Genomic DNA, 72,089 nt, shown 5'->3' on the forward strand with positions numbered 1-72,089 from the left:
TATTGATTTTTTTTTTTTGAGAGTGCAAGAGAGAAACTTTGATGTAAGAGAAACATCGATTGGTTGGCTCCCATACATCCCTGAAAGGGAATCAAACCTGTAACTTAGGCCCTAGCTGGTTTGGCTCAGTGGATAGTGCGTCAGCCTGTGGACTGAAGGGTCCCAGGTTCGATTCCAGTCAAGGGCACATGCTTGGGTTTCGGGCTTGATCCCCAGTAGGGGACGTGCAGGAGACAGCCAATCAATGATTCTCTCTCATCATTGATGTTTCTGTCTCTCTTTCCCTCTCCCTTCCTCTCTGAAATCAATAAAGATACATTTAAAAACAAACAAACAAAACCCTGTAACTTAGGTATGTGCCCTGTCTGGGAATCAAACTCGCAACCTTTTAGTATGCAGGACAATGCTCCAACCAACTGAGCAACCCGGCCAGGACAAAAGTAAGTAAATTTTTTAAAAAGGTGCCCTCTTTGACTATTGTCTCTATGAGCCTCCCGGTCTGACCACCACTCCTGATGTTGACTGTTGGGCACACTGACTCATACTTTCACACAATACTTTTCCATTATATTTACTGATAATGATGTTGAGTCTACATGGCACCTTATTTTTTTAAGGTGCCAGTTTTAAAGAATGCGTTTAGAGGGAGCAACACTCTAGGTCTTTCTATTACCCTTAGTCACTGTTTATCCTCCACCACGAAATCAAATCCAACTGCTCAAATTGGTGAAGTCAGCTGTGGAGCCATGGGTAAATTTCTTCACTAATCTGCATTGCAGTGAACTGGAGCTAATCAAATCTATCCTGCTTCTCTCAGCAGGCTTATGGGAAAACTCCACCAAGAATAAGCAAGCATAGGATATAAAGAAATAAAAAAGGAAGGGGAGCACATTGGAAAGTAGTGAGTAGGCCAAGAGGAGAGAGACATATGAGAACTGGATGCCAGAGCTGAGCAGGTTTAAGCTCTGAAGTCATCACCCCATCCAACGTGCCTCCACAACCACACAATCTTCTCCCCACTTGAAAACATTTTGAAGACAAAACTGTGGTGATTCCAGGATGCTATTTTCCCAATTAAAATAACAATCATGTATTTGTACTAGACAATGTTATAGGCATGTTTTATATAATCACTGCATCAGGCAAGTTACTATTACAGCCCCGTTTTACAAATGAGGAAACTAAAACAAAGAAGGGTCAAAAACATGTCCAAACCTCCCAGCTAATCGGTGGGAGAGCTGGGATTCAATCCTTGGCAGTCCAGCTCCAGAGTCTGCGCTTACCTCTGTGTTCCCTGCTTTTCAAAAGAGTGTCCATCTAGAGTTTGGGCCCAGTGTTTCAAATGATGTAGGTTTCCTGTCAACTCTTAACTCACCGTATAAATAAAATGAAAGCCACTCCTTCTGCGTTGTCCATTAACAGCACCAGGAAAGGAGAAACTGGATCACCGGCCATTGCACACCACAAAACATTCTCACACTCATTTTCCCCAGCTTTCCCAATCCCAACCCTCACATTTCCCCGTGTGCAGGTGTAGCCCCACCCTAGATTTGCAGTGGTCGGCAAACTCATTAGTCAACAGAGCCAAATATCAACAGTACAACGATTGAAATTTCTTTTGAGAGCCAAATTTTTTAAACTTAAAACTTCTTCTAACGCCACTTCTTCAAAATGGAATCGCCCAGGCCGTGGTTTTTTTGTGGAAGAGCCTCACTCAAGGGGCCAAAGAGCCACGGTTTGCCGACCAAGGGAGAGAATCAGAAGAATATGAGTGACCTTAAATTGATCCCTCCACCTTGTTAACACCCCAACCCACCCCTCACACACACAAGTCCATCTCTTTTCCAAGTTCCAGGACTAGGAATGAACTATTGCCACCTGTTAGTTTCTCCCTGGGATGTAACAACCCAGACCTAGCCAATACATGTTTACTTAAGATACTAGACCCACTGGTGTTTGCCTTGTTCTTGCTGTGGATAAAGAGCTATGGCTACAGCATGATCAGGTCAGAACAGTATCGGAGAGTCCGCAGGAGGATATAGGGAAAGAGCTGCAGACACAAATGCGCAGAGGAGACAGGCAGATGCCATAAGGAAATGGAGTAAGTCAGGCGTAAAAGCAAATTGTCTTCAAGCACTGATTCCCTCTGCTATGTTTTGTCTTCCCACTTTTGATACAGTTAAGGATACCTACACTCTGTCATAAGAAAAAAAAAGTGGGTGTAAACATTATTGCAGAAATTGACACTTTGTCTCAGTGTCTGAGAATGTTGGAATGACTGTTGCTATAAAGGAATTCAGACCTATATTTTCCAGTTTTTAAAAGAAGCTAGGAAACCAGATTTTTATATGACATCTGAGTTTAAGTATCAGAAAACAATTTAGAATTTTTAAAGGAATGTGCTGTGGATCGATTCTGCTTTCACAGATTTGTTTTCTCTTTCCAGCTGGAGGTGGTCAAAGAGGCCCAGGAGGGCAGAGCAGAGAGATAAGCAACTGAGAACAGAGCTGTCCATCAGCTTAAGATCTCCCACCCTTCCCAGCATCAGCTGTAGGATTGGTCATCTTCTGGCTTTCTTTCTAACAGAACCACTGAGGAATAAACAACATGGATTGATCTAACCTACCATTGCTTCTCATCTCTCTCTAGGGAATGCTGGAATTAATCTGCTTATGGTTGAAGAACTGTACTGAAGCTATAGTAAACATGCAAGAGAAAGCAGGCTTCAAACAACTGTCTCTAATTGCAGTTAAAAGAGTGGGCCAACCTTCATTCCAGATAGGACAAGAACAAATAGAACCAGTAATATTGAAAAGCAATCTCCTGATATGTGAAATAACAAGGGTCATGAATACAAAAGTCCATGAAAGTACAATTTCCGTTTTCTCCAAAAAAAATAAAATAAAATAGAAATTTGGATATTATTAGTATACTGTATTCTCATCATGACTTCAGCAATTATTTTTTAATAAAAATATTATTTCTTAATTAGTAACTTTATGGTTGACAATAACCTGGCCAATGCCTCTTTAATCAAGTGATCTGAGATAGCATCATTAGAATTAGACATGTTGGTATCTATACCTCCTGAATCAAGGCACTGAAAATAGCACACCATCACTCCTTGCTAAAAAATGCTTAATTCCAATCTAATCATGAAAAAAACTTGAAGAGGATCTGTAGGGTATCTACTATTATCATATCAATATTAATGTCCTGGTTTAACTAATTGTACTATAGATATGTAAGATGTAAACCTTTGGGAAAGTTGAGTGAAGAGTATACAAAAGTTCTGTGTTCTGTTTTTGCAACTTTTGTACTCTAATATTTTTTAAACATAAAAAGTTATAAAAAGAAATTATCTTTTTTTCATAACCCTATTCCCTATGTCTATTTTAAACAATTTTAAAGGATTTAATTTAATTACATGCTATCTTTCTATTATTTTGTCTACATTAAGTAATTCAACATTGATATTTGCTTTTAAATGTTGAATGATGCTTGAATGCATGAACTACAGAAGGAATCTATACTAATAAAAGGGTGATACACAAATTGGTCACGACACCCTCACAGTAACAACCAAACAGCAGGTTGTGTGGGGCGACCAGGCCGGCAGCGGGGGCAGTTGGGAGTGACCAGGCCGGCAGAGGGGGGCAGTTGGGGGCAATCAGGCTGGCAGGCAGAGGCAGTTAGGGGTGATCAGGCTGGCAGGGGGGGCAGTTAGGGGCGATCAGGCAGGCAGGCAGGTGAGCAGTTAGGAGCCAGCGGTCCCAGATTGTGAGAGGGATGTCCAACTGCCGGTTTCGGCCTGATCCCAGGGATCATCCCCTGAGGGGTCCCGGATTGGAGAGGGTGCATGCTGGGCTGAGGGAACCCCTCTCCCCCCATGCACGAATTTTGTGCACAGGGCCTCTAGTAATACTTATAATGGGAAAATATAGATTGTCAATGCCTATTCTTTACTTACTCTCTGTCTGCTAACGGGCATGGTGATTGTTGTTTAAGTTTCCTAATGCTTTGCTTCCTTTATTATGGGACCTTCTCCCCATACTTCCTTTAGGGAACTGCTCTTTCCTTACTGAAAACACTAAAATAATCATGGCTGCAAGTCACAGGAAAGCTAATACCTTCAGCCCATTTTTAAATGCCAGGTTGACCACATGGCCTACATCTGGCCAATAATAATACTAAAACTTTCCTGCTACAGTGATTGGTCCTGGGCAAACATATTGGCCAAGCCTTGCACCTTGAGTTCTTCTCTGGGATCTTCATAGTGAGCATGGAAAGGAAGTCTTTTTTCTCTCTGCATTATAAACTGGAAAACTCTGATCCCAGAAGTACCAATAGCTATGTACTTCATACTGTGGAAGAACCTGAGAAATGAGAGCTGCAAAGATGTAGAAGCTGAGAAGTGAGGGGAGAGAGAGAGAGAGGAAAGGAAAGGGAAGGGAAGGAAAGGGGAGGGAAGAGGAGTTTACTTGTTAATGCTACTTAAGTCTCTAAGTTCAACCTCCTTGGCCAGATCTAATGTATTTAATGTCTCTGTTCTAATCTCCTCGGCCAAATGTATATTTCTTTTTTCATGCTTTAATTACACAAACCAATAAATTTCCCTTATCTTGCTTAAGCTGGTTTATAGTTAAAACACAGCTCTTTGTCTTTTGAATCCAAATAATTTTGATTCATCCAAAATGACTTCATAGATATAGATATAGATATAGATATAGATATAGATATAGATATAGATATATAGATATATATATATAAACCTAAGCGACTGTTACGTCAGAATGACTGGAAGGACCGGTCACTATGATGTGCTCTGAGCAGGCAGGCAGGTGAGCAGTTAGGAGCAAGCAGGCAGGCAGGCAGGCGAGCAGTTAGGGGCGAGTGGTCCTGGACATCCCCCGAGGGGTCCTGAATTACGAGAGGGTGAAGGCTGGGCTGAGAGACCCCCCCTCCAGTGCCCGAATTTTGTGTACTGGGCCTCTAGTGTATGTGTGTGTGTGTGTGTATGTGTGTGTGTGTGTGTGTGTATAATGGTACTGTTTATATTACTACTTCTTGAAGCTGATTCAAGAGGATTGGACAGGCGATATGAATGAATTTTAGTTTAACAATAAATTTATTCTAAAAGGGAGATACCTGAACTGGTATCAAAGATCACTGAGGAATATTAGAAAGCAGGACAAGAATCAGTGCTGAAAGACTAGAGATGGTAAAAAATTCTCAGTTCCAAGAATGAAAAGAAAGTTCTATGAACTAGATCAAGAGACTACCATCAATTTCAGAATTAGTATTAAAAAATTTGGTTTGTATCCCTACAAAATAAACATTCATCTCTAGCACCAGCATGACATAGAAGTAATACTATTGTCAGCAAGAGTCAGTCCTACAGACGCTATGTATCTGGACTTCAGCATATTATGTGACAAGGTCTTTCTACTATCCTTTGAACAGTCACTGTTAAGGCTAATTAGTAACTGTTTCTAAAGTGTAATGATTATTAAATCAATTAACTTGTAGGGCAGTTTCTGGTGTCTCTATCTTCTGTTTTTATAAAACTTTTTAATAATAGCCTGAATAAAGACACCAAGAAAAAACTGACTGCATTTGAATACATCATGAAGCTAGGAGCAAATTGTTGGATGATAAAATCAAGATTTCAGACATCCTGAGAGGCTAAAATTCAGTCAGGGAAATAAAATTAGTCTTACACTTACACACAGATAACAGAAACATAAAAACAGTGTGAGTCAGTTTAGAAATGTGACTTAATAGCAGCACATGTGATTACAAATAGAGATTCTAATAAACTATTATTTCAATAAATAAAAAAATAAAGCTATTTCAATTCTAGGCTGTAATGGCAGGATAGTTTCCAAAAAGAGGTCAAATTCTTGCTCTAATCAGCACATGTATGGCCAGCTATACTACATTTAATTCTGGGTGCCATATTTTATTTATTTATTTAGTTAGTTAGTTAGTGAGTCAGTCAGTCAGTTAGTTAGTTAGTTAATCCTCACCCGAGGATATTTTTCCATTGGTTTTTAGAAAGAGTGTAAAGGAGGGGGAGAGACTGAGAGAAATATCGATGTGAGAGAGACACATTTATTGGTTGCCTCCAGCACGTGCCCCAACCAGGGCCAGGGATCGAGCCAACAACCTAGATATGTGTCCTTGACTGGAATCGAACCCCAGATCCTTCAGTCTGCAGGCCAACTGGCTAGAGCACAGGTGCCATATTTTTAAATGTATGTTAAAAAGATCCTGTCTAGACAAGAGTAACCAGGATGCAATTATTTTTTAAAAACTAAAGATGTTTAACCACGAGTAGAAAACTAAAGAACGGGCTGTTTGGGGAGACTCAAAATTACCTAACCACTTGAGAATATTCGCAGGGAGTGTCATACATTTAGGGGAGTGTTAACTAGATCAATGCTCCTCAAACTTTAATTGCATATGAATCACCAGGGACTCATTAAAAATGCAGATTTTGATTCAGTAGCTCTAGAGTGAGGGCTGACAGACTGAATTTCTAACAAGTTCCAAAGTGATACTTATCATGATGGTGTGTGGACCACACTCTGAGAAAAAGGAACTAGAAAGCTCTTAAAGTCACTTTTCAATACTGATAATCTCTAATTCTCATGGGAAAATACACTTCAGGGAGAAAGCAGTTACATCCTGTGTTTCCCATGTGAAAATGGCAGTGTTTGAGAGCACAGAGGAAGCAGGAGCATTGCCTGGAAACAGAAGCAGGAATATTCCAAAACTCATTTAGTAAATGCATATTTTAAAATAACCTGTTCCACAAAGCTGGTGGTGTCACAATCTCTGACTAAACTATATTACAAATCTACAGTAATCAAAATAGAATGGTATTGACAGAAAGCCAGACAAACAGACCAATGAAACAGAATTGGGAGCCCAGATATAAACTCATACATATACTAGCAACTAATTTTCAACAAAGGAGCCAAAAACGTACAATGGAGAAAGGAAAATCTCTTCAATAGTGTTGGGAAAACTGGAAAGCCACATGCAAAAGAACAAAACTAGACTACTATCTGACTCCATACCCAAAAATTAAGTCAAAATGGATTGAAGACTTGAATATAAGACCTAAAACAATAAGATTCATAGAAGAAAATATAAGCACTAAACATGGATCTTGGTCTCAGAGGGGTCTTTGTGAACTTGACCCTAAAGGCAAGGGAAGTAAAAGTGAATAAATTGGACTATATCAAACTAAAAAAGTTTCCTCACAGCAAAATAAACCATCAACAAAACAAAATTGCAACCAAATGAATGGAGGAAGGTATTTGCAAACAATATCTCTGATAAAGGGCTAATAGCCAAAATATATAAAGAACTCATAAAACTCAACAACAACAAAAACAAACAAGCTGATTAGAAAATGGACAGCAGACCAAATACACATTTTTCCAAGGCAGATATATAAATGGCCAACAGATATTTTTTAAAAAAGTTCACATCACCAATTATAAGGGAAATGCAAATCAAAACTATAATGAGATACCACATCACACGCTGTTAGGATGGCTATTATAAATAATACAAGAAATAACAAGTGTTGGAGAGGATGTGGAGAAAAGGGAACCCTCATGCACTGCTGGTGGGAATGTAAATTGGTGCAGCCACTATGGAAAACAGTATGGTGGTTCCTTATAAGAATATTAAGAATAGAGCTGCCATACAACCCAGCAATCCCTCTTCTGGGTAGCTACCTAAAAAATTTGAAAACACTTATTCATAAAGATATATGTACTCCTAAGTTCGTTGCAGCATCTATATATATAAAAGGCTAAGTGGCCAGCCGACTGGCCGAGCAGCCAATGGGCTGGTAAGTCTGATGTGCACTGACCATCAGGGGGCAGACACTCAATGCAGGAGCTGCCAAGTGATAGCAACTTTGCAGAGTGACCTCTTGCACTTGGAGACCCCTTGGAGGATGTTGGACTGCCGGTTTCGGCCCAATCCCTGCAGGCCAGGCCGAGGGACCCCACCTGTTGGAGGGACCGTGCTCACTCTGCAGACACCCTTTGAGCCCCATTGCCGCCCCAGGTGCGGCTGGCCTGGGAGGGACTGCGGGAGGTTGGCTCCAGGGAGTGTACGGCCAATCTTGCCCAGTCCTGCCCCGCTGGCCACCTTCTAATTAATTTCCTTTCAATGTGCACAAATCCGTGCACGGGCCTCTAGCTATTTATAATAGCCCAAACATGGAAATAACCCAAGCATCCTTGGATTGATGATTAGATAAAGCAGATATGGTACATATATACAAAGGGATACTACTCAGCCATAAAAAGATGAAATGTTGCCATTTGTGACAACATAGATCAATCTTGAGAGTATTATGCTAAGTGAATTAAGTCAGATGGAAAAAAAATGAACTGTATAATTTCACTAATATGTGAGATATAGAAAAAGCAACAAATGAACAATCAAAACAGACAAAAATAACCGGTTCTAATTAAATAAAAAGTGTTAATAAATACTTGTATATGACTACATTTAATTATCCACTTTCATTAGAAATGACTGGTCATTTTCAATAATTGTAATTTACAGCACTCATTTCTTCATTCTAATAATTCAATTATATATTAAATTTAAGACTGTCTAGTTCATTCAACAAAAATCCTTTATAATTAGTTATCTACCTCAGAGACTTTCAGTGTACAGGCTTTGCTTTATTATTCTCTTACCCCCATTCCTATAGAACAGAACTTCCCAACTGGTGGAATTATAGATGTCCCTCAAGATATATGATCTTCTCATCCTTTGGAAAAGACAGGCAAGTTGCTTGATCCTGGCCTCCTGGGGAAAAGACCCAACCAGATTGTCAGTCAGCCAATCATAATTAGTGACACCTAGCCCTCATTGGTCTGGCTTCATGGCAGTGGGCTTAGTCGAGCTGAATAAATGTCCATCACCTTGAAATTGACTTCAGCAACTTGCTGCAAGCATGTCCTTTTCCATCATGGGAAAAGGATCTGTGTATCTGCTGGAGAAGTTCATGTTCTGAGTGCTTAATTAGCATAGCATACCCACTAAAATTTGGTCATGGGGGGATAAGAACGTCAGCCATGTATCTTTAGGTGGTGGTCCCAATATCAGCTTTTTCATACATTCAACGTGTTTACCCATTTGTAGCAAAGTAAGTGCATGGTAACATCTCTAAAAGGTATGTGTATTTTTAAAATTTATTTTACCTTATTTTTTCATGGACATGGACAACAGTGTATTTTTAAATTTAGAATTTCAATATAAGTTGTAATACTTGACATACAAAGTTTAGGTGGATTTTAAACCTACAGCATCCTTTTATGACATTCCAATGGTAAATTTGGAAAGGAAGTAAAAGGAAGAGTTGCTATATTTAAAATCAAATTTTGCAAATGTTTTAATGGTTGTAAAAGTTATTTCAAAATATTTATTCTCTATTTGTGCAAATAAAATTTTTCATTGACAGAAGCTATCAAGAATTTGAAAATATTTTTATTAAAATGTTTTTGTTAGAAATAGAACATAGATTTTCAAACATAAAACTTGATTTGAGGCAAAAAGTTATATGGATGGAAGTATATTCATATTTCTCAATTCAAAGTAATATATATTCAATTTTAATATACTGCCCAAATATTATATTTTCTTTTCTTTACAAAATTGTTTTATATAAAGAAAATGTAATGAGCCCTAGCCTGTTTGGCTCAGTGTATAGAGTGTCAGCCCGCAGACTAAGATTCCTGGGTTCGATCCTTGGTTGCATGCTCCATCCCCAGCCCTGGGAATCTCACATTGATATTTCTCTCTGTCTCTCCCCCTCCCTTCCACTCTCTCTAAAAACCAATGGAAAAATATCCTTGGGTAAGGATTAACAAAAAATAAAATAAAATGTCTTAAAAAATGTAATGAATCTCTTTACCAAGTCCTATACAGGTCTCCCCAGTATTCACTTTGTGATAAATTATTGAGCACATTGTTCTGGGCACTTTAGTGTAAATACTTCATTTCACAGGGTTTAAAATTTTGTTTTCTAAGACTAAAGAGATATGTTGATCTATAGGTCTTTGAACATATTCTTACTTCTTGTTCATACTAGCCTTGCTCTTATTACTCTCCAAGAAAACAATAAATAATTAACTGTATCACTGGGCAGATGGGAGCAATCATGAAAGGCATGATACTCACTGGATAATTCACAATAGAAATACAATCTTCTTCAGTTTCTTAATTATCCTGTTTTATATGTAAACTAATCAAATGAAACAAATGCTATTAAAACTAACTTGCCTCTTCTAATTCATGATATAAATACAAAACTGATGGGCCTGGAGGTTATTATTATGATCCACACAGTAGGATAGGCTAGTTAGCCCTTAATTTGACAAAGTTAAGATGGATCCTACATTTAAATGTGCACCCCTAGCCTTAGTAAACATTCATTTCTTCTACATCCCAGAAACTGTGGCATATAATGTTCATCAGATAAAATTCAGACAATTTCTGAATAAAGTACTCATATATATTGTTTGGATGGGGATAGTACCTTCTTACTATGAGAAGTAGTTTACCCTATTAAGTACATCAACCAAATGTTTATTCCAGGCTTGCACGGTGCTCCATTTAAGACAAATGTTTCATTAATGAGACCCTGGTCTCATTGTCAACACTCTGCCAAATTGATTTTCTCAAACTATAATAAGAAAGGGCAAACTTTTTCTGCTCTAACCTTACCTACCACTATTAAACATTTGCCACAGTTTCTTTTGCTTTGCTAGCACACAGCATCTGTCTACTGCGAAAATGAAACACCCTAGAGAGCTTGAGGCCACAATTCAGGCTGAAGAATGAAGGGAAAAGAAGACAGTTTATGTAGCCATCAACACTCACACATGTGAATTTGCAGAGCAGACAAAAGAGCCATCAATCTGAGACCATTCCACAACATCTCATGTAATTTACATTATTGTGATACACTTAACTGCATCACAAGGTTCATTAACATTGGCATTTTTTTTTGTTAAGCTTTATGTTTAAAGAAATTATCAATGTAGTCCAAATTTCTGCAAACATGGAGGCAACTGAATAATTAGTACTACCCAGCCGCATTCTCCACCAAGTTTCATTTTCTTTCTGTAAAGGATATCTTTTGCTTCCTTTCTTCACAAGCTAACATGCCTTCTTTCCAATCTTACCCCTTTTCTTCTCTTTCTCTAAAATAGATTGCGCCCCCCGGCGGTTGGGAGTTAAAAAAAGAAAAAGAAAAAGAAACAAAAAACCTTTCACATATGAGATTTGATTCCTTGCAATTTTACTTTTGGGCTAAGTCCAATACGTTCCCGTGAGTTCCATGTAAGTAGTCACGATCATGAGCCTAACCACACTTCTCCCCTGCAGTCAAATCCCATTTTCTATGTTAAAGAGAAGAAAGGCACAGGACAAAAGATAAACAGCTTGGCTCTAGCCAGTGGAGAAGGGCGGCAGTCCTGGGGCTCCGAGGGTAGGGCAGCTCCGACCACAAGCGCGTGTGGCGCTGTCCACTCCTCGGTGCTGAATATTACACACCCGGGCTTCCCCCGCCAGGTTCAACCTCCAGAATCGGAATAGGCTCCGCCACGGTAGACTAAACTCATTCCCTGGGGCGGGGGTTCATTTGGACATTTGATAATTCGCTTTCCATGGAAAAACATTCTTCCACAAGGAGACAAGGTGCATTTTATGGGAAAGTAATGGCACAGTTTCAGTTCAAAACCAAAGTGAAGAGCTCTACTGAAGGAAAATGGAAAGTTAGGAGTTAATGAAACCTGCTCTTTCTCTGCCCAGTCAACACAACAGCATTTGGGTCCCTAGTCCCTTCCTGGTTTGTGAATAAAGAAATAATTTTCTGTTTAAAAAAACCATGTGCTTAATCATTTTCCCAATAAGCATTATGAAGTGGGTGATACTGGGCTCTGCAATATCTAGAATAGAATTTTAGACATTTTTTTTTTACTGAGATTGAGAGACAGAGGAAAGAAAAAAAATAACCTTGTTCATTAAGATGGTTTGAATGGTTTAAAATACATTTTTAAAAATATTGCTCTAACATTGTTTTCCAGACGCGCTCACTTTCTTAGGCAATTTAGATCAGAATCTGGGGAGTAGAGGCTTTTCTTCTACTGCCCTCCCAGCCCCTGTCCCATTGGAAAGATTTAAACGCCCTGCTCTTTATAGCAGGTGCTGATTGACATCCCCAGGGTCATTATAAAAATCCCTCTCTCCCCTCCCCCAAGAGATAATCAAATAAATATAAAGAAAACGGACAGAGGGGAGGGAAAGTGTACTGCACTCCCAGCCTTTGGTTCTTGGTAGTTACATCAAATGGGGCGCTTCTCTTTGAGACGTGAAGGTGTTTCTTACAGCTACAGAATTTATGATCAGACAGGGACAGTGTTAACTGATCCCAGCAAATGGTTCCTTCCTTTTCTTAATCCCTCGCTGCTTATTTTAGCCTCTTCTCCACCCTGCCAGGAATACCATCTAGATCTTAGTCCAGGTAGATCTGACGTCAAGAGATGGCTTTCGTAGATTTGACGTGTAAACACTCATTTCCATTCCAGCGGGGAAGGGCTGGGGCTCCACTCAGCCGGAGACGAGAGAACTGCACTCAGCGCTCGCCACCGCCCAGCCTCTCTCTCCTCGAGTCCCTCCACTCTCCTCACAGAGCAACCGGGGCGAGAGGTGGTCCAGAGCCTGAGTGTGGAAAGAGCGAATCTCTCTGGCTTTTCTCCTGTCTTGCTTCTTCCCCGCTTCTGCTTCCCACTTCTGTGCCAGCGAGAGTGTGAGCCATGCAGCGAGGAGCCTGGACTCTGCAGTGCACTGCTTTCGCTCTCTTTTGCGCTTGGTGTGCACTGAACAGTGTAAAAGCGAAGAGGCAGTTTGTGAACGAATGGGCAGCGGAGATCCCCGGGGGACCGGAGGCAGCCTCGGCCATAGCTGAGGAGCTGGGCTATGACCTTTTGGGTCAGGTAAGAGTTTGCACTTTCAAGAAACTTTCTGGGGTCCCAGGGGACGGGCGGGACCGAAGCGCGATCTCCCGAGAGTGAGCCCCAGGTGGCACACTCCTGAGCCCCGCGGCAAAGAGCAGGGAGCTTCTTCAGCTCTCGCCCCTGCGGGCTGGGAGCGAAAACGCTGGCATTATTTATTGTTTGGGCTGGGCGCAGCCAGGCTGAACGAAGCCGCTGCAGCTGGGTAGAGCTTCTTCTTGCTGTTGCCCGCTCTGGAATTGAAATCCGTTCCCGCACGGTTTGAAGAAAAATCCCTCCACACTTACTCACCGAACTTGAGATGCACGCAAGCTCTTACCAGCAAAGCGCCCCCCGGGAGAGGCAGTGCGCTCCGTCCCCTGGGACTCAGCCAGTCTGCGTCAGGAGCCGGCTGTTTCCTTCCTTTCAATATGGCAGCATCAGACCCACGTCCTGTTGCAAGGGGCTAAACAGGCTTGGAGGTGTCCGCGGAAGCCTTTGGGGGCGCGTCTGGGGCGTTGGGAGAGCAGCAGTGGCCGGGACTAGCGATCCAGAGGCTGGGGGGTGGCTAGGGGGCCTGGGGAGCTGGCGGGGAGGGGAAAAGATGGATAAAAGATATGGACCAACTGTTCACGCCCGGGGAATTCACCGAAAACTTGCAAAGTCCGAGCTTCACAACTTTGCTTGGTCGTCAGCACTCCTACCCCCACCCAAAGGGTCAAACTTCAAAACTGATTGTGGAGAAAGGATTTATTTCTTTCCTGTTCCACAGTCAAATGCATAATAGCATCCCTGGGGGTTTCAGCTTGTGAGGGAAACTTGCCTCCCAGTGAGGACTGTGTTAATAGACAGCTGGGGGCGGGGCGGGATGGGCTGCTTAGCTGCGTAATTCAGGGGAGAAAACCCGTGGATGTGAGTTCGAATCTAAGTGTTCCTTGGCTTAGAATCAAGCCCTCACCTCTTGCCTTGGGAGTTGAGCGGAGGAGGAGGGAGTTGTAAAACATTTTGGCGCCGTTTTTTCTGGAGGTGGTGGTAGAGCTGTGCCTGAAGTCACAGATGAGTAATCTGCGTGGGCGCAGGCTACGCCGTACAGCGAATCCACTGGGGAATATGCCTTCCCTTTGCCAGAAGCTTCGCTCTCCAACTTTATGAGCCAAACTGCCTTTGAAATGCCCAGCAGAAAAGTCAGTACACAGATCGATTTCTCCGTGTCCCAGCATCAGACCAAAACTTTTGCTTTTGTTTACACCTTATTCTGTGCCAGGCTCCCTGTTAGGGGCTGAGGACAAGGAGGAAAAGACTTTCAAAAAGTCAAGAATCTAGAGGAGACTGGTTTAGAAACAAATGGTTGTAATGGCATGTCATTGGTGTAGTAATAGCTGTACCCAGAGCCTCCATCTTTGTGGACTGAAGTGGCAAGGGAATTGGGGAGGGGTGAAAGAGGACGGCACAAAGGAGGAAACACTTGCACAGTGTTTAGGAAGAAGTCGAAGTCTGATAGGAAAGCATGATGAGATTGGAGAGGCACTCCAGACATCGAAAATCGCTTGTGGGAAACGGAGATACAAAGAAAGCTGCTTAGTAGTAATTTGGAAACTGCAAGGAATTGTATTTGAGAGAGTGAGTGTGTAGTGAGCGGAATCGTACTGGTGTGTATCGGGGGCATGATGGAGATCTTGTGTGTCCCATAAGGATGGGGGGCAGACTAGGGGCTTAATCCTATAACCTTTGGACAGCTAAATAACACTGTAACTGGTAACTGTGGAAGGAGATTGTGGGAGAGAGCAAAAGATAATCCCTCTTCCTTTTCTCACCTATTAGCCCCAGGCATACATCCAAACCTGGACCATTCATTATAGGAACTGCCTTTCAAATTCACAAATACCAAAACTGAAAAACAATAAATCAGAATTCTTGGTAGGATCCTCAAGGAAGGGATGGCATAGTCACAAGCTTTAAAAATAGTAGGAAAAACTATATTTACACATGATTTGCATATGCTATATTTTTTCTAGCCATTTTCAGTTAAAGTGGCATTACTAACAAATGTCTAAAAAATAACAATTCTTTGTAAAAAACTAATAATGCTTTCCTGGTTCTGCTTATTTCTCCCTCTGTTTTCACTAAGTTAGCTGAGCTCCTTAAGGCCTCAGGATTGGGGGGTGAGCAAAACCAGTTTAATAGCAAAAATAGAGCTAAGCATTGGTGATCTTTCCTATAGCTACTGTTTTTCCTCCCCAACTCAATCTAGAACTTATAACAGATTTACTCCCTGAAGTTTAGGCTTTGAGCAGGGCCTAAGGATCTCTATTTAAAAATTCTCTAGGTGATACCCTGGCTGGTATGGCTCAGTTGTTTGGAGTGTCCTCTCATATACCAAAAGGTTATGGGTTTGATTCCTGGTCAGGACACATACCTGGGTTTCAGGTTCTACCCCCAATCAGAGCAACCAATTGATTTTCATATTCTCTCTCTCTCTCTCTCTCTCTCTCTCTCTCTCTCTCTCTCTCTCTCTCTCTCCCTCCCTCCCTCCCTCCCTCCCTCCCTCCCTCCCTCCCTCCCTCCTTCCCTTCTACCTCTCTAAAATCAATAAGCATGTCTTTGGGTGAGGATTTAAAAAAATCATCTAGGTGTTGAGAACCACCAAATTAAAGAATACAGTTCTTCTGAAATAACCCATTGTCAGTTATTTGTCCCTTAATTTAAAAAGAAATACAGGGTATCTAGAGAATTTGGTTGCTTCAAATTAAGTACTGTTTTGAATAAAGGGACACTAACTTAAAAGAATAATGAACATAGTTCTAAATGAACCAAAGGTGTTGATAGTCACCCAGGGGAGTTTACATCTGTCCTAAATGTGGCATGTTGGCTTTTCCCCCAAAGCTGTAAACTAGTGGAAAGTCTAATGGTCACTACTAGTAGCTTGTAACAATTATCACTATGGAGTCAATGGTTATATTTGATAACAACAATAAATTGTTGCAAGTGAATGTGACACTGACCATATATAGTATACAAAGGGTTTGCTTGCTTTCCACAGATTACTGTTCTCTGAAAGAATGAATTTGATAAAATGGGTTTTTAAAAAAGAAATGTCTACCCAATTACACAATATTGTCTCATAGAAAAACAAATGGAGTTCCTTTGAAATGTGTGAAACAGAAGCACCTCAGCCCCCAAGTATAGTGGGAGCCCAAGTGATAACATCATGAGGTTCATCTCACTCAACACACTAACCAGAGAGAGATGGCTTCTAGCAGTATCTTCTTCATGACAAAAACAGTTAACTTCATGTACAAGGAATGGGCTTAATAAAAACTGTCTCTAATTTAGCTTGGTTTCAATTGACTCCATATATTTATTTTGGAAAGTGGATTTTATTTTTAATTTCTTTTATTTTATAGATCGGATCACTCGAAAATCATTACCTATTCAGACATAAAAACCACCCCCGGAGGTCTCGAAGGAGTGCCCTTCATATCACTAAGAGATTATCTGATGATGATCGTGTAAGTGTTGTGCATTTGTCTCCAAAACAACCTGACTTATCTGCTCTCTATATGATTGCCCACAAGAACAAAAGCACTTTGCAAATGTGATTCTTCTTTATTAGGGTCACAATTATTCATCTGTAGTGTTTGTTATTTCCACAGGGTTGTGGAAATTATACATAATAACTGGATTGGATTGAATTGGTTGAATTATCTAAATTACACACACACACACACACACACACACACACACACACACACAGCTCACAAATCCAGTCTAAAGGCATGAAAGTAAATATTGAAAATAAAGTGGCAGCACTAATTAAAATGTTTGACAATACAATCAATCAACAACCTTTTATGTTATGCCTATTATGTACCAAGCACTTCAATATCTGATGTGGGAATGCCAAAGAAATATATGAGCCTTGCTTTTAATAACATTTCACTGTAATTGAAAATGACATCCTGCCATTTCTATTTAGGTTGGTTGTATAGGAAACTCGTATTTATGAGGGAGCTTTAAATCCATGTCTCATAAATAAAAGTTTTCCTAAGTATTATATTGTTTGATCCAAAACACGTTATCTCTTTTTAGCCTGGTTTGAATACATATTCAATGATTAGGCAACAGCACGAAATGTCTAGAATGAATATAGGTAAATAATATGTGGATATTCTGAATGTATGTATAATATAACTATTGATTTTTAAAGTCTGTTTTAAGGTCAGCAAACATTAATAGAAATGTTGACTATATTGGGAATATTGCAGTTTGCATATACAATGTTGCCTTTTCTCAAAAATGTGCATACTGATGGAAACTTATCCTGTCTAGGCTAGTATCTGTACACATGATTTCTGTTGCCTAGGACAATCTAGAGACTTACAAAAGTTTTGTGAGAGACAGAACACAAACTCTCAACTTCCTAGAAAGAAATGTGTAAGTGAAAGAAAGGTAAAAGAACTGTTGAAAGTATATGAAATTCATAAACCCTGTGAAATAATTTGCTTTTTCATTTGTTCTGCAACTAATAGAATTTTAAAAAGCGAATAAGACAGCCTTGGCCAGATAGTTCAGTTGGTTGGAGGGTCATCCCATGTGCCAAAGAATTGTGGGTTCAATTCTCCATCAGGGCACATGTGTAGATTTCTGTTCAATCTCCAGTCAGAGCACATACAGGAGGGTCTCTCTCTCTCTCCCTCTCTCTCTCTCTCTCCCACCCTTTCTTCTCTCTCTAAAAAACAAAAACAAATCAATAGCAGCATATCCTTGGGTGAGGATTAAAAAATGTTAAGAAAATAATAAGACAGATTATGAGGGTAGGGAGTAATTGGATCTAGGTTACTACTGTTCCAATGTAAAATGCAACCACACCCTGACAAAGAATGCTATATCAGGACCTCAGACAGTGGCCCACAGCTCAGACACACCCATTGCTGGCTTTTACTGGCATTAATGGCTACAAGTAGGAGACCAAATCAGAGCCCAGAACACTACTTTAAAAGTTTCTCGTCCAGAGAAGACTTTCCTTCACCATCCCAAAACAGACAGCTTATTATCTGTGGGCTCTGGGAAGAAGGACAAATTTCAGGACTCCGGCTAAGCTTAGTCCTTGGGCAAAACAAGAGAGAGACTTCCTTGTTTATTAAAGGCATGCCTGGCAGCAATGCACAAGGAAATCAAACTGACCTCCCTTCTCATCTTCACAGGAGAAAACTGGATAGAGTGGAGCATCCCTAGCTGTTGTTATTACTTAAAACAATCTCACTAAAATGAACAGATGCACCAGTTCCATTCTTTAGATATTTCCTTAATAGTTGATTTGGGGGAGAAATCTCAAGGAGTAATGAAGAAGAGCTAAGAATGTACTCTCTAACATCACTTCATAAGAAATAAGTCTGTATGACCCTATAAAATTATCTCCTGAATAATTTAATGTAGGAAAAATCCTAGAACCCATAAAAGCTTGAGAGGACAGGTGGACTAAGTGATCTTTAATGCTCTTTCCAAATCAAAAGGATTATTTACAAAATTAAGTGCATAATACCTATTATACACCTGATAGTAAGAGCGCCATTTTATTCTGTCCGACTTGGTTTGCTCTTATAGAGATTAATAAGGGATCTGCAGTCAGTGACACTGATCACAACAGTTTCCAACAATTGAATGTCAGAGTGCCTCTTTTTATATTCCATTTTTTAAAAATTGCTTTTGTCATTTTACTGCCTGTTTTTGATGGGGAATAATATCCTTTCAAATTAGCCCTCTGAAATGCAGCAACCCTCTATCTTTATAAGGCTGTTAATGAAATCTCCAACTATAAGCTACTCTCATCCTCAAAAATTAGTTCTTATTCCCTAGCAGCCAGCTTTCAAAGACCGACTCAGAGACAGGCAGTATATTCGAAGCAGTGGGTATTTTAAGTCAAATAAGCTTGAAAATATAGGCACTTTAAAAATAAATTATAGTGACTAATTTCTAGCTCTCAAGTCTCTCCAATATTTATAATTGGTCTGCAGTATATTTTCTAATTGAAAATTCAGTCTTAGTGGATAGTTTTATCCTTCAGTTGCAAATTATTTTTTATTTTTTATTTTTGGATGACTCCTAAGTATCCTCACGTTAACAATATCCCAACAAACCCTGGGCTGTCATCATGTTTACAACAGAGAGGATATGCTTTGCGTAGGAAACAGTCTTGTTGCCCAGCAAAGTAAGAGCAGGATATTATCTGCTACAGAATATAGCCACAAGGCAGCCCCTCTCCCTCTCAGGACCTCAAGTATAATAGGATTATGCCGTAAATGTGGGGCAGGTAATTTTTGTACTGCCAGATCTCTTTGCATAATACATGAGACTAAATTAATGGTAAGTGTGCATGGTCAATAGTGCTCATTCATCACTCTGGATCTGTTTCTTATATTAAATACTCTAAAGTAGGAGGCTGAAGCACAGGGGAGCCAGATTTGCAAAGACATAGCACCTTTCTTGTCTTGTGTAACATTTGCTATTTCTACCTTTTGTGTGTAATGGAAGAGAAATTAAGCTGTAAGAGCATTATAAAAACAGTCTCTGGGATCTCTTAGTCTGTTGACTCATTCCATGAACATGAACAAATTTCCACCTACAGAGTCCTGGAACCTCAATATAAAAAATGGGTATTATGGTCCATTTGCTGATGAAAGCAGGCTGAACTTTTACTCCCACTGTAATCACAGTGTAAATAATTTGAGGCAATCATCACTTCTCCTCTGCCTAAAGGTTCACTTGACTGTAATAGAGGAAATGTTCATCTCCCCAGTGGGCAAATCCTTCTCACTGAGCTGCCAGTTTGATCTGTAGTTAAACATAAACATTGTGGAGCTGCCTAAAACTCTGATGGGAAGGGTATTAGGCCTAGTTAGAGGAAAGATGATTACACAGAGGTGGCTATTTGGCTGTTGATTTTTTTTTGCTATAAAACTCCTTGTAGGTTATATGGGCTGAACAACAGTATGGAAAGGAGAGAAGTAAACGTTCAGTTCTGAGAGACTCAGCAGTAAATCTCTTCAATGACCCGATGTGGAAGCAGCAGTGGTACCTGGTAAGTACCTGCAGGACTGTGTGGGACCCTCATTATTTATTTTGTTACATCTACACAATAGATTTGTTTTAATGATGGAGAATTCAGCAGAGGGCAATGTTATTTGGAGATCAGGGCTAATGTGACATTCCATGATCTGGATCTTCTGTTTTACTAGGTGAGAGTGTCTGAAACACAGATCTTCAGCTGCTATGGTTGTGGGGGGGTTACCTTCATGTCTTCTTTTTTTTAATTTTTAATACATTTTTATTGATTTCAAAGAGGAAGGGAGAGGGAGAGAGAGATAGAAACATCAATGATGACAGGGAATCATTGATTGGCTGTCTCCTGCACATCCCCCATTGGGGAACGAGCCCGCAACCTGGGCATGTGCCCCTGACCGGAATAGAACCCGGGACCCTTCAGTCTGCAGGCCAACACTCTATCTACTGAGCCAAACCAGCTAGGGCTACCTTCATGTCTTCTTAAGTTTATCTGGAGTAAGTGCAAGAATCATGTCTTGCAAGTTAGGGGTTCCAAAACAGTATTAATGCAAAAAACACATTTGGTTAAAGTTATTCTTGAGAACCATCACTCAAAGAACACAGTAAACATGATTCCCTATATAAACCTCTGAGTGGAAATTTTTACATGCTTACAGGTGAGAATTTCTGAACAAGGTGAGGAATACAAGGAAAGATAAAAGATACCTATTTGCAGATGTCCAGTTTTACAAACCATTCTACCTTTAAGATAGTTACCAAATCCTTATTGGTATGTGGGTGTTGCTAGCCTAGAAAGTGTTCTCCTTCTGTTTTAGTATAAAGCCTCCAGAGTAGTAATATATGTTAAGAATATTATAAAAGATAAATTTTTATGATGGTCATAAGCTAAGGCTTAGACATCCTTGTTGCATAATGGACCACAAAGGGGATCAATTCCTTTTGACTTTCTCTTAACCTAAGCATTACTTGCTCATTGAAAAAGAGTCTAATTAGCTAACATTTGTGCATTTACTATGTGCCAAATACTATTCTAAACTATTTGACATGAATTCACTCACTTAATTTTTACAATAACATTATGTTGTAGATATAACTAGTAGCAATTCTGCCCATTTAACAGATGAAGAAGTAGAGACACTGGCAGGTTGAATAACTTGCCAAAGTCACCTGGTTACTAGTGGCTCATAATTCAGAGCTCCAGAGGCCCTACTCTTAACAACCACATTCTATGATTGTTCTTGTGACTGACAGAGAGGTCTTCTTCCCCGGCTTTAGCCAACAATCTGTCTGTAGTTCCAGCCTCCTGTAACTCAGCTTCATGTTGGTTAGTAAGGTCTTCCCCCACCTCTTTCTGAGTGTATCAGCAGTCCGTTCGTTGAAACTTTTGATTGTTATCTATAAATGTCATATTGACTCCTTTACCAGAAACCTGGCACGCTTCGAATGTGCCTTTCTCAAATGCACGGGAATGCGCTCAGGTCTGTGTTCCCTTGCTGTCCAGCTCTTCTCTCCTATAGTCCCACACATTTCAGAAATGCTATCTGCAAAAGAAAACCCCAAATTTCCTCCCACAGATACTCCCTAAATCACTCATATTTGTAAACAGACAATTAAATTGCAAGTCCTGGTGAGACCACAACATCCTGGTCATTCTCGGTTCTGTTTTTCCTTTTAAAAAAGTTATAAGGAACATACACGAATGACTGTGAACAAGACAATATAAAGTAGGTTTGTTGTGGTAAAAGAAGCTTAGGATTTGGGGAAGATAGAAACATGGGCTATCAGATAAAGCTTAGGTAGAGGGAAGGCTGGAAAATGTCATTATAAATGAAAGAAAGTTAGGGACAAATGTCTTCTCCGAAGCCATTGAAGCTCAAAGGGAAGGGCACATGGTGATTCATTCTTTGGAGTGATTTTCCATTGGAACAACTGGGAAGAGCAGCACTCTGATGATTCACCGGACCCTACCCTCAACTTTGTTTTTATTTCACCTAATTGCCTTCTTCTAAAGAGGAGAGTGATCTCAGGAAAAACAAAGATGGGTCTCCGGACTGTGGCTTCAGTTCTCATTTTGTAGCAAGGAAATTATGCCTTTACCAATGCTTCTTTGTGTTTCTTTACCAGCAAGATACTAGGATGACTGCATCCCTGCCCAAGCTGGATCTCCATGTGATACCTGTTTGGCAAAAAGGCATCACTGGCAAAGGAGTTGTTATCACTGTACTGGATGATGGCTTGGAGTGGAATCACACAGACATCTATGACAATTATGTGAGTCTGGGAGCTGTCTACAAAGACACACAGTTAGGGCTTTCCTTCCCTCAAACAGGAAGCTGCTCAGATGTTGGCCCAGGGAATGATGGCCCAAGGTTTTGCCATTTCCTTCACCTCCCTGGCAGCCCATATGAATTTACTGTATCAGGGGACATCGAAAGAATTTAATGGAGCTAAGGACTGTACAAAACCATATGTACTGGGGGTGGGAAAAGGCACCTACGCCAAGTAAATGGTTAAAAGTCATTCACACTCCATGCCATTCAGTATGGGTGGCATTAAAGCAATCAAATCAAGCCTGATGCCCGAGATCATTTTCACAGTCTTCCTCTTCACCTCCCTCATGAGTCAGCATCTCTCACACTGTGAAGCTATGTGAATAGGATGCCTTCCATGCAAATTCAAAGTGTGCATCACACAGTGCAAAAAGGACAAGCTGAGAAAAGAAAGCTCATTAGAAGTGGGAAATAAGTAAATGAAAAATATTTACTTAATTGTTTATGAAGCTTTCCATAATAGCTTAGGCCTTTATTTAGATCAGTGCTTCATCGTTAACATTGTCCCTTGTCTTTCTCTAACCTTTCTACTCAGCTACATTCCACATCCACAGCTAAAGAGCAAAGGGGAGGGGCGGGGAAGGAAAAGAAGAGATGAAGATTAGCAGAAAGTAGGAATTACGAAAGGATATGAAAATATGGCGAAGTGGCAGTAGTGGTGATAGAATTCCTAGTGGGAGATGTTTAAGTGTAGCTATCTGGTTGAAAAGGGGGTGGGACCTGGAAGCTTGTCTTGAATTTCAAGCACACCCTCTTTAAACTACACGTTTATTTGGTATACCTGGGGAAGTGGAAAGAGATGCTGTGAACCTGACCCACCTCTTTCCACCTATATTCATAAGAGAGATGAGTGTCACGGTGTTGCTAACTTGCTCTGTAGCTTAGTTAAGCCATTCAACTTCTCTGGACCTCAACTTTCTCGTTTGGGAAATGAGGTGGTTGAATTAACTGAACGGATTCCTCCAGTTTTCGTATCCTATGAGTGTCCACGGGCTATTGGTTTGGTAACATTCACTGAGAAATGGATGCTGGCTTGCTTCTCTGTCTCTTCCTGGTTTATGGGTCTAACACATGATCAACCACTGGGCCAGAAACTCTGAAATGCAGACGTTCAAGCTGCCAGCCAGTCTGGAAAGGGGGTAGGGGTAGAAAGCTTGGGGAGTGCTGTGTCATTTTTTTATGATGCTACAGTGTTATTTTTGTTGTCTTTTCAGGATCCAGAGGCTAGCTATGATTTTAATGATAATGACCATGATCCATTTCCCCGATATGATCCCACAAATGAGAACAAGTGAGTAAAGGTGGATTTGCTAGGGGGGTGGGGGGCGGGGGGTGTAGTACTTTAAAGTGCCTTTATTTGAGCTCTCAGAACTATTTATGCACACTATCCATACCACAATATTGTACTGCTTTTAAAACAGAAACCCAAACTTCTCTTTTAATATTCCTTTTAGCTTATAGAACCATATTTCAATTAAAATTTCTTCTTATATTATAAAACTAGAGGCCTGGTGCACAAAAATTCATGCACGGGGGTGAGGGGGTGGGTTGGGAGGGGGATCCCTCAGCCCAGCCTGCACCCTCTTGCAGTCTGGGACCCCTTGGGGGATGTCCACCTGCTGGCTTAGGCCTGCTCCCCAGGGGATTGAGCCTAAGCCGCAGTGGGATATTCTTCATGCTGCTGAGGAGGCGGGATAGACTCCCGCCACTGCCACTGCGCTTGCAGCCATCAGCCCAGCTTGTGGCTGAGCGGGGCTCACCCTGTGGAAGCACACTGACCACCAGGGGGCAGCTCCTGTGTTGAGCGTCTTCCCCCTAGTGGTCAGTGTGCATTATAGCAACCGATTGTTCCCTGTCATTCTGCCCTTAGGGTCACTTTGCATATTACCCTTTTTATTATATAGGATAGGATACTCCCCTCAAATGTTACTGAATTGTTATAGCTTTAGAAAGAATGCTTGGGGCATAAAGAGTAAAAATGTTTAGCCCACCCGTGTTCCCTATTCCTCTAATAATCTTCCCATATTAGAAACATGCTTGGTGTTAGTCATGAAAAAGAATATAGATGCCCAAGATAATAAATCCCCAAAGCTTCCTATGGTGGCCACAACCATGCTCACCAGTTTCTTCAGAAGAGCAGGGCCAGACACCAGAGAAGAGAAAAGTACCTTGAGGCATGGTTGTCAAATTCAGCACAGCCTCTGGGGCATTGGATTAGTTAGCACCCTGTTCCAGAGCTCCTGCTGGACATTCTAAAGTTAAGGGGGAACAAGAGGATATCTTCTGACTCCTAAATTGACTCTCCATAGCAGCTGCAGGGTGATGAGGGCGGCCAAGAGCCAGACCTGCCAAAGCAGGGAGCCAAGTAAAGACTCAAAGACAGTTTAACCTTCTTTCCTAACCCCAAAGAAACTTCACCCTCTAGGCACGTGGCCTCAAGTGTCGCTGTCCATGTGTGAACTCATCTTTCTGCATAATGATACATGTCATAGACTTCAAGGAGACATTCACACTTTCCTCTTTATATGCTCCACCTAGAAGAGACTTACACCAAAACAGATCAAGCTAAGGCAAAATTAGGGCTTGCTGTTACAAGTGGGAATGGAAAGAGCAAGCCACAAAAAGCTTTGTGGATGCCCCATAAAGTGCTTCCCTCTTCTCTTCTTGTGGCTCTCTCTCTCTTGGACTATTATCCAACTCAGGTCAATCAAGTTCTCTCTCCTCTCTCTCACTTTCACTTTCCTTATCCCTTATTCTCTCTTTCTCCCTTATTCTCTCTCAAAATTCCAGTGTGGCTGATGCAATAATTTTGACCTAAAGTTGTTTCTTTGAAGGTTTCCCCTCCAGAGGCTGACAAAACCCAGGAAGGGAGGCTGGGGCTCATGGACTTGGCTTCAACTTCTAGGTGTCTATTTCCTCCTTGGGGAGAAGAGGAGGATTGGGGAGGGTTCCAAGATACTGCTTCTTTCAGTACCACTTACTTCTTCTAGGGTTTATCTCTTAAAGGGGTTAACTGCAAACACCCACGAGAGGTTAGAACATTCTAGTAACAATACAACAAGAACTGTGAGGGAGTGTCCTTGGTGGAAAGTGAGATGTTTCCAGAACTCACAGCAGGGTCCCCAGGTAAATTTTCTGCCATTTTCTGAGTCAGGGCAGTGCAGGACCAGGAGGAACATCTGCTCTCTTGGGACATTACCTTGTGATGTTGGCCTGCCTGGTTGTCATGACTTTGCTCATCACCAGTATTGAGAGTGACGAGGACATCACCTCTCTGCTTCTATTTTTTTATTTTTTCTCCTAAAGTGGGTGACAAGGCATCACTTCCTTGCCCCCTGAAAGGAACTTCCTAAGGAAATGGCAATAAGTGCTTAGAAGAAAGGAGTGCCCTTCTTGGAATTTAGTAAAAATGACAACTCTCACCTCACCCACTTAGTCAAGAGTAAGAGGAAATATGCCAGCAGTCACATGGGTGCAGTAGAGGAGGCTGTTAGCTGGAGGTGTTGCCTCCTCCCCAGGCAGTGTACTCTGGGTCTGACCCCAGGATCTGACATTGGTGATGGCTGCGTGATAGGTGAATACTTAATAAAATGATATTCTCTAGAGTTTTTCTACTCATGAGAAGAGGGATACAGATTTCCCTCTATTTTTTCCCCAAAAGAGGAAATCTCACATCACAGTATTTATAATAAACACAGTATTTATAATATAACTAGGGGCCCGATGCATGAAATTCGTGCACAAGGTGTGGGGGGTGTCCCTCAGCCCAGCCTGCGCCCTCTTGTAATCTGGGACCCCTCGGGAAGGGTCCTTAGGCCTGGCCGGCGATCAGGACCTATCGGGGCTTTCCTTCCCCGGGCTGCTGGCAGCTGGCCCTGCCCCCACCACTGCCACTGCTTGCCATCTGTGCGGTGCTGCCCCCCTTCTCCCACCACTGGTCACCTCCCTCTGCAGGTGACAGGTATGGGGTGCGATTGCTTGGCTGGCCTGGGCCTCCCTCCACGGGGTGATCGCTGGCTGGCCCCGCACACCTGCCACAGCATCGCTGGCCAGTGGCCTGGACCTCCCTCTGTGGGGTGATTGATCACGGGGCACCCAGATAGATCGCCCCACAGAGGGAGGCCCCGCCCATCCACTGCAGCCCTGCCAGTCGAGTGGCCTGGGCCTCCCTCTGTGGCCCCAGCCAGGTAGCCTGGGCCTCCCTCCTTGGGGAGATCAATCGCGGGGTTCCACGATCAATTGCCATGCAGAGGGATACCCCACCCACCTGCTGCACCACCACTGGCCAGGTAGCCTCTTTGGGGCTATTGTGGAGTGTTCTTACCCCTCGCCCCCCCCATCAATTGCTCCTCTGGCTGGTGGCCTGGGCCTCCCTCTTTGGGGCAATCACAGAGCCCCCACATTGATTGCCCCACAGAGGGTGGCCTGGGCCTCCCTCTGCGGGGCGATTATGGGGTGGTGGTGGGGCCCCCGACCAATCACATCACACCTGCCTTGGCTAGCCTGAAGCCAGTGCGTGTCATAGTGTGGTCGTCCGGAAGGTCATCTGGACAGTTGTTCTGCTGTTCGGTCGTTCGATTTGCATATTACACTTTTATTATTATAGATTCTTCCAACTCACAGAGCTCCAAAGGCCCATAAGTAAGTAGCCCATATAAATGTACTTATTTTGTCCTGAAAACTCTGAGCTTCAGAGCATAGTCTGGATCTCCCACATAGTACAGAGTGATTGTAGAGTAGCCAAACAGTTAAGTACAGACTTTGCAGCTAGATTGAGATCAAGTATTAGATCTGCCACTTAACAGTTAAGTGACTAAAGTAAATTATTTAACTTCTTTCGCCTCAATTTTATCACCTATTAAAAAGGGATAATAGTAGTAGTATCTATTTTATTGGGTTACGGTGGGGATTAAATGAGCTTATATATGTAATTGGCTTGCATAGTGCCTGCGACATAAAAAAAAGTTGTATTTGCTGTGATGGTGATGATGATTAAAGCTTCTCATTTAACAACTACGATAGACCTCTTTTCAGTGAGAAATCAGTATGACAAGAATATTACCATGTGAAAGGAGATAGCAGAGACAAGTCAATTTTCTGAGCCAGTTCAGAATCTACTATCTGAAAATTATACAATAGGCAACTATCTCTCAGGATCCTCTTGACTATCAACCAAAAATGTAGCATCCTCATCATTTATCAAAGGATATTATAAAAAACTAGAAGCCTGGTGCATGAAATTCGTGCACGGCGGGGGGGTTGTCCCTCAGGCCAGCCTGTACGCTCTCCAATCTGGGACTCCTGGAGGGATGTCCGACTGCCCGTTTAGGCCCGATCCCACCAGGATCGGGCCTAAACGGGCAGTCGGACATCCCTCTCACAATCCAGGACTGCTGGCTCCCAACTGCTTGCCTGCCTGCCTTCCTGATTGCCCCTAACCGCTTCTGCCTGCCAGCCTGATCACCCCCTAACCACTCCGCTGCCAGCCTGGTTGATGCTTAACTGCTCCCCTGACAGCCTGTTTGCCCCCAACTTCCCTCCTCTGCCAGCCTGGTCACCCCTAACTGCCCTCTCCTGCAGGGTTGATCACCTCCAACTGCCCTCCCTTGCAAGCCTGGTCCCTCTCAACTGCCCTCCCTTGCAGGCCTGGTCCCTCACAACTGCCCTCCCTTGCAGGCCGGGTGCCTCCCAACTGCCCTCTCCTGCTGGCCATCTTGTAGTGGCCATCTTGTGTCCACATGGGGGCAGGATCTTTGACCACATGGGGGCAGCTATATTGTGTGTTGCAGTGATGATCAATCTGTATATTACTCTTTTATTAGATAGGATAGAGGCCTGGTGCACAGATGGGGGCCAGCTGGTTTGCCCTGAAGGGTGTCACAGATAAGGGTGGGGGTTCCCTTGGGGTGTGGGGTGGCCTGAGCGAGGGGCCTGTGGTGGTTTGCAGGCCGGCCACGCACCCTGGCAACCCAAGGGGAGGCCCTGGTATCTGGAATTTATTTTCCTTCTACAATTGAAACTTTGTAGCCTGGGGCGTCAGCCATTTCTGTGGCAGTTAATTCACCTTCTACAATTGAAACTTTGTAGCCTTAAGCGGGTGAGCCCGGCCAGGGTGTGCGGAAAGCTTTGCTTCCCCTGTTGCCGCCGGCAACCCTGGCCTGCTCTCTCAAGCTCCATTCTGCCGCCATTTGTTTGAATTTGTTTACCTTCTATAATTGAAACTTTGTAGCTTGAGTGGAGGCTTAGGCCTGCAACGGCTATGGAAAGCTTGGCTTGCTCTGTTACCTGGGAAACCTTGCTCTCTGTGGCTGTAGCCATCTTGGATTGGGGTTAATTTGCATACTCACCCTGATTGGCTAGTAGGCGTGGCTTATGTAGCAGAGTGATGGTTAATTTGCATATTACCATTTTATTAGAGAGGATAGTTATCCTTCAAGCATGTTGTCAGAAATAAATCCCTCAGGTTTGGAAAATGAATGCCCTATGTTATCTTGGCCTTATAACAGTTTGAGATCTATTATCACCCAATTACAGGGCATTATGGCACCAAACTATCTGTGTTACTGCTGTAACTCAAAGATTAAGTAATATGGGGATTAAAAAAACAATTTAACCCCAGGGATGCTCTAGCTTTAAGCAGTGCAAGATCCAGAAGCTCAAGTAATATGTAAATAAGATTAATAGAAGCTGCATTTGAATTCTCCTCTGCAAATCAAATGAGGAATCACTAAGTAATAAAATCTTAAAGGTGCAGGTAACTCTTACTACTAAGCTGGCATGAATCTGTATTCATATTTCAATACCAATTACAGATTCTAGTTAAGTAACATGTGTGACAAGGATATTTTAACCAGTATAATAGTAGTTTTTAAACTATCTTGTGGAATACTTTTCTAAAAGTCAATTTGTTTAAATGTCAGTTGCTACCATTGTTCTAAGATAATAGAGGGTTATTTTACCTCAGAGCCTGATCTAAGGGAAGAGAAAAAGCTACAGGTCTATAAAGAATGATGTAGAACCACTTTGATAAAGCCTTCCTTCTTTTTCAAAGGATAAAGTAGGAACTGAGGATAAGTGGAGGAAAAAATACTAACCCCTATTTGTAGCATCACCCTACTACACCTTTCAAGAAAATAGTCTTCAATGTGTAAGGAGAGATAAATAATAGGTCATGTCACATTGCATCATTTTTAGGACAGGTGTACAATGCTAGGGATGTTTTCAAACAGGCTAATTCTGTTGGCTTAGATTAGATATTTTCTATCCTGGGCCCTGTCTCCCATACTATTTAAATATAAATATAGGCAGTGGTGACTGTTGGGAATAGATTTCCTGGAGGATGGCAACTGAATTTCTCCTTGTAGAAAAGCAAAGAGGGCTAATCCATCAAACAAGGCACCTTCTATGTATTCAATGGGAACACATTTCTTAGAAAATGGGTATGGTGGTCAGGATAGTTTCAGTTGCAAGTGAGAGAATCCTAACTCAAAGATTAATATCCAATTAAAAAATAATTTCACCTAAGGGATGCTTTAGCTTCAAGCATTGCAAGATCCAGGAGCTCAAGTAATGTGCCATCAAGACACCAAATACTTTGTCTCCATCTCCTAGTTTCAATCTCAATAGAATCTTGCCTAGCAACAAGATCCACGTGGCTCAGATGGAGCCTAAAGCTGAAGATTCTGGAGAAAGAATAGAAATCTCTTTATATTCTGCATTAATCGAAAGCTTGTCTGGGAGAAGGAGCCTCGTGAGAGAAAAAGAATCACAAGGAGTGAGGGGAGGGCCACTTCCCAAAAGGGGAAAATTCTAGGAGGCAAAAAAGAAGCAGATGTCGCTGCACTAGGGAAGACCTTGAATTAAAGATAATTACATTGTTCTGATGCAGGATTTCTTAGCCAATATTCAGAAGAAGCAGGACCATCATTTAGTGGGAAATCATCTCTGGTACTTTAAGAAAAAGAGATAAGTGAAACAGACTTATTTTGAATTACCCAGTTAATTTTGGATTTATATATTTCTTACCAGGCAAAATTAATAGACGTCTAGGGTCATAGGTTATAAAAGTAGCTGGCTGACCGAGTTGCTCAGCACTAACTAACCCTTCTTCTCTTTCCCTCTGTGTCAGCATATCTGGTCAACAGCTCCTCCAAGGCACCAACAGCCTTCACAATGCTCCCAGGTGCTTGCATAACAGAATATAGTCATAAAATCAACAAATTTACATTAAATTTCTCTTAATTTACAGGCCCTTCTGAGGTCAGGCTGAGAAAAGGCACACTTTCAGAATTGATGCTTTAATGGTGGGCTTTGTCCTGTTTCATTATCTTTTTTATTTTAAATAGATTTTTAGAGAGAGAGGAAGGGAGGCAGAGAGAGAAAAACATAGATGTGAGAGCAGAACATTGATTGGTTTCCTCCTGTACGCCCCCTAACAGGGGGATCAAGCCCACAACCTGGGCATGTGCCCTGACCTGGAATCGAACCAGAAACCCTTTGTGCACAGGATGACGCCGAACCAACTGAGCCATACCAACTAGGGCGGGCTTTGGTCTGAATTAGAGATGGATTTCCCCCCTCCAAATACTCAGAAATCATGAATTACCCTTTCTGCCTGATTGCAAACCCCATCTTGTTCAGGCCTCTGGTCCGAATCAGAGTTGCAGAAGTCTCCTGGTTTCCCAATTAGCCTGTAGTGTCTTCTTAAAATCTCAGACTTCTCTTAGTACCAGGAAACCCTCAGATGTTTTAGTTTGGTGTGTGGTTAGAGGAGGAGGATATCTTGGGAGAAGACTCTGTTCTATCATATCCTACTGAGGCTGGTCCAGGGTAACCTAATCCAAAAAAGTCCCTAGTAGGGAAAGTGAGAAGCCACTTCACTACCAGAAAGTATGGGGCAGAAGCCACTTACTTGCAAACAATTTCTGAAAAGTGTCAGAGTTGCTCATAATAGTATCCATAGCTCACTTACTAGGTTCTTACTATGTACCAACCACTATTCTAAGCACTCTACACACAGTATCGCATGTGATCTCACAACCCTTTGAGGACACCCACGGTCACACCACTAGTTAGTGGCAGAAGCTAAAATGTGAACTCATACACTCACATACTCTGGCTCCTGTGCCTATGCCCTTCATATGATACCTAAATTTCATCTAACGCTGATGGGAAGAAACCAGAGAAAAGGCAGACAAAAAGTTGACATATCCATGTACCATGGATTCCTGTACAGAACAAATGTTTGTCCTCATTTATGTTTTATAATTCCTATTTTTTAATCTTCAGACACGGGACCAGATGTGCAGGAGAAATTGCCATGCAAGCAAATAATCACAAGTGTGGGGTCGGAGTTGCATATGATTCCAAAGTTGGAGGTAAAGCAGAGGGCTGTTCCTGTAGTTTTGCACTTTTGAAAAAAAAATTTTTTTAATTGATTTCAGAGCGTGAGAGGGCATAAGAAAAACATTAATGATGAGAGAGAATCATTGATTTTGCCTCCTGCATGCCCCCTACCGCAATCCAGGCATATGCTCTGACCGGGAATCGAACCGTGACCTCCTGTTTCATATGTCAGTGCTCAACCACTGAGCCACACTGGCCAGGCTAGTTTTGCACTTTTAACTTGAGTCTTGCATTACCTGGTGTAAATGAGGTGGGGAGGGGGGCTTTCAACAACCAGAGGAAGAAATGGACTCCATACAAAATGTGCTGTAGAACTTGGGTGCGATTTGCAAATGAATTAATAGATCTGGATTCCTAGAAAATGATAGCTGAATATAAGCCAACACATATGGGGAGGGGGTTTGAGATGTTGAATAGCTTTTAAAACAAATCTAATTTTCTCTGTGTTCTGATTTAGAAGGTTTTCTTATTGTGTGCTTATTCAGGGAACAAGAGGAGGAAGAAATTTAGGCAAAGAATTTCCCTGCCTCTGAATCCTGCAGTTCTTCATTTCATGGCAAAGAACAGTTTTTAAAAATAAAAGGAATACATGCTTGTTATATTAAGAAGCCAAAGGTTGTTTTCAATAGCAAGAATTTAGAATCTCTAGTTGTTTCAGTCTGTGTTTTTGTGGGGAAACATGGTAAGTTCCATCAGGGCAATTAAATAAAGGAACTGTTTACAAGAGTTCAAAGGAAACCAACAAGGGCTAACAGATGTAGGCAGATGTTACCACCTTTAGGCCTAAAGGAGCAAGTGGAAGGAGTCAGTGGAAACTGGAGAGAGAAAGCTGTAGCCATAGGAGAGAATCACGGGACAGGAGCTACAGCCTTGAGCACAACCACCAAGCTATTTCCAGACAAGAAGGAATCAGGGGAGTGAGTACCGCACTCTCCCCTCGCCCCGCAACCTCCCGCTGCTGCCCTCAGTTGGTGGAACCCAGTGGGAAGACAAGAGAACACATTGATGCAGTTCCTGTGGAGAAGGGTGGTGGAGACTGGATCCGAAAGAGCTCACAGAGACTGTATTCCTTTTTATAAATAAAATAAATATCCATCTTGGCATATATATAAGATCTCTCTCCCTAATACAGCACACTCTTATATTTTGTCATTCCTAATTACTTTGACACTAATACCATCAAAGTGCCATGCTAATTTAACAAAAATGAAGAAGTACAGATTATGTAATCACCTAGAAAAAAGAATTCACTTTTTAAATCATAATAAACTAAGTAGCTATAGTTTATGAGAGAATCACCTGATCTCTTTATTTTATGAAGGAGGAATCAGAAGCAAGATTCTCGAGGTAACAGTTTGCGGCAGTGTAGAGCTAAAACACAAGACTTCTCATTCCAAGTCTACGGATTTTCTTCCATTACTCCACCCTTTGATAGTCTAGCCCCAAGTGCATTTTTATATAATAATTTTCATTTTTAGGCATCTACTGTATGGCCATCACTTATCCAACAACACACTATAGGCAGTGTATCCTGCAAGTTAACAGGACATATTTGGGTACTCAAGTCCTGGCTTCCCAATTTCAACCTGTGCGGCCTTGAGCAAGTCACTGTCCATCTCTGACCTCCGTTTCTCCACCTCTACAATGGGGAGCATTATAGGACCCGCCTCAATGGTTGTCGTAAGGATAGATGAGTTTATACATTTAAAGCCTGAAGAATGGTAGTCGCATATAGTATATCATCAATACATGTGAGTTGTTATTATCCCTACTTTATAGTTGAAGAAACTGAGGTAGAGAGAAGTTAAGTGACTTGCCCCAAAAATCATGCACCTCAAAATTGAGGAGCTGGAAATTTCCCAAAAATGCATTTTTAAACAAAATACATATGACTTTCATGAACAATGTCAATTATGTGTTCTTTCACCTGTGCTCCATTGTAAATAATAGTGTGAAAATCTGAAGCTGTGCACTCTGTTGCATTATAAGCCTGAAGCCAGGAATAACCAGGTAGCTTCCTGTATCTGTCTAAATTGCTTTTGCCTTCCTGGCACTTGAGTACATGAGTCTGATGATGGGTGGCAGCCCGTAGGAAAGCACCAGGAGCTACTGCGTCTGCCTGCTCCTGATGAAAAACGATTCTCCCTCAGGAACAAAATCCATGCCAATGATTTCATCCTTGAGATTATTTAGAAGAAAAGGAAGCATGTTCCTTGAAAATGTTTCTTAGCAAATACATAAAAGAATGGCCTCTGGGTTATTTTTAATCAGTGCTTAGAAACAAGAGTTATTTTCCTATTTGTTAGTTTCCTATTGTGGGTAGACCTTTGCAAGCTCCACGGTTTCCCGTACAGAGTCATTTGTGTGGCACAGGTTGGGCCACAGCCCTTCGTGGTATAGTCATGAGCAGGTATGTCAAGGGAGGGCTGTTTGGTGCCTCTTCCTAAAAGCTATCCTGTCATTTCTAGGTTATTGGAGTAGTGGAGGGAGGTGGGACATTTTGTAATCCATGTTAACCATGGCTACTGCATAGCACATAGTTATCTCTAAAAAACGGGTAAGCAAGTTTGTGGAGGCAGTGATTGTATCTTTCTTTTGTGCTGTTAGAAGCAGGCCATGGGCATTTGGGACATCCAGTGGTTACCCTGTTTTTGACTCTTTTGACAGTCCTTTTAAAAAATAAATATTTAGAGCATTATGCCATTCTACATGTACATGCTGACATCAACTTACTATTTGTGTGTTTTGCTGTCCAGGCATAAGAATGCTGGATGGCATTGTGACCGATGCTATTGAAGCCAGTTCAATTGGATTCAATCCTGGGCATGTGGACATTTACAGTGCGAGCTGGGGGCCGAACGACGATGGGAAAACTGTGGAGGGGCCTGGTCGGCTAGCCCAGAAGGCGTTTGAATATGGTGTTAAACAGGTGAGATGCTTCACGCACACCCGCCTGAAATGAAACCTGTCTGTGGTTATGCTGAGAAGGGAAGAACATTTAGCTTATGTGGAAAGAAATGGTTGTCAATTTCTTGCAGTTGCTTATGATTCTAAATGCTTTCAGAGAGCCCAATCATTCTTCAGGAGGGATAGAAGTTAAGGGTTGAGATATTTTTCCCCATTTGGGTCTGACATTCAACAGAGACTCATTACTCTTAAAACATATACTTTAAAAAATACTCTGGATTATGTCCGTTCTCATTTTCCTGCTGTTTTGAATTTTCACACTAGATAAATTACACCCAGACTTCTTTCAAATGCTCCGAAAACGCATCCTTAAATGTAACAGAGCGCTACTGCCCGTTCTGCACGTGCCTGGTGGATACGTGCACCTTGGGCTTATTGCATTCTTGCCAGTATTCTACGGCCTTGTTCTGCACAGGATGAAACAAAAGTAGAAACTCTGGAGAGCACATATTGAAAAATCACAGAAAGAGTAGCCTTGACGAGGGCCATTCAATTGAAGAGTCCCTTTCAATGCAGCTGCAAAGCAGATCTGAATAATGCCGGATTTTTTTGTTCTGTTAGTTAGCCAGAAGATTTCAAGCAGAAAGAAGGAGAGGAAGTTCAAAGATTCAAAAGTAGTGACATAAGGCAAGGGAAGAGTGAAAAAAATGAGCAAGTGCTAAGGGCCAGAGTATGAGTTTGCATAAAAAAAAGAAAAGAAAGCGAGCCCCAGCTCTGCCCCATCCCAGAGAGCCCAGAGAAAGGACCGGCAGAGCCAGAAGCCCGTGGCTTCATCACAGGAAGTCTCACAAGATCTCCAGCATTGGTGCTGGAGTACCTAGAGGTGAAAAAGACCACATTAACTGTCTCAGCATGTATTTGTTGGGGATTTTATTGAGGTGTGACAGTGACCCCAAGAGATGATAATAGAAGTGATATATTCAGGTTTTTCTTTCAGGGGAGACAAGGAAAGGGCTCCATCTTCGTCTGGGCATCTGGGAACGGGGGGCGTCAGGGCGATAACTGTGACTGCGATGGGTACACAGACAGCATCTACACCATCTCCATCAGCAGCGCCTCGCAGCAGGGCCTGTCCCCCTGGTACGCCGAGAAGTGCTCCTCCACGCTGGCCACCTCGTACAGCAGCGGGGATTACACCGACCAGAGAATCGTAGGTTGCTTTTGTCTAACTCTCTCTGCTTCGGTAGAAGAGCATGACTTGCATTCACAGGAATCCTTTGGTCGGTACCTTTGGTAAAATTGGTTTGTTTAAGCGTGATGTCTCCATTGGGGAGACTCGTCCTTTGCTCACTTGAAAGGCTGGCATATAATGGGAAGTTTTCTCTCTCGGGGATAATTACGCTTCTGCCTGGAAGATGTTGCCTCTCAGTCATTTTTAAACTGAGCCCTGAGAAGCCACCAGTCAGTCATTACCTACAGCCAAGACTCTAAATGTCCAGGCAGCTTGTGTGATGCCTCCCTAAAAACAGCCTTAAAGGGCATCTCAGGGTTGTAGGGGCTTTATCAACCCTGTACTTGTGGATCCTTTAATAGCAGGGATATGGTCTGACTTGCCCTTTAGCAGATGATAAAAATACAGAGCATACACCAGCTATGTCTCCTAAGAATAAACGACCTGCAGGAAAATAACAGGCTCAATTTCCCCTGAGGTGAACTTCTCAGCATCCGAACAAGCAGCTCAGGAAGGCTATGTGCTCAGAGAGCATCTCCAGCCCACGTGTGGCTGTGCCTTCACTGCCGTGAGTCAGACTGCCAAGGACAATTATTGGATTTTCCTTCAAGGGCACGATGAGGAAGGGCCACGTGGAGCTTTGAGAACAGAGAGGCACTTTTCATTTAAAAATTTAAAACCCACATTTAACTTCTGACACAGAAAGAGCCAACTAGCTAAAGTATGTATATTCTAATCTCAATGAAAGAGCAGGTCATTTAGATGACTAGAATTTGAAAAGTTTGTAAAATTCATGTTAATAGCATCTCAACAAAATTGTCAGGATTACTGTCCTCTTCATACTGGAACACGATTCTGGAATTCTGCCTGCTTCTGTCAACTACTCTAATTTAGACAGTAAAACTGTGGTCTCAACTGAAAAGCACTGGCCTCCCTCTCATGCCCGTATCTTCAATTACACAAATAATAGTGACAGTCTGCCCAGGGATTCTTTTTTTTTTTTTAACCTATTTTTTAGACAGGGAAGAGAGAGAGAGAAACATCCATGTAATAGCGAAACATGGATTGGCTGCCTCCTGCATGCCCCCTACCAGGTATCAAGCCCACAACCCAGGCATGTGCCCTGACAGGGAATTGAACTAACAACCTTTCGGTACACAGGATGACTCCCTACCGACTGAGCCACTTCAGCCAGGGCTACCAAGGGATTCTTTATGGCGGGCATATTTTATTGCCTTGGAAAGGAGCATATCAGACATATTTTGCTGTTGTCCCTGTGTGTGTCCAGAGTTGCTTTTGAGAAAATGGTCTGCTATACATTTCAGAGTCACCATTTCACAGACTGTCCCTCATCTGAGCTGCTGTGCTCTGAAGTAGGAGGCAGAATTTCCATCTTTGTAAAGATCGCTCCTTAGGTAATCAGCCATAGAGACAGATGGTGAATTCTATTTGAGATGGTGGCAATAAATAGTCTCTGTCTTGCGCAAACCTCTTCCTCAGCCGTCATCTCTGGGGGCTCACTTGCGTCAACAGGTAAAAAGGGCAGCCTTGCTTCTGCAACCCTCTGAGGAGCAGAGCCACCATAACTGGAGAAATTCAGCCACTCCAAGTGGGAAGCCAAAGGAGGTGATGACAGAACAGATTATTTTTTTACACCTCCCTCCCACACATTGAAATCACTAGCTAAAAACCAGAGAGCAGGAGCCTGGGTGGGTGTCTTGTTAGTAATCCTTTGGCCCAACTACTTGCTCAACCAGCAGTACTGTGGTTCTTCAGGCAGACCGATTGGAAGTCTCTTTGGTTTCTTCCCTTCATCTCAGCAACCTCTTCAATTAAGCTATAATAAGTCTAGGTAATTCTTTACATTCAATAATATTGTGTAAAAATGCTTTCATAAGCAGGATCTCATTCCAGCCTCAGAGTCTGAGTCAGGAAATGCCAACCTCGTTTTACAGATGGGGAAACCAAGTGCCTTGCCCTTGGGATACATCTACTGAACAGCAGTTTTAGAATTCAGTGTACTAGATCTAAGTCTAGCACACTTTCCATTTGGAAAAAGCACCATTTTCATCAATGTGCAGATGTGGACACTAACTCATGGGCATCAAATCACATCAACAGTGAGTGCAAACTACACACTAAACAAGTTTTGAACAAGTAGTTCAAGTGGCCAAAATCAGAATGGCTTTATATTCTTGTACCAAAGAGGCAGTCAAATGTCAATCTGAAGGCAACAGGGAATTTTGCATGAGGCAGAAGTTCTAAATATGCCAGACCAAACACAATGGATCTGATGATTAATGGGCCAGCATGATTCACAGTGATTTTTGAAACAGTCCCTTTTTTTTACAGACAGCATTTCGTTTGGGAATCTCAGAGCAGAAAATATTCATGGTGGGAGTACTTCATCCCCCAAAAAGGCACCCTGATGCCAGAATTATAGACAAGTTGCATGGAGAGGAGAGTGAACTAACATATCAGCAGATGGCAAGCATCCGTCTGTGGTTTAGAGAAGGAAGCAGGGAATCGAATCAGCTCAGTTTCCTGATCATAGCAGATGCGGCCCTCGGTATGGTTTCCCCCAGGGACAGGATCACACTCCTCACATGTTCTCCCATGTTTCTCTCCCCTCTGGCGCCACACAGACGAGTGCTGACCTGCACAATGACTGTACAGGGACCCACACGGGCACCTCGGCCTCGGCACCCCTGGCTGCTGGCATCTTCGCTCTGGCCCTGGAAGCAAAGTAAGCCCGGAAAGCTTCTAATCACCATTACTAAGGCTGCTTCTCCTCCTCCTTAATAACATGTATTGTTTTCTGAATGCATGGTTACAGTAGAAAACTGTAAATGATAATAAAATAAACTCTCTTCCTGTTAACATCACAGTGTAGATTTAGTACAAACATATCTTACAAAACTGGATCTTCATGTATACATTATTTTGTGATGTTTTTAAACCCTCCCTATAATATGTTAAGAGCATTTTCTCTTGTGTAAATCAATGTTCCTTGACCTTCAAAAACTCATGGTCTCCTCCAAGTTCTCCCACTCAGCTTCAAGGCCTTCTCACTTCTGTTTATTCCCACCAGGAAATACTTTATACAAATAATTTCTGTGGGTAGTATTAGGAATGGTAAGTTTATAAAACATCCTTTTTTTTCATATTATACAATCCCAGTCTTAGAGGAATGAGAATAAAAACAATTTTTTTATCTTTTCATAATATTCTATTATATAAATGCAGATTTTATTAAAGTTATCTAGTCATGCACCTTTGTCCATAAATATTGGTTGTTATCTCTGGTAATTTCTGTAGGATAAACACTCCCAATTGGAATTTCTGGGTCAAAGGGTATGAATGTTTCAATGATTTTAATACATATTGACAAGTTACTGTCTAGAAAAACTATAGCATTTTATATTTCCACCAGCATTATATGTGTGAAAATACCATTTTCCTAAACCTTATTAAAGCTACTTTTATTATTTTTAAAAGTTTTTGCTATTTTGATACATGCAAATGGTATCTAATCTTCATACACTTTTATTTCATTACTAATGAAGCTCAGTATTTTATATTCTTTGGCCATTTATCATCTGTAATTGCTTGTTTATGGCCTTGATTTGGTTTTATGCCTTCGTTTAGTTTTGTTGGTTAGATATTTACCTTTTAATTTTATTTATATATAATTTTAAGGTAATTAAGTTAATATATATACAGTTACATTTGCCTGTCTTTTTTTTTAAGTTTCTTTCCTTTGTTTTTACACTCAGAAAAATATTTACAACCCCAAACTAGATTAAACATTTATCTATATGTCTTTTATTATGATTCCTTTACCATATTTAAGTCATAAATCACCCTGGAATTTATTTTAGTGTATGATGTTAAAAAGGGATTTAACAGCAATGTTTTCCCCCCTTATAATAACGACCCAATAGTCTAATACTTAACACAGAGGGGAAAAATCCAACTGTCTCACACTACTTTTGATTCGTTCTCATTTCTAGTTTCTAGTGTTGTGTGGTGAGAAATATTTAAGTGTCAGGTTAGGTGCTGTGGTTGCATGATCAAGAAAGTGATTAAACTTTAAAATTACCATTACCCTTCCTACTAAGCAGTTTATCTTAGAAGGACATCCATGCTCTCTAGAGAAAACAAAGCAGTCCCCTCATGTCATGTCCAGTAGATGAGGTTCACAGTAGCAAAAGAGAACACTTGGGCTCATGCCACAGCTGGAAGAGCCCAGAAGTTTCTGAGTCTTTGTCTAAGAGGATTAATCCAGAGTAGCTCCAGGAGCCCTGGGGCACCTGTGGAGCTGTGATTTAGTCCCAGGTATCTCAGCTATGAGACGGCCACAGTGACTAAGCAAGACAGGCCTAGCAAAACTCATACCAAGAGTCTACCTACTTGGATGGGCTGGAAAGATGTCTGGTAAGGAAAGAGCAAATCTGGGAAAAGCCTGTGCTATCAGCCAGTCCACTGTGCTGCCTCCCATGGCCCTGGTGCAGAGGAAATGCTGAATGGTAGCTGCTCATCCTCTCAAACAAAGGGAAGTTAGTAAGATTGAGGCTGATAAAGGAACATCCTAACACTCACGTTTTATGAGTTCCTCATAAAAGACTCCTTGTCACAAGCAAACTACTTACTATGTTGCATTAAATATGACTTAGCTGGAGGACTGGGGAATGAGGAGAGGGAAGGAGAAAGAATAGTTTCTGGCTCAAATATGTATAGAGGGATTTTCTTCCCTAGAAGGGTGTTTCTCAAACACCAGCTTAGATAAAAATCACTTTCGGAGTTTTATGTAGTATGCAGATTCCCATGTCCCATTGACATCAACTCAGATTGAGAAGTTTCTGGTATTTGGCCTAGGAACCCCCATTTTTAATAAGTGTCCTAGGTAGTTTGAATGCTAGTAGTTAGCTTAACCAAATTTTGAGAAACACTGCTATAAAGAGTTAATTTACAACTGTTTTTTTTCTTTTTTTTTTTTTCTGCAACCTCATCTAGCTGTAATTGTGAAGATGTCCATGCTGGTACTTAATAGGCATCAAAAAGATAGGAATTCCTTCGATAAATGCCTATGGTACCATTATTGTCATGTAGTGAGTACATGTTAGAAGATGGCAGATAATAATCTCAGTCTCTTGTGGTGAGAGCAAAGGAATCAGAGTAATTTTTAGAAGAGAACACAAATTCTGTAGTGAAACACTGAATCCCTTGACATGTTGGGAGGTATTAAATAAACAGATGAACCAATCTTCTATTTTCATTAAAGGCTGGAGAAAGGAAAATAAACCTTCAATGCTGCATGAAACCTCTGAATAAACCACATCAAAGATATCCTTGACCCAGTAGGTTGTGAAATATTGGAAAGTCTCCAGATTAGGAAATCTTCAACATACTGGACTTACCTAGTTGTGATTAGAGGCAGAATGAGACAGCCTCTAGGACTCTTTCACTTTAGAATTTTGTTTCAAATTACTTTACCTACACTCTTCTAATTAGAAGCAATGCTTAATTTCAATGTTTAATTCCACAACCCTTATTTTCTATAAACATATCCTTGATTTGCAATCTAATGCAGCTTTAAAATTTTTAATTATTGTGGTGCTGTTGAGCACTAATTAACAAAGGGAGGCTGTCAGGAATGAAACGTACGATTATTAGCAGCTCCTTTTCATTTATGAAATGCAATCACACAAATGAAGAATAACTCTGTTGGGGAAATAGGCTTAATTTTCCAAATTGCATGGCAATGAAACCTCCTTGAGTATTTAGTACAGAATAGGTAAAAGAAAATAAAAAAAAACAATAAAACATGCAACTAAATATAAAACAAATGTTCTGCTATAGAAATATAGGAAGTCTATGCTTTGTGTTTGATTATCAAGACCCTGCCTTAGGCTTCCTTAGTTCACTTCCTCATCCCAACCTCCAGACACCTGCTCACAGAGATGGTCAAATCAGAAAGTGGTGAGTTGCCCATTGATCACCTTTATAAAAGGCTTTTTACCTAAAACTCCCTTTAAAGGACTGGGAAGATGCAAGAATTTCAATAAAACGCTTTATAGGACAGAATTAATGTCTACATTAAAAAAATAGCCATTTCTCCTCAGCTAGTTAATTATTCCTAAATGTGGGATGGCCAAAGTAGAGACAAGATGAGGTATTTATGATACTGGGCAGATAGGAGGTCTGAACAGTAAGGAATTCTAGAGATTATTATACTCATCCCTCTATTCTTATAAATGAGTCAACTCAGGACCAGGGAAATAAAGTGACTTGCTTAAAGTCACACAGGTCTTTGGTAGTAGATATAGTGTAGTATGCCTTTTATTACTCCCTATTCTGTCCTCCATGCTTTGAAATGACTTCTAATTTTCTTAGTTATATGCTTGTGTTCTTTCTTCCAACTCATTATTTTAGCTATAACATAGAACTGGTTAGTTTTTTCAAATATGAATATAAAATAATGCTCTACCCTGATATTTTGATTCAGTGGGTTTAAGATGGGACTTGGGAATTTTCAATATTTGCAAGTGTCCCGGATGATTATGGTGCAAGCAATCTGGAACCCATGAGAATCACTGAACTGGAGTCTTTCTAAGGCCTCCATCAGTCACTCTCTGGCTGGTATGTTTCTCAGGAGGTCAGCTGATGTGAGAGTGAGTCTACTGAGCCTCTAGGCATCAGAGTAGCAAATTAAAGCAATAAACCAAAAATGAAAGAGTTAAGCCTTTAATCTCTTACCATGCTGGCAAAGTCTAAAACAAGAGGAAACAATGGCTACCCTAGTCCATCCCCCCCCCCCCAAAAAAAAAAAGAATGGTGCCCCAGTTAAAGGTCAGGTGAAACATGACATTCATTAGGGTCTTCTCACTGTTGAGGGAGCCCCCCCCATCCCAAAGGCTCTGGTAGTTATATGGATTCTGGGGTGGGGTGGGGCTTGGGGAAGGCTAGGAGTAGAAAAGTGGAGGGGGGAAAATGTCTTCAAGGTTTTTCCCACTCCCCCCATAAGGAGGCCTGAGCAGAGGAGACCTCTGGCCAAGGCCTCAGATAAGGAGACCTAAGAAAGAAGGTGTGAGGGGCTAGGAATGTAAATATGGGAAGAGTTTGACCAAGTGGAGGAGCTGAGTCCTTGACTGCGACTCCCTAGAGAGACCTAGATGCATGGGCTCTGCACCCAGGCTGACGTGGGGAGGGAGCTTCCCTGTGAGGCCTGCCAGGTATCCTTTGCAATACCTACCAGAAGACATTTTAACCAATATACTATTGACTCTAGCGAGAAAACAGCAAACTGAGCCAGATTTCCTGAGGGTGATAAGATAGAAACCTTGAGGACTAATGCTTGACTGGCTTAATAGACACAATGCAAGTCTCAAAGCTAAGGGAAAACTTGAGATCTTGAAAGACTCTACTGATGAATTGCAGTAAGTTTTAAAATTATATTTGGGGGCTAATTAACATGTGGTCACATTCAATCATTCAGCCAACCAATATTTACTCAGCTTATATTCTCTCTGTGCCTGCAATTCTTCTGAGTGCTAGGTACACATCAGAGAACAAGACTGATTAAAATCTCAGCCCTTCTCATGGCTAAATCTAGCAGGGGAGACTGACATTAATTATATACAAAACAAATGTATTGCCCAATATGTTAGAAGGTGATAAATACTATAAAATAAAACAGTAGAGCAGAATAATAATGCTCAGAAGCATGTGGGAGAACTGAAATTTTACATAGGGTGATGAGGAAAGGCTCTATCTGCATTATAATAGACCTAATATAGGTCTTCTGGTTAAACCTCTTCTTTGCTCAAAATTTCTCAATGATTCCCCATTGCTCAAACAATAAAGTGTAAGTCCCTTACCTGGCAGTCAAGGCCTTCACCATCTGGCTCAGTATTCCTTATCACCTTTTCCTGCTCCAGCAAGCCAGACTACTCACTGTACTTGAGCCACATCATGTACTTTGCCTCTCCCCCCTCACCCCACCCCCCGCAGAGGTTTTGCTCCATTGCCTCATTCTCTTTTCTCTCACTCCACGTCTTGAGATTCTACCCACTCTTTAAAGTTCAGCTCAAATATTTCTTCCCAGCAAAACCTCTCTAGATCTTCCCAACCTGAAATAATTATCTCTCTACTAAACTCCTGCAGTGCATTATGCCATAAACACATTATTCAGCAGATATATTATAGTAATAAAAAATAACCTTAGTTCTTTTACTGGAGTGTAAGCTTCTTAAAAACAAGAACCACCTCTTTAAATATCCCCATAGTATTAAGCATAGTGATCTTACAAGAGTGATCTCAAGTAGCTAAGAGTTTCTTGACACTTTTGATACATAAAGAAAAGAACCAAACACTATTTGAGTAGGAAGCCAGCCCATATCTTTAAAATCTGAGTCTTCTCAAGAAGAAAGTCAAGGACTTTGTTAATAATGCTAAAAATGACAAGGATGTTAATGGACAGCAGAAGACTGGAAGAATGAAAGGAGGTGCTATCATTTTTATTTTTGCTCCAGGTAAATTTAACTAATTAGGAATCATGAACCAAGTCCTATATGTCTACAATGCTGAAGACAAAATTTTACTAATGGTAAGAACTTAACTTACATGGTATGAGGAGAAGTTTTCCATACTGTATTTTGATTTCTAAATGAAAAGACATACAAATAGTAACACTAGAATTACATTAAGTACAGTTACAAAAGGTACTTCATAATTTCTGAATAGAAATGCTTGTTCTTAGCACTTGCTTTTGCAAGGAAACGTCATTTTGACCCTGAAAGATGTTTTGGGTCACTTTCCATCCAGTCCAAATCTAACCTGGCGAGATATGCAGCACTTGGTTGTCTGGACCTCTGAGTATGACCCACTGGCCAATAACCCTGGATGGAAAAAGAATGGCGCAGGCTTGATGGTGAACAGTCGGTTTGGATTCGGGCTGCTAAATGCCAAAGCTCTGGTGGACTTAGCTGATCCGAGAACCTGGAAGAGTGTGCCCGAGAAGAAAGAGTGTGTGATAAAGGACAATGACTTTGAGCCCAGGTAAGTGTCTCAGGAATTTTGAATAAATGTGTGCCCATGGCACTATTTGATATATTTGTCATTTTGTCTAATTTTGTCTCACCTTCCTTTCTGAAGTAGATGGAGGTAGCATTTGCCAGTGTTCGCTGTGGGTCCAGGGGGAATATTGAGATCAAAGATCTGTAAATCATATTGGCATATTTGCATTTTCCTCTGATAGCCTACCTACCATCTAGCATTAAGTTTAAGGTGGACCATTGTTTTATATAGCACTAAGAACAATGTTAGCTAATTAAACTATTATCAATCATCAGTTTTAAAATTTATCCCAAATTCAAAGATGATAAAATGTTGAAAAAATGCATCTTAGAATTGATGAAATACAGTACTCGCCAACCAGTATTATCCAGACCTCAAGAGCCTCACTTCATACCACAGTGCTGTATGATTCATCTTTCTTCCATGAAGGAACCTTTATCATACTGCTTTTACATAGACCACATCTGACCCACCACATCTAGCCCTGGAAGCAGAACCTGCTATGACTGTCTTGTTAATTCTATCACAACAATCATGATTATAATGAAGACCCACTCACACAAAATACCTAAGGGTAGAAGGCCTGGAGGACACGTCTATTGCAATAATAGACCACTTTTTGATGGGTCCAAGGCAAACTTGCCTGAATTCGATTCCACAGTAAACAGCATTTTTTCAAGTACCTGTGTTCTTTACTATTTTCTTTTCTTCTTATTTTATTGTGGTGAGAACACTTAACTGGGTTCTGTATTCTGTTCCATTGGCCTATATGTCTGTCTTTATGCCACTACCATACTGTTTTGATTATTATAGCTTTCTAATATATTTTGAAATCAGGAAGTATGATGCCTCCAGCTTTGTTCTTCTTTCTCAGGATTGATTTTGCTATTTATGATGAAACAGTAGATTTGTGTTTTTTTTTCTATGTCTGTAAAAGCCTTACCATTTTCTATGCATTAAAATTCATTTATACATAGCTAATCCTGAATTAGGTTCTATTCATAATAGGGAGAGACAACAAGCTTAGTTGAGTATCAAGTACAAGACTGATGTGTACATATTTGTATAAAGTGTAAGGAAGAAGAGATACACTTTATTCAATGGAGATTCATTAATATATTTAGAGCCCTGAAAGCTAATGGAGAAGTTATCATTGAAATTCCAACAAGAGCTTGTGAGGGACAGGAAAATGCTATCACGTCCCTGGAACATGTACAATTTGAAGCAACAATTGAATATTCCCGAAGAGGAGACCTTCATGTCACACTCACTTCTGCTGCTGGTAAATTTTTTTTAACTTAAAAAATTTCTTTTAAAATCATTTGTTTAAATTTAAACTCAATTACTTCAAATCAATGAGTTTTTGTTTCTTTATAGAACTAAGTCTCCCAATAGATATTTTCAGGTCTTAAAAAATATGCTTTCCCCCCGCCCCCCTCTTTTTTTAACATCAGAATTCTGCCCTGCTCATTCCCATGGGTCCTTAGATAAGCAAAGAACAAGGTCTATTCAAATAATAATGTAATTAATAAGCCTTTCTAGAGTTAATGAATACCACAATATACATTTTCAAATTGTGCTCATTTTTCCAGGTCACTGATCTATCATTCTTTTCTCTCAGGTAACATGTTAGTGAAAATTACTCTGATAATTAATTAATAAAGCTGATAGATACATCAGACAAGGAGTCAATTGAAAAACTGAGACTTCTGATCCATGAAAGATGGTTGAGAAGATTAACAAATTTTCCATAACGATATTATTAAGGCATGTGATGTGACATATGGGCAGTTGCTCTTTCCTGAGAGGGCACTAAGTTAGATGAGATTCTGGATGGGAAGAGCTTGTGAACACAAACCATAATCCACCAGGAGAAGCTGTCCCAGCACTCTTCCACATTCAGTCTCTGGATAAATTCCTTGTCTGTAGGTGATGTGTGCGGAAAAATGAGCTATCTCTATAATGTCCTTCCAGGATATGAACTTCTTACAGCTTTTGAGTAGGTTCTTTTAATTTTGGAGTTACACTTTCTAGATATCTTGGAATTGTCCTGAAAGGTTGGTGGACTGCTTTTTCATTAATGGCCCTGTAGTTTTGTTTGACCCTTTCACTTAGAAAGTAATATTATTTATTGTTCTTTAGAAAGCTTGGATTTGAAAATTTAGAGTTACTCCTATTACTAGTTTTATATGATAAGAGATTATTAAATTAACATAGCTTTTTAATGTATACACAAGATTGTAGACTCAGGCACCTATTAAATTCTCAAAACTTCCTCTTATATTTCAAAATGACAGTTCCATTAAAATGTATTTTAGGCCTTTGATTCTCTTCTTTAATGTAGTTTGCAAATGTAATTCTCTGAGTTCTTATTCAAATAAACTTTAATATATTCATTCATTATTTCATTTCTACAGTATGGATTGAGAACTTACTATATGTCAGATAATGTGTAATGTACTGTGGATAAAAATATTTGGAGGGTTAATCTCTCCCAGCTTTCATTTTCATTAACAGATGCTATAGTGTGTCCTATCAGAGCTGTTAGGACATTTATTAACTTGTATTTCTTGTATGAAAATAGGAACCGACACTGTTCTGTTAGCTGAAAGAGAGCGGGATACATCTCCTAATGGCTTTAAAAATTGGGACTTCATGTCTGTTCACACATGGGGAGAGAACCCGATAGGCACCTGGACTTTGCGAATTGCAGACATGGTAAGTAAGAAGGAAAGGCTATAGACACACAAGCTTACTTTTAAACACATGGGAAGAGTTTTAAGGTTGGTGTCATCATTCATCAGGGTCCTAAGGAACTTTGATTCCTCTGTAGTTGAAGTAATGAAAAGATGTAGTGTTTCAAGTCCTGCCACTTGGCTAGATAGATTAAAAAATAAATAAATTAGGCACTTGCCATAGAGGAAGGAAGAGAAGATATTCTGATATACAGTGTGACAGACTGTGGGACAAATCCAAGTGTCCCACATGACCTACTCACCAGAATGAACTGTATTCAAAAACATAGCCCAACTGGCTGGCTCAATGGTTGAGCATCAAACTATGAACCAGGAGGTCATGGTTCGATTCCTGGTCAGGGCACATGCCCAGGTTGTGGGCTCAGTCCCCCATAGTGGGTGTGCAGGAGGCAGCCAATCGATGATTCTCTCTCATCATTGATATTTCTATCTCCATCTCCCTTCCTCTCTGTAATCAGTAAAAATATTTTTTTAAAAAAACATAGTTAAATGCTAGACCAGCTTTGCCTATGACACTCTGCTGGAGTCACAGGAAGGAACTATTACAAATATTTACTGCAGTGGCCATTTAGAAGTAGCTTACTTATTAGAGAAGACTTCTTATTTAATATGACTTTATTTGTTTCAGTTATTTCTCTTTCACTATGTTTACTAACACTCTTTGATATCTTTCTATAATTATAACATACAGTCACAAAAATAAAGCAAGGGGTGTCTGAGCAAAAAGTCAAATTATTCATACAGCTGAATTACACTGATTTATACAGCTGAATTATTTATTTTTGCATCATTTCTCCAGCATTTTCTATAGGTGAGCATATAAATAAATGGGGTTTTGGTGTGAGTCCTCCTGAGAGAGATATGTTATAAGTATCAACAGTGCCAGATTTCAATGACTAAATAATATTTTATTTTTTATTTTAATACTAGTGTCCCGATGTACGGATTCATGCACATTGAAAGTAAATTAATTAGAAGAAATATTTTAATATAGCTATTTGCCCTTTCTCTATAATAGAAGTGTCAACCAAATTGATGTTCGACAATGACAGATTGAAACACACGTGTGTGACTGGCGCCAGCGAGAGCTTTATATGTATTGCGCATGTGCGAGTCAACTTAGCCTTTTATATATATAGGATAAACTTGCTTAATTAGACCTGCTTTCTAATGTAGCTAAACTTTTACCAGCCCAGTGAAGCACCCCAACTTCTCTTTCAGGTAATTATCAGCAACACAGCAGTAAATATCAACATGAAGCAGATTATTATAGATCACGTAGGGAGAACAAAGGGTAAAATATTTAACTACAGCAGTGTTTGACTATATTCTGCGCAGTGAGAAAACCTGAAGTCATTTTCAAGGTCTACCATTTGTTACTTCTTTTCAGTCGGGTCAAGTTTCTAAACTTTCCAAAATCTCTGTTTTCTGGCTAATGAAAAGAAAATAGGGTTCTATTGAGTCTCCTATATACTTACTCAAGGATTTCTCTGAGGATCAAATGAGATGAGGTATGGGAAATGCTTCACAGACATTTGGTTAAAGTGTAAAATGTTTGCACCTGGCTATAAAGCAAGTTGTGTTCCTGGACTGAAGAAACTCCAAGGAAGCTAGTCACTAGGGAGAGGAAGCCGTGTGTTGCTATGTGACATCATTACCCGGTACCCACAGCAACCCTTTCTGGGCTGGGCTGGACTGTGGGCCGCATTTTGCACCATGGAGTCTTGGCAGCATTGGCTGCGATTTGGTGGGCTGTCGCTCCAGGGTGGTGGCGGGGCCTGTGTCCCACTTGGGGGAAGCTGAGTGTTGCTTTGTCGGCACCAGGTCTGTGGTGCCGTTTCTCTGTAAATGGCCAGTGCATGTCACGGCAGCTCCTGTGTTGAGCATCTGCCCCTTGGTGGTCAGTGAGCATCATAGTGACTGGTCAGATGGTCAGAGGGACACTTAGCATATTAGCCTTTTATATAGAGAGATTTATTTTTATTGCTGAAAGTAGTATAGTTGTCCTCCTATTTCTCCCACTGATCCCTTCTAGCCCACACCCGCCTAAATAACTTTTTAAAAATATATATTTTATTGATTTTTTACAGAGAGGAAGGGAGAGTCAGAGAGAGTTAGAAACATTGATGAGAGAGAAACATCAATCAGCTGCCTCCTGCACACCCCCTACTGGAGATGTGCCTGCAACCAAGGTACATGCCCTTGACTGGAATCAAACCTGGGACCCTTCAGTCCGTAGGCCAACGCTCTATCCACTGAGCCAAACCGGTTAGGGCCTAAATCACTTTTTATAAAGAAATTATTCCTGAAGATATCAATTAAATTAATACAAATTCCTAAAGATGTCAATTAAGTTAATACAAATTCTATAGTTATTGTTACTTTTTTCTCTGAGGACACCTTTCTCCTAAAGACAGCTAAAGTTGCACTTTAGTATTGGCAGTTGTAAAAATTCCTGCTCTCATGGGGAGAACAAGGAAATGTTCTTAGTAGGTTGTCCTGTTCTTGAATGTGGACTCCACTCTGTAAATCAGTTTCACCATCAGGAAACTAAGAAAAATCTGTTTACCAAAATAAGTCTGCAAAATTTGACTTTAGGTTTTTAAATATTTTTTAGACATTTTAGATTTCAGCACATTATTTTAAACATAGTTTTTGAGCCTCTGAAAAGTATTATTATTACCATAAATGTACAGTTTTTAAGGGTTGATTAATGCTGAAGGCTATTTGTAATATTCCATTGAGGGTGACTTCTTTCCCCAATGGAATGCTTCTAAAAGTTGATAATTGTTTAATATAATTCTATTTATAGGTGTACAGTCAACCTTTCAAGAATACATTCCATGTAGAGATTAATATAGAAAGTTCTGCTTTTTTAATTAAATGAAGCAATTAATAATTTTTTAAAAATCCTTGAGCCTGTAAATTGTCAATTTTCACAGCAAGAATTCAGTGATTTTTTTCTTGTTTTTTTTCCCTTTATTATCTTTAATTCTTTTTTCTTATTAGAGTGCCATTGGTTAATAAGATTATATAGGTTTCAGATGTACAATTCTATAATACATTATCTGTATATTGTATTGTGTGTTCACCACCCCAAGTCAAGTCTCCTTCCATCACCATTTACCCCCACCAGTGATGTATTTCTTTTCACACAGAGCTCTACACGTGGAATGCACAAAATTTTAAAATTAGATTTAAACTATGAAATTATTTTTTGATAGTTTGAAGGATCTTATTTTATGTTACTCAGAACACACACTGTTGCTTTTTTCTCTGAGAATGCCTTTCTCCTAAAGACAGCTAAAGTTGTAACTTAGTATTGGCAGTTGTAAAAATTTCTGCTTAAAATATATATGCTTATTCATCAGTCTGGAAGAATGCAAAATGAAGGGAGAATTGTGAACTGGAAGCTGATTTTGCATGGGACCTCCTCTCAGCCAGAACACATGAAACAGCCCCGTGTGTACACATCCTACAACACCGTGCAGAATGACAGAAGAGGGGTGGAGAAGGTGGTGGACTCAGGGGAGGTCTGTGTGGCTGGATTCTTCTTGGCATGCTCTTTTTTTGAACTGTAAATGACAATGTAGTGAGTGAAGCTGCCCCTAACTTTTCGGCGGGGAGTGAGTCAAACATGGGTAAGAAAGAAAGGGAGTGGGAGTGGTAAATTGTTTAGTTTCCGTAGGATGCAACTCTATTGTTTTATTCATTTATTCATTCATTGAGGATTTGGAAATTAAAATTAATGAATTCAAAATTATTGAATCCCCTAACATGAATTCTACTCCATTTACCAAAGTGAAGGGGACCAATCAGTATGAGCACTTATAATACATCATCTTATTCCGTTTTCAAATCACCAGAAGTGGAGATATTCTTATTCCTATTTTACAGGTGAAATTAGGGAGATTAAAAGGTGCTAAGGATATAACAGTAAAAGGAAATTTGAGGACTGAAAGCTTAGTTAGTGTATCTCTAAGCCTTGTGCTCTTTCTTCTCCCCAATTGCCTGTGGGGGAGCAAGCAGTGGGCATGAGCTACAGCTGGCCTGCCCAGCTCTAAATAATGAGCCTTCTTCCCTTTGTTGGTGGATTTCAGGAGCAGCCCACAGAAGGGAACCTGAATGAGAAGCCCCTGACTGCAAAAAGTCTCAGCAGCGGCAGTGTGAGAAACAGAAAGGAGGAGCAGGTGGAGGGAGACCCATCTGAGGCCATGCTGAGACTCCTGCAAAGCGCTTTCAGCAAAAACTCACCACCAAAGCAATCACCAAAGAAGTCTCCAAGTGCAAAGCCCAACATCCCTTACGAAAACTTCTACGAAGCCCTGGAAAAGCTGAACAAACCTTCCCACCTTAAAGACACCGAGGACAGTCTGTATAACGACTATGTCGATGTTTTCTATAACACCAAATCCTACAAGCACAGAGATGACCGGCTGCTGCAAGCTCTGGTGGACATTCTGAGGGAGGAGAACTAAAGAAGTCTGTGATCCGAGTTGGAAATATTCATGCTCCTTCCTTACGCATAGATTTTGCCCGTGTCTGAAGTGGTTGTTTTTGCCATTGATTCTTATGCTTATAATATCTTTTGTTACACTTTTTCTTTTCCTCCCCCAAATGGATATTTGAAAGGGATGAGCTCCAACAGTAAATCCAGCTTCCTGAATGGATCATGGCTCTTTTCAAGCACCTCTTCCTGCCTACACAAGTAACGTGTTTGTTCTTTCCAGAGCCACAGTCCACACGTGGTCCTCAAACCACATTAGAATACCTCCCTGAGCCCTCCCATTCCATTTCTCAATAGAAAAGTCATAACCTAGGGCAATAGATAATTTTGAAAAGTCATCTGCAAAGAATGAGAGGAAGGAAATCTGTTCTGACAGCTTGTCTCCTGTCTTTGCTCTGTGGTTCTTTGAATTTTTGATACCAAAGAAGGCTTTGGAAAGTTTCGGATGAAAGTGTTCATAATTAGACCCCCACCCCATCCTTTCTATTCCAAAGTACTACTTATTCAGGGAGTAGTACTCAGATCCATAAACAGACCTCAGAATCTGTGTGATCTGGTTTGGGCAGTGTTAGAACATTCCTTGCTTAGTGTGCCACGTAAGAGGCCTCTGTTGATCTAACGGTGACTGAGACACACGCTGTGTGTTCTGGTCTTCCTCCATTTCCTCCTCTGAAGGTTTTCCTCACGTGTCTTAGCCACAAACCAAATACTGAGAGAACTAATTTACACTGCTTTCTTAGAATAAACTTACACTTGGCACTCAGCAAATTCCTAGTCATAATTTTTATTATTAATAATAACAGAAAACCACCCATAACATGGAGAGCCAATATAATAACAGGGGAGAGCCAATGGGAAGTTTTGCTTGTTTTGAAAATTGTATTCATTAGAATAGGTTTTTCTGGGTCCCTGAAACTGAGTCTTCATTCCTTGACACTAAAGGCTCTTCCCTAATGGGATAGCTGATAGGATCCAAATTCTCATCCAATTGCTTCCGAGTTTCAACTCAGAGGACACAAGGTGGCAGCCTACAGGCCACATTTGTCCTTCAGGTAGATTTCTTTTTTGACATATAAAATGTTTTTTAAATGTGAGTGGTTATTGAAAATATGAGATTTTACATAAAACCTGATACTCAGACCCATCTTCCACCTTGGCAACAGCTGCCTGGAGCTAAGTAGCTAAACTTGAGTGGCAGGTCCCCAAGGCTCTCTGCTTCATGCTACTTACGGCCGCCACCTCACTGATGAGCACTCCAGAGGCATTTCATCTGGCCCCACTCTTGCACTCAATGAACATTTTAAAAGTGTAAATGCACTAGGAAAAAATACCTTCAACTTCTTTCAGGCAGGATCTGTATTATAATAACTATGAGAATTTTCCATGACTGAATTAAGTTATTGGCCCCCAAATGGTATTTTAGACTCCTGCAAGTACCGCTGATATCTAATCTGACATGTTCATTTAACCTCACCTCCCATGGATGCCCATTTACACTAATTCGTTAACTGCCAACCACTTAACTTCCACTTCTCTCTATGCTAACAAAGGCTCTGGTCACCTACAATGGCATTCTCCCAGTGGGCTCGCTGTCTGCTGTTCTTCCACGAAGTTTGAACTTTATCAGGCTACACTTGAACTAGAACAGGAAGAGAACACTAGAGTCTGTCAAGTGCTTTAGTTTGAAGTATGGTTTGCAACACAAAATATCACCCCCTATTCTACCATATGAAATTGTACAGAACAAGGTTATTTCCAGAGCAATATCCATGAAGCTTTAAGGATGTTCTCCTAAAAGAATTATAGTATCAGCCTGTTCGTGGAAGTTTCACATGCTATTCGATATGGAGTGTTAGATAGAATTTTTAACATTTCAGTCCATCAAAAAGTATTAAAACTGAAAAGGACCAGGAGTTATGAGATACATTTTCAACTAAAAACAACAACAACAAAGCTAAGGCCTAGAGGGAACAATAAACAGTAATAAATGAAAACTCATCCTTTCCCCATTCCTAGCCTACACCTAATTGTCTGAAGGTTTCTTCTTTATCCTTCTAGCAGAATCTTTTCCTGACTAAACCCCCAACCAGCTCATTGGATTGCAGCCAAGGTTCACTCTAGAGAAGCTTTGATATTTAAATAAAGTCATGTTTGAATGTTTCCAACCTGGAGTATATTGTTCAGACAAAAAATATTTTTGTCAGTCTTTCTTAGTGCCTGTGTGAATTTTTGTGAAAATGTAAGAGAAGAAACATATAATATTTCCCTCAAAAATTTAAACTATATTTTCTTTACAGGTATTTATAATGTAGCAATGCTTTTATCAAACAGAATTTTAAAGGCATAATAAATTATATTAAAGAACCAAAATTTTCCTGAGAATAAGAAAGTTTCATCCAATAAAATATTTTTGAAAGGCATGTTCCTCTGTTAGTAAAAATAAAATATATAATGTGTAAGTGTTGTGATTAAAAGTGACATCAGTCTAACAGCCTAATATAATGTGTAGCTGACTTTAACGTGTGTGGTTTTAACATTCTTAAGGGAACTCCCACATTATACACTTGATGTATTAACCAAAATATGTAAAAAATCAGAAGAATAAATGATTTCTCACTAAGTCAAAAAGAAAAAAGCTCATGTTTCCAACAAAAATAGGATCTCTTTTTCTTATTGTGTTTCCCAATGAACTGTAAAAAAATAGTTGATGGTTTACATTAAGAAGGTAATTCCTTTGTAGAATAATGGGCTTTCTTAAAGGCAATTTAAGAATTATTTGAATAGGCATATTTTATTTTTCTTTGTATCTCAGTCTTTCACTTTTTGACAACATAAAAAGTTCTATAACTGAGCCTTAACTGAAGTATTGAGGAAAAAAAAACAAAAACCTAAAGGGACTTACTACCTGTGAGAGAAAGGGTCTTACTACATGACTTTGTTTATAGGCCAGATTATAGCAGCTAAGCATCAAATCCTTCTTTCCCATCAGAAGTCCCCAATTCCCAACTTTAACATCCTGCCCTCTGGCCCACTTTCCTCTCCTGCTCCAAACCTGCCTCCCTGACTTTCCACCCCCCATGTCTGAAACTTATCTTTCTACCCTGGGTGGGTGGTTTTCCCTCAGACTCCATTCCTTTCTTCTAAGTCATAATTATTCAGTCAAACTAAAATATTTTATTCAAGAATTCAAGAAAGAATGTTCTAACCAGCTCTTGTCCTCCACATGCAGCCATCTTCAAAGTCTTCCCACCAGAAGGGTTCAAGATATGCCTCTGCTTTCCTGTGAATGACTATTTGGTAACTGTTGTATTAACCAGGTGCAAGCCAAGAGTACAAACACAAATACATACATGTCCCGAAGATAAACATTAACTCTTAAATACAAATTTAAACCCGTAAGAAGGAAGAGTAATTTTTTCTTACTGCCTCATAATTTTGCAAGGTTATAGCACTAACACACAGGATAATGATTATTATTCACTCCACTCTCTCTGCCCTGTGGAGAGAGTATACTTTCCTGGCCCATTGATGTTGAGCTTGACCATGTAATTTGCTTTGGTCAGTGGAATATTAGTGGATGTGATGTAAGTAAGGGCCTTAAATGTGCTTGCACAGTTTGGCTTGGCTCTTGTTTTCAGTGATTCAGTGCTCTGAGAATAGTATGCCCCCGGGAACTACTGCCTCTTCAGCCTGTTTCCAGAACAAATGTATCTGTAGCAGATTTACATTCTGGAACCAAACCCAGCCAACTTACAAACGAGACAGAGCTGTCCAGATATATACAGCCTATATAAGCTGAATATGTTATCTTGGCAACTTGTGAGAATGAATAAATGCTTGTTGTAAGCAACGGAGTTTGGGGGTAGTTTGTTACATAGCCCTACTATGTCAACAACTCAATAATAAAATAAAAGTTTCATTTTTTCATCCCACTAATAATACCACCCCTTTCAAATTGTGCCTTTTGGATTCCGGAATACAAAAAAAGAAGTCAGTATTTAACCCTATACCTCTTCATGCTGATCCCATAGCTAAACAAAGACACTGCCCAAGCCTGGACATTTTCATTTTTAGAGGCCTGTCTTAGCTTAGTTCCTCCTGTACGCAGAGCTGCAGATAATGAATGACTTGTGTGTGAGTAGTTTATGTAGGAAGCAATAGTAGAGAGCAGAAGTGATTCACATATACACACAAGTAGCATGGAGAAACACTGATCAGCACAGGACTTACACAAAGACTAGAATGGACATTTCACCTAAGAACGGCATTGGTAGAAGATAACGCAGAGCAGACATGCTTCCCTCACTCTCCCATCCCCACCCAATCCAGTGCCTTGGTACTTCCATTAGCCTCTCTCAAAAGCTAGATGCAACCCTAGGGGAAGGGAAGAAAACTTACTGGCTGATAGCAAGTTCACAACACTTACTAGAAAGGCAACTTTTAACAGAAACAAAGTTTTGTTATAAAAAAAAAAAGAAGTAATTTTTGTTCACCTGGAGTTTGGCTTGCAATTTATACAATTGTACAATGTGTAATGCCTGTATTATTACATATAGATATTATATAAACATTGCTCTATTGTCAATGTATGGACAAGGATGTGACTTATAGTCATTACAAACTGCTTCTTGGAGAGTGTACATTTTGAACAAAAAATTTTGAGATAAGGGGGATTTGTAATGAAAGAGAAATGTATGGGTTGTTTCAAATTCTCTTGTCAGAGAGAACCAGAATGCAGAAATCCCACCTGGGAGGTCTTATCCATCTCAATAGGGCTCCCACAGTGGATTAGGACCATCTTGTTTATCTGAACATCCACACCCTGGTTCTAGTCATTCTTTACTAGTGTTCACTAAGCTTCACGACATGAATCTGATGCCATCTTGCTATGATGCTATTTTCACCTCCAGAGGCGAAAAAGACACAAGATTTAGGCTTCTTGCTTAGTTGATATAAATTATATTGTTCCAATCATTGAAGGGGAAAAAAGTTCTGAAAATGTAACAGCAACAAAAAGTGGCTAGAGGTGTGGGTTCTTGAATCAGCCCCAAGTGAATCTGAATCCTGGCTCTACCATCTCTTAGCTGTGTGCCCTTGAGCAGGTTGCTTCACTCCTCTTCAGTTAATAATTCCCCAGCTTGATTCTGGGTTCTATCAGAAGTAAGACTTGTAATTGCCATGCGCCTGATTATTTGTGACAGCAGCTCATGCCTCCTCCTTGCCTCAGTACAAAATGCTGCAGCACCACACTGCTGACAGAAAACAGGTACCAACCATTATCAAAGAGGAGATACGTCAGAGCCCACCAACAGTGCTACAGGGGTGAGCTGGACCTCATCTTCAAGAGGGAAGACAACGGAGATGTGGGAAGAAAGAGGGAACCCACCCAGTCACTCATGCTCACAATAGAGTGGCTATTGTTTCATTTTGTTGAGTGGAGCTCAGTTTATCTCTGTTTTCCGAGAATAAATTATTACTTGAAAAGTATTTTGTTGGACAATAATTATACCCTGCTACTAGAGCATAAGTATGGACTGCCTTCTTGGCTTACAGATTAAAATGCATTTGCCTAAATTTTCTTCCCAGCACAATCAGAAAGTCTCGATTTTCTTTACCCCAACTCCTATACTTGAGAGAAATGTGGGAAGGATTCTGGGGAAGAATTTCTCCTTTATATAAAGAGATTCAGTGAAGAAAGCCCCTCCTCTTCATCCAGATTCCATGGGTTTGTAAACAATGTCTGGGACTTTGCCGGCCATTTTTGGACCTTCCTTTATACAGTAAACCATTTCTGGAAGAGTTCCCCAATTTCATAAACTTCAGGTCCCATAAAACCTGGATCTGCCTCCTGCTCATCTCCCTGATCTAAGTCACCAAGTCCATGGATTCTATCTTTCAAATCTATCCACTTATCTCCATCTCCCATGCTACTATCTTGGACCACACTGCTCTCTTCTTTCAACAGAGTTCTCACTGGTCTCCTTTCATATTGTGGTGTTGTTAAATTGTATATGTTTCACACCACTCTCTTCTTTAAAATCCACTGTACTTAGGATAAGACCAAAGTTATTAACCTGTTTTGGAAGCCCTAGACATTTTTGTTCTAACTTGTTTCTATAGCTTCAGGTCTTATTGTCTTATGTCATCTTACTGCCTTTCTCTCTCTCTCTCTCTCTCTCTCTCTCTCTCTCTCTCTCTCTCTCTCTCTCTCTCTCTCTCTCTCTCCTCTCCCTCTCCCTCTCCCCCCCTTTTTTTTTACTGAAATGCCTCAAGTTAGTCTTGAAAACACACTATTCTGCAAGAAATTCTCTTCCTCCATTTCTTTTCTAGTGAATTTTTTTCTTACTTATTCTTCAGAGCTCAATTGTAAAATCCCTTCCTTGTGGAAGCCTTTCTGACCATTGCACTAGATTCAGTTGGAACCTCTGGCACCTGGTCCCATACAGCATCCATCACAAGGGTGATCACACATATAATTAACTGTTTAGTGCCTGTTTCTCTAGATAGAGTATAAATTCCATTAACATCTCTCAGGTTAACTGCTACACCCTCAAAAATTAGAACAGTATGATGTTCAAGAAGGTGAGTGTTCAATATTTACTTGGGGAATATTTTATTCAGCATGTGGTTTATCTGCAGGGCAATGGTACACTTTAGGAATTAGAAAGTGGCAGCCAAATTCACACTTCTCAAGCAGCATGGAGAGCTGGTGTGAACACATCCTTCCCAGAGAGGCTGCACAGGTACGGGCTCTAGACTGAGTCAAGCCCAGGTGGTTTCGAGTCTGATCCTGTGGCTTATTAGCCAAATGACATTGAATGAATTACTCTTCCTTTCTAAGTCTGTTTCTTCATCTATAAAATGGTGAGGGTAACTATACTTATCTCCTGAGGTTGGTTATTTGCTTATTGGCACATATTTGTTACACATCTACTATATGCCAGGTACTCTGCCAGAGGCCAGAAATAGAGTCATGTGCTACATGGACATGGCCTCCGCCCGCAGACACTGCTTTCATTCATCATTGTATCCCCAGGTCTAGTATAGTACCTGGTATATAATAGTTTAATATGTATTTGTTGAATTATCTAATGTAGTTCTTTATTTTCCTACCCGTTTAAAGTGCAGTTAAGATAAAAGTGCCAATGAGTAAAAGTGGAGAAGAAGAGTCATAGCTGATCTTCATGGAGGACTCACTGGGTATAAAGTAGAAGGCTGAGCATGGTACGTGGATTATTTCATTTAATCTTCATTCAATGTAGACCCACTTATTATTATCCCATTTTATAGAAAAGGAAATAGAGTACAAACAGCTGAAGTCGCCTGATCAAGGCCACATAGCTAGTAGGTGGTGAAGATGCATTGGGACACAAGTAACTTCACTATACTGACATCACCCTTAAGTTACGTCCAACTCTGAGAATCCAGAGTCCTAGGGAGAGAGGAAATGGGAAGCATTCAAAGCTCAGCAAGGGAAATACCGGCATCAGAAAAGCAGTGGGAAACATCTTTCTTTTCTTTCTCTGGCTATGTTCACCCAGCTGCTTAGCTATCTATTAAAATCTTGTCTACCTTTTTCCCTTTTCTGTTTTTATGTTCTATATCAGGTAATAATAAACATCACTATGTCGGGCTATATACTTTTATTCAACTTTATATTATATGTCATCAGTTGAAGCACTGAGTCCTAAAACTGCCATATAATTCTATGTACTTTGATAAGGAAAGGCACTTAAAACCGAATTGTAGTCTGCTGATTATTCCTCATACCGATTTCAAAGTACCCTGACGAAATAACATAATAAAAGGCAGATAGAGAAACAGGCCATATGTCAGATGTATTAAACACAAGGAAGCCAGACAGAAGACTAGAATCTAGGATCAAAGAAGCATGTGTGTGACATGGCAAAGCAAACAGCTTGCCTAGGAGACCACGTGCTGCTTTCACTATCACATGGCAGTAACCAAGATCAGCCATCCTTAATGCACATGAACAAAGTATTGAAGAGGCTTTCGAAAGCTTTTCTTTTCCTTTGACTTCTCTTAATCAATTATTTATGTGACTAGAGGCCCGGTGCATGAAATTTGTGCATGGGGGCACGGGTGGGGGCGGGGGGGCTGGCCCTCAGCCCAGCCTGCACCGTCTCCAATCTGGGACCCTACGAGGGATGTCTGACTGCCCGTTTAGGCCGTGGGATCAGGCCTAAACGGGCAGTCGGACATCCCTCCCACAATCCAGGACTGCTGGCTCCCAACTGCTCACCTGCCTGCCTGCCTGCCTGCCTGCCTGATTGCCCCTAACTGCTTCTGCCTGCCAGCCTGATCACCCCCTAACCACTCCCCTGCCAGCCTGATCGACGCCTAACTGCATCCCTGCCGGCCCGATTGCCCCTAACTGCCCTCCCCTGCTGGCCCAGTCACCCCTAACTGCCCTCCCTTGCCACCCTGGTTGCCCCTAACTGCCCTCCCCTGCTGGCCTGGCCACCCCGAACTACCCTCCCCTGCTGGCCTTGTTGCCCCCAACTGCCCTCCCCTGCAGGCCTGGTCACTCCTAACTGCCCTCCCCTGCTGGCCTGGTCGCCCCCAACTGCCCTCCCCTGCAGGCCTGGTCCCCCCCAACTGCCCTCCCCTGCAGGCCTTGTCCCTTCCAACTGCCCTCCCCTGCCAGACTGATTGCCCTTAACTGCCCTCCCCTGACAGCCAGATTGCCCCCAACTGCCCTCCCCTGCTGGCCATCTTGTGGCAGCCATCTTGTGTCTACATGGGGGTGGCCATCTTTGACTGCATGGGGGAAGCCATCTTGTGTGTTGGAGTGGTCAATTTGCAGATTACTCTTTTATTAGATAGGATGGTTATTGATCATTACACCCAATTTTACATTCAAATCAAGTCATCCTATTCTATTGCTGAATACATTAACTTGCTTGGTATTCACATGCAAAATTCCCCAAGAATAATTTATTAGGGTAGCAGTTCTTAAGTTTTTGGAATCAATATCATATTCAATATTATTAAGTACCCCCAAAAGAGCTTGTTTATGTGGGTTATAGCTATTGAAACTTTTTAAAATTAAAAATATATATATTTATTATTTAAAAAATACAATAATAACCCCATTGCATACTAACATAAATAACAAAGTTAGTGGGAAGAATGGCACTGTTTTACATTTTTGTAAATCTCTTTCATATCTGACTTAATAGAAGAAAACTAGATTCTGTTATCTACTTCAGCATTCAACCTACTACAGAATGTTTTGGTTGAAGCATATGAAGAAAATGTAGCCTCACATACTAGTAGATATAGCTGAAAAAGGAAGGAGTATACTTTCACAATAACCAGAACATTGAAAGAACATAAGTATCCATTGACAGATGAATGAGTAAAGAAAAGGTGATATTTTATTTATCCACTAGAGGCCTGGTGCACGGATTCGTGCACACTGAAATAAAATTACTTAGAAGAACTATTTTAGACACCGGGGAAGGACTGTGGGAGGTTGGCCAGCCTGGGAGGGACTGCGGGAGGGCTCCAGGGTATGTCCGGCCTGTCTCGCCCAGTCCTGGTCGGCTGGATCCCAGCAGCAAGCTAACCTACCAGTTGGAGCATCTGCCCCGATGGTCAGTGCATGTCATAGCGACCGGTTGAACAGTTGAACACTTAGCATATTAGGCTTTTATATATATATATATAGATAAAAAGGTGAAAATTCTGCTATTCGTGACAGTATGAATGAACTTTGAGGACATTATGCTAAGTGAAATAAGTCAAACAAAGAGAGTGTGCTGGTGGGAGGAAATAGGTGAAAATGGTCTCTGGGTACAAACTTCTAGTTATAAGATGAGTAAATTCTGGGGATTAAATGTACAACATGGTGACTATAGTTAACAACAATGTATTTTTATAATTAAAAATTGCTGAGAGTAGATCTTAAAAATTCTCCCCCCCACACACACAAAAATAACTATATGAGATAATAAATGTGTTAACTAACCCAATCTTTTTGAAGTAATCATTTCATAATACATATGTATACCAAATCATCATGTTGTATACCTTAAACTTAAACAATGTTATATGTCAATTATATCTCAATAAAGCTGGTGGGGAGGGGCTAATAATAAGTTTTCCCAGATGATGACTCGGGATAATTTTTATTTTTTAAGCTATTTTACAAACTCATGAAAATACTTAAGTTTTCGTTTTTTTCCCTAGTGCCTTTCCTTGTACAGCTATGGGGAAATTAAGGAGGGGAAATCCCATCCTACCTTATAATAGACAAATATGCAAATTGACCGCACCTTTGCTACACCCAAACCTCGCCCACCAACCAATCAGGACGAGTATGCAAATTACCCCAACGAAGATGTCGGCTAATTTGCATATCAAGACAGTGTAGAAAGAAGCCAAGAGATGCTGAAGGGAGCAAAGCTGTGGAGAAGCAAGCAAGCCGGGGGGAGGAGAAGGGAGGAGCGGAGGCAGGGCCCGGGGAGAGTGCAGCAGGAAACCCTATTGCAGGATTTTTCCTGCAACGGGAACACTAGTATTTAATAAAAAAAGAACTTCCAAATACAAAGATGTCTAAAATATATCAGATTCTTTTATTCTATAGACACTTTGAATCTTCCATTTCCAATGTCCTTATCTATTGTGGCTGAAGTTAAACTACTCTATTACCATGTTTTGTTTCCATTGTTCTGGTGAGGAGTTTAGTTGCAAATCACAGGGTGATTTCTAGCTAAGTTAAAGTATTATTTATTAAAGTATATTAAGAACTACATCAAAATCTCAAGGAGATACAGACTTGAAATGCCAAGTAGTTAGTAATAAAGCACATGGGAACAATGGCCATCCACCTGTGGGGAAATGTCCTATTGAAACACCACTATTGCCATCCCCAACTGCTAAAAACTAAGCATTCCTATGGCCAGACATGCCACCACCACAAACTGAGAAGATTCAGAACCCCTCTGCCACCACACTTGCCAGGATGTGTGTGGGACCACATCCTAACATTGTTCCCTTCCTCATCTGTATCTTGACCAAGTGCCTCCAAATGGGGAAATCCAAGTCATGTGCTTTTGTACCCTAAGACACAAGGAATTCTGATGCAGTCTTTTGCATCATATCTTGATGCAGTCCTCAAAATGTGGAAACTATGAAGACAAAAGAGAGTGTTTTCAAAAGGTGAGACATCACAGGTGCCTACTGTACCCACTGGCACATGGATTGTTTAGACTGCAGTAAGGAATATGGTGGTGAGCCACAAAGAAGGCTTGGGACAGTGTTCTTATTGCGTAGCATTCTTACCCCTCCTCACTTGAAGAGTGGAAATCAGAAATTATTTTAGTTCGTATACTTTCCATTACACCTTCACTGTGTCAAAAGTTTCAGAATAGATTAAATATTTATTGGGCATATAAAAGTTTTTGGTTTTCATTCTGGGATATACTTTTTTAAAGAATTGGCTTGTTTTCTGGAAATGAAGCTGTGTCATATAGTCCTACGTATTTTGTGCTGTTTTCTCACTTGTCATATCAGCAAAAAATCAGATAAATAAATGGGGAGAACATTCTGAATTTAAAAACAACAACCCTGTATTTGAACTGTAAAACATATGGTTCAGGCAGACATTGTTTTGGTGTCATGGAAACTCATCTTTTCTCCACCAAATATATTTAAATAGCTGGCAATTATCCAATTTTGAGTGAGTGGAACAAGTTCTCTACATAAGGTGCCCAATCTTAATGTTTTTACACATTTTATATCAACTTCATATGCTAATATAACAGCAAAGCATCCTGCCCATGCTTAGAATATGCAAAACATCCACTCTTTTCAGCAAAAACAATCAGTTCAACAAGATAGCATGCAAGGGCAAAGTTTTCTGGAATCCTGGTAGATTGAGATTTACATCAAGCTTTTTGAGTCCTATTTGAGTTAGGAAAATAATCTGTCCAGGTAACTTCCTCCAGTGATTCAGAGAATGGCAAGACTTCCCATTGTTCCCCAAACTCAGACTCCACCAATATGAAACATGCTCCATGTCCAGCATAACTAGCCTCATGGACAACAAAACTGCTCTTGTCATGCCTTTAAACATTACAATTTCATTTTTAGGTGTGAAGTTATTCACAGGTCTATCTTCAAAGGGATTACTGCTTTAATTCCAAATGAAAATGTCCACAGGGTTGCAAATCTTCAGTATATTGAGCAATTTTCTAGGAGCTCTTTACCTTAGTAAAAGAGGAAAATCTGCTGTTCTGGAAAAAGACAAATGGCTACATTCTCCCTGGAATATTTTTTGCAAAAGTAGAGAAGATTAAGTTGATTTACCAGCATTAAAGAGTTCTATTGCATTTGTCTAACTCTTTTGGCAGAGAAAAAAATGTGTTACAGACCTGAGATACTTCACGTCCTATTCTGAGCCTTACCCAAAGAGCCTATTTATTACTTATTATCAACAGTCCCTAGGTGCTCGCTGCCATCTCATCCCCAGCTCACAAGGAGAAATGATCCTGAAGCCTTAATTGCTTTTTATAGGTCATCATCACTGTCATCCAATGCTCATTGAGGAGTAACATTTTAAAAGGCATGTAACGTAATCAGCTGTCAGGGTGCTCAGCTTTTCCTTGTAAGATAGCCCTGCCTGTCAAATGGAAAGAAATAATGACAGGAGAAAGATATGCACATTTGGATTCAAGCAGGTGCTAAAGATTCTTTCATGATAAAGCAAAGAAAATAGGGGGTCAGCTCAAAAGAAAGAGGGGGGCATGTCCTAATTAGCAAACAATTTCTTTTCTTAGCTTTGCCTGGGTATTGTACTAAAGAAATTCAAAATGAAATGCCAAAGCCACTGAGGAAAGAACTGCTGCAGGAAACCTACTCATGAAGAAAAAAGAGAAGGGTGGGCTTTGAATGGGGTTTCAGTGACATGAGCAGCTGAGAGTACCTGTGAGCTCACAGGACACGTCATGCAGTGGCTCCACACTTATCCAAAAGCTGGGCAGAGACACGATTGTTAGGAAATCAATAAAGATCCGTTTCATTGGGTTGAGTATAACTTGGTGAATGAGACATCTTAGAGCTAATCTAAGATGATGTAGAATGAGCTTTTTCAGTGTGTATTAATGGGGCTTCAGGCTGAGGTCGTTAATAAAGCAAAGAAGAAGGGTCATGGAAGATAAAGGAAATAAGAGTGATTCCCTAGGTGCAGCCAGAAGAAAGGCAGAAACATTGCAGATTTCAACCAGGAAGGTGTGAGGGAAGCCACAGCAGGATTTGTTGCTTTTGTAGAGATAGGAACACTATTTAAATTTGGAGACAGCTAGGGCCTTAGGCTACCCCTCAACTGGATCAGGTTTGTTCATCCTCTGCCAAGTCCATGATATCCACATGTATGGCCAATACAGCACTCTCTGGTCAGTTCTAGTGTCTCTGGGAGTGTTCAGCTGTGTACTTGAGCAAGTGGGGTTCATCCTTCCAAAGTTGTCCTCCTGTCAGTTCTTCTGGCTTCTGCAGACAGCTACCACGGTACTCATTGGCTCTAAGAGCCAACTCTGCTCTTACAGTCAAATTCTAAAAGTCATGGGTGCAAATTAAGTGTCATCAAATCATAGGAAAAAGGGAAAATAATGAAGGATTAAAGAGTAAAATTCACGGGAAATTCTATCCTAAATGAAATTTAAGAGGTATGTCTAAGGTGTTTGAAGGAGCCATTTGATGTTTAATAGATAGTGTGTTGTAGTAAATCTAGGTTCAAATCCTAGCCATTTAATTTACCACCAGTGGGAAAATTACTTAAACTCTCAGAGCCTCACTTTTCCAGCTCCAAAATAGTGATGATCTCTGCTTCTGTAATTTGTGGGAGCAAACATATGTAAAGCATCTCTGCACAATGTCTTCACTTAATTTAAATGTTAGTTTTTAAAAAGGAACTTAATTAAGGGCAATTTATTGGAAAAGAAATCAGAAAGTGAGCAAAGATGACCAGGTGTACTGCCATAGTATTAGAATACAAAGTGCCTTTATTTCTATATTGATTACAAATTTTGCTGTATTTAAATATTTTTTTCTGCTTTTCATCATTTTTTACCTATTTTCAGCCTATAAATCTGGTATACTATTTAAAGACTAATATAGATTGTCCATCTAGGCTCATGACCAAAATTCCTCCCAATGTATATATGTAATTTTTTTTGTACTTTCAGCCAATAGGTATTTATTGAGCACCTACTATGTGCTATGACAGGCAATAAGGACCCAATACTCAGAACGGTTCCTTCCTTTCTGGAAAGTATCGTTCAACAGGTGAAAGATAGTTGAAGGGAAGTGCCATTTTGCACCTTGAGAGTTTAGTCACCTTATAAAATACTTCTTCACCATGTCACTGGCAAAATGTTTCTGAATGAAGAAAGGACGACACAAAGGAAGGGAGAGAGAGGAGTAAGTGTGCCATCAGAAAATAAAATAAACGTAAATATGTCAAGCTTCTGCCCCATACCTCATTGACATTTGACATCAGTTCAAGTAGACCTCCCCTCCCCTACAGGCTGCCACAGGATTAGTAAGTATCCACAGGCACAGTTTATTGAATGGCCTTGTTAATGATGATCTTCCTGGAAACTGCCGGATTCCCTGAAGGTTTTCCCCCTCCTTTGAAGCAACCAGGCTTTATCAGCTTTTCTACATAACGACCTATGGAAATGAGCCAACCAGGGAAAAATGACTCCATTTACTTAGCTCTGAGATACAGATGGCCCAGTGAACACTGTGAGCTAATGGAAAACTAACACACGCTGGTCCAGGTCAACAGCTGTTTCCATTGTAACTGTGGCCTGTGAGAGACAGGTGTATTTCGTGGGCCCTTCTGTAGACTGCCATCTGCCCAATGAATGTTTTTCATTTCCTTTAACTATGAAGATAGATACCGGGAATTGACGTGTAAGTGAGTGTATTAGGAACGTCAACTTTCCTTTTTAAGCTTACATGGTTGGAAAGCCCTCCAATTCGATTTACATCATGAACAGGTGAATCTATGACTCAGCACCTCAAGCTTTCTCATCACTCTTCCATGTGAGATATAGGAATATGTGCTTTGCTCCATCACTTTGCTTGAAGGTTTGTTATTTATGTGTTCTCATAATTTTATCACATTAAATCTCCCTGAAGTAATAGTTGCACCATGTAGTAGAAGCAGTCAGACTGGGCATTTACAATCCAAACTCTTCATCATATTTCCATCCAAGATAAAGCACAGATAAAGCAACAGTACTCTCCATTCCTAGGCCTACCCCTTACTGTGAATCAGTGGCCCTTTCCATGTGAAGTTCAGTATTCTGAGTACACAGGAAGGATACAGTTGTGGGGTGAGAGTTGTGTGCGGGGGGGTGGGGGGTGGAGAGGAGTTGAAGGAGCATTCTGGACCTTTGGGGTTGTCTGGCAGCTCCATGCTGCTCTCTTTAGTTTATGAGGGCTCTTAGAGCCTGTTGTCCCCAGTTTGGGGCCTTTAGCTGAAATTGCAACATAATAAAGACAATGCTATCTAATATCCTATTATACTTGTTTGCTTGTGTGTTTTTTTCTCTCTTACTCCAGAAATACCCAGCAGAGACCATGTCTACTTTATCCAGTGGTTTAACCCAGAGCCTCTAATAGGGCCTGGTACACACAACATTATGGGCCAGGTATCACCTAACACAGTCTAATTTGGGGCAGACCAAATTAGAGTTGAGTTTCCACAACTACTACTTATTAGATTACTTTTATATAAAAATATACAAAATATGTAAGTAAAAGACAATAATTCACAATGTTATCATTCAAATAATAAAGGTCTAAACAAAGAGAGAATATTGGGAAGAGGAATGAAATCATCAATTAAATAATTCAAATAATTATTGACACAACATTGTAAAGCTTAGGAATCCTGGTCACAAAGAAATGAGCATTTTTTAAAAGGGAAGAAAATAGGAATCATATGACAGCAATACTTGACTTTAGTGGGGAAATGGAGCCATACTTTCTAAATACTAGGGGAAATTCTTCCTAGCTTACAATTTTGTAACCAGGCAATTAAATGTAGGGGTAGAATGAAATTCTTTTTAGACAAGTATGTATTCAAAACATTACTTTGAAACTTTCTCAGAAAAGTAATACAATAGGTTTTCTATACAAGGGAGAAAATCAAGAAAGGTGTTTGTATGGAAAGTACAATAATTAATAGATAATAATACAAGAACAAACTCTTGTGTTTTGCCTGTCCTATATGTAGGATCCAAGGCACAGGGGCCTGTTGAACAAGACTCCTGGAAAGATGGAAATGCCACTCATAGCTCTGTAGCGGGCTTAGAGGGCAGTCCCTCCCGATTGTCGTGGGTCAGAGGCTCTAAGAAGAACAGAGAATGAGATTTATATGCCACAGAATGAGTTTGAGAAATAATTATATAAAAATTTAAGCATTTTTTAAAAGAAAAGATAACTAGTAACTCCAGAGGAAAACAGAAAGTAAAAGGAAGGAAAGGGTAAATAGAGTATTGTATGGTCCAGATGTGAAAATATTTATATAGTCATACTATGAAAATGTTGAACACTAGTAAAATCAAATTACTTTATAGTGGATGAGGGGAACACTGGGGAGAGGGTATAAAAACACAACAGACCTTAACCTTCATAGTGGGAAGTCAATGTGTAATGCCTAAATCCAAGAATGAAGACTATATATACAAATATATATGTAAACTAGAGGCCCGATGCACGAAGATTCATGCAAGAATGGGCCTTCCTTCTCCTGGCTGCTGGCACCACCTTCGCTCTGGCCAGAGCCGCCTTTCTGCCTTTCCACACTGCCCAGAGGCCCGGAGCGGCTGGGGCGGTGCAGAACGCCTGCATCATTGCCATGGCGACGACGCAAGCGTCCCGCCCTGCCCCTGGCTGCTCGGCACCTGCATATGCAAATTAACCCACCATCTTTGTTAGATTAATTTGCATACCCACTCCTGATTGGCTGGTGGGTGTCGCAAAGGTACGGTCAATTTGCATCTTACTTTTATTAGTGTAGATATACATACACACAAATATATACTTACATAAGCAAGTTATTCAAAGAAATGAACATACCACACTTCTTTAATTCTGAGACACATTATTTTTTCACATTTTAACATTTACATAATTAGATATGTCTCAACCCATGATGTGTCTCAGTGTAACTGGCAGCATTTGTTGCATTATATAACCATAGACATTGTTGATTTAATAAAATGTGCTCATCATCAAAGGAATCAGATAAAGGAGTTCAAAGTGGCTAACTCTGGGAAGCAGTAAATTGAGGGAAGGTGGTGATAAGGTTGTTTTAGTAACAACTTTTTAAAATTATTTGACTCCTTAAATTATCTATATGTATATGTTAAAAAATGTTTAAAAAATTCCTATTGGCTGCTTTGTGGAGGTGTCACTAAGAGAACAAGATTGTGAGGAAGGAGATGAGTAGAGGGTCTTGCTTAGTCCAGAGGGGCCTGGCATGGTTTGGACTAGATTGAGAACAATGGAGGTAGTGATACGTGATCAGATTCTGGATATATATTTAAAATAAACCTGACCAAATTTGCCAATGCACTGAATGTGAGATAAAGATGAGAGTCAAACGTAATTGCAAAGTTTTGGGCCTGAGCAGCTAGAAAAATGAAGTTTCAATTTCCTGAGATGAGAAAGACGAAAGAAAAGCACGTGAAGGAAAGGGGAAGATCAAGAGTGCAATTGGGACATATACGTTTGGATGCCAAGTAGACATCTAAATGGAAGTGGATGGTAGGCAGATTACACACCAGCTCTGGAGCTCTATTTTAGCGAGGCTCAGGATAGAATTTGGATTTGTCTCTTCACTTCCCTACCTGACCCCTTTAGACAGTATGGTCATTTTTAGCTTGTTCTTAGAGATAGTGGTAAACTAAGTCTTAATATTTGTTTAGGCCCTTAACAGGTAAGTTGTTAAGTATTCTTTTTTTTTTTAAATCATTATTTGCAAGTGTTTGCTTCTGTCTGGTATTGTCAGCAAATCCTGGCCATGGCCAGGTAAGACTGCATACCTGCCCAGGAAACCTAAGCACGCCTTACCTAGACTTGGGTTCTTTTAGGCAGAATTTAATTCTATTCTAAGTATTTTGTTAAAAGAGATGTTTATAGCCCCATTGGTAGAAATATACTTCCTACTTGAAGAAAATGTTAAAACCAGATCTCCCAATGCATTGAGCCATGGATGTCATGTGTCTAAGTAACACAGCTAAGCAGGCCCTCTGGACCCCCTGGAGACAGTTGACTGGGACACTGTTAATCAATTATGCCTAATTCCTTGAAGCTCCCTCCACACACAGACACTCACCCCAAGGCAATTAAAGATAAATACATTCAAGTCAGAGGAAGCAACTCTTGCTTACTTGGTTCCAAGTACCACTGAAAGTCAGGCCCTGGTTTTAACCTCTCATCAGACTTTAAAAATTGATATATAATTGATATATTGCATTATGTAAGTTTAAGGTATACAATGTTTACATTTTTTACATTTATATATGGTTATAATCAATAATACTGTATTATAAACTAAAAATTGATCTCAATAATTCTCAACACAAAAAAAGAAATGAGCCGAAACCGGTTTGGCTCAGTGGATAGAGCGTCGGCCTGAGGTCTGAAAGGTCCCAGGTTCAATTCTGGTCAAGGGCATGTACCTTGGTTGCGGGCACATCTGTGCAGGAGGCAGCTGATCGATGTTTCTCTCACATAGATGTTTCTGACTATCTCTCTCCCTTCCTCTCTGTAAAAAATCAATAAAATATATTTTTTTTAAAAAAGAAATGATAATTATGTCATATGCAAGGATTTAGCTAACATGACAGTGGTAATCCTAGTGCAATATATAAATGTATCTATCTCATCAGGCTTTTGATCCACGTTACACATTTCTCCTTGAAACCACTCCAAGCAACAAGAAGGAAATTCTTCCTTTCTAACCAAGGAAACATATATCAATCTGATAAAGTTTTAACCGCCCTGGAGAAAAACTCTTTGGGGATTTCTTTCTTGAGTTCTAATCAGTCGTTGGCTATCACACTTTGCCCACCTCGTGGGTGATGGGCGTATATGTGGACATCTCCACTGTCCTAAGCATTGGAATGATCCTCTGAAATGTGACTGGCAGAGTGGGGAACATAGACAAATGCTAATACCAGACAAGGAGGCAGGAAACCACTGGGTCTTCAGTTGTTTTGGTCTCTGTGGCTAAAGGCATTTCTGTTAGTTCACCCTTCTCTAATCCTTTTTTAAAAACCTAGAGAACTTTCCATTTCTTGGTACATTTATTATTTTGAACTTCTAATTCCTCTACCTCCTTCTCTACCCCTAAGCACTTTAAGAAAATATTTGATCATTTTTACAGCTGTATATAGTCAAACATAAAAGGACAAGTGAGTTATTTTCACCAATTCCTAGTGACAATTTAAAGACTATTTTCTACCAATTTTTCTTGTTACACCCACACTACCTTTTATCCCCAACATTTCTTTCTTTTAAAAATGACTCCAGATATAGTATACAAGTGCACAGTAGAAATATATACCATTTATCAGTCAAAATAGGTTGATTACATTGTGGTTGTGGTGACAACTCCAACCCTCAGTGGCTTAAAGCAACATTTTTTTTTTTTAAATTCTTGCTCATAATACATTTGCATCACATGCTAGCTGAGGGCTCTGCTTCACTTTGTCCTCACCCAGTGACCCA

At 40.5% G+C, this 72,089-nt stretch overlaps 1 protein-coding gene across 1 annotated transcript; it reads left to right on the top strand.

Moving 5' to 3' along the window:
• Positions 1-12,668: 12,668 nt before the first annotated feature.
• PCSK1 (proprotein convertase subtilisin/kexin type 1) lies at positions 12,669-54,835 on the top strand. The gene is made up of 14 exons (XM_079795445.1): positions 12,669-13,040; positions 16,442-16,546; positions 20,005-20,115; positions 22,224-22,370; positions 23,644-23,720; positions 31,718-31,806; positions 34,591-34,763; positions 35,739-35,951; positions 38,618-38,718; positions 44,799-45,032; positions 46,175-46,332; positions 47,635-47,768; positions 51,178-51,339; positions 51,907-54,835. The coding sequence occupies exons 1-14, from the start codon at positions 12,861-12,863 to the stop codon at positions 52,282-52,284; spliced, it is 2,262 nt and encodes a 753-aa protein (XP_079651571.1). The 5' UTR covers positions 12,669-12,860; the 3' UTR covers positions 52,285-54,835.
• Positions 54,836-72,089: the final 17,254 nt, after the last annotated feature.

The sequence above is a fragment of the Cnephaeus nilssonii genome (assembly GCF_951640355.1).
Source record: "Cnephaeus nilssonii genome assembly, chromosome: 2".
In the NCBI taxonomy this organism is placed as follows: Eukaryota; Metazoa; Chordata; class Mammalia; order Chiroptera; family Vespertilionidae; genus Cnephaeus; species Cnephaeus nilssonii.

Bases quoted from the DNA above. Each gene is read 5' to 3' on its own strand.
- PCSK1 (XM_079795445.1), top strand. From the start codon at position 12,861: ATGCAGCGAGGAGCCTGGACTCTGCAGTGCACTGCTTTCGCTCTCTTT. The intron at 35,952-38,617 runs GTAGGTTGCTTT...GGCGCCACACAG, and splicing joins ATTACACCGACCAGAGAATC to ACGAGTGCTGACCTGCACAA. The intron at 51,340-51,906 runs GTCTGTGTGGCT...GGTGGATTTCAG, and splicing joins AGGTGGTGGACTCAGGGGAG to GAGCAGCCCACAGAAGGGAA.